The sequence below is a fragment of the Pinus tabuliformis genome, chromosome X, assembly GCF_031772625.1.
Source record: "Pinus tabuliformis cultivar Carrire ecotype Pingquan chromosome X, CPIR1, whole genome shotgun sequence".
In the NCBI taxonomy this organism is placed as follows: domain Eukaryota; kingdom Viridiplantae; phylum Streptophyta; class Pinopsida; order Pinales; family Pinaceae; genus Pinus; species Pinus tabuliformis.
The window spans coordinates 500,388,897-500,460,985 of record NC_142308.1 but is presented as its reverse complement, the minus strand read 5'-3'; the positions used below and the strand labels follow the sequence as shown (position 1 = coordinate 500,460,985).

The 72,089-nt window shown below is 36.1% G+C and overlaps 1 protein-coding gene and 1 pseudogene across 3 annotated transcripts; both read right to left on the bottom strand.

Annotated features, from left to right (window-relative positions):
- Positions 1 to 20,371: 20,371 nt before the first annotated feature.
- LOC149140875 (alcohol dehydrogenase-like) lies at positions 20,372 to 47,803 on the bottom strand (annotated as a pseudogene). Its single transcript, XR_016265078.1, has 14 exons — positions 47,558 to 47,803; positions 28,452 to 28,517; positions 28,278 to 28,348; positions 27,952 to 28,043; positions 25,856 to 25,992; positions 25,492 to 25,538; positions 24,992 to 25,317; positions 22,831 to 22,913; positions 22,560 to 22,635; positions 22,396 to 22,457; positions 22,074 to 22,169; positions 21,704 to 21,810; positions 21,380 to 21,475; positions 20,372 to 20,494 (listed from the first exon to the last, which is right to left on the bottom strand). The product of XR_016265078.1 is annotated as an alcohol dehydrogenase-like (transcript).
- A 7,126-nt stretch (positions 47,804 to 54,929) lies between these two features.
- Positions 54,930 to 62,137, bottom strand: LOC149140874 (alcohol dehydrogenase-like). 2 transcript variants are annotated; one of them, XM_089449379.1, is made up of 13 exons: positions 61,793 to 61,948; positions 61,615 to 61,700; positions 61,460 to 61,530; positions 61,196 to 61,287; positions 58,944 to 59,080; positions 58,534 to 58,580; positions 58,003 to 58,328; positions 56,487 to 56,569; positions 56,219 to 56,294; positions 56,034 to 56,095; positions 55,747 to 55,842; positions 55,446 to 55,607; positions 55,027 to 55,262 (listed from the first exon to the last, which is right to left on the bottom strand). In XM_089449379.1, the coding sequence occupies exons 1-13, from the start codon at positions 61,830 to 61,832 to the stop codon at positions 55,143 to 55,145; spliced, it is 1,398 nt and encodes a 465-aa protein (XP_089305505.1). In that variant the 5' UTR covers positions 61,833 to 61,948; the 3' UTR covers positions 55,027 to 55,142. The 2 variants fall into 2 exon arrangements, with proteins under 2 accessions (XP_089305506.1, XP_089305505.1); XM_089449380.1 differs by lacking the exon at positions 55,747 to 55,842 and having other exon boundaries at positions 54,930 to 55,262; positions 61,793 to 62,137.
- Between the last annotated feature and the right edge of the window lie 9,952 nt (positions 62,138 to 72,089).

The following is a 72,089-nucleotide window of genomic DNA, read 5'->3' as shown; positions in this document are numbered from 1 at the left end:
CATAATTTAACATTTTAATTTATATTTTCCTATATTAAAAGGACAAAAACATACAATTAAAAAATACAAAATATGTAATAAAGATAAAACTAAACAAAATCACATATAAATCGTTAGATTAAAAAGGTTATTTATAATTGGCATGTAAGTAAAGGACTAGTGATGCAATAACATTAGTCAAATTCCATTTTCAACTCTACAAGGTCAAAATAATTTACTAGAGGAGTTGGCTCCTCAATCTTAGTATTTTGTTGTGTGTAGATTAGGGGAATTTAGTTTAATTTTCCAGGTAATCTTTATTAACAATTTTTTTTTATTTGTTAAGAAAAATGTTTGAAGCTTGATCTCAAGCTAAATCTAGCTCCTCTGATCCTATTTTTAAGGATCTAGATGTAACCCAATGTATTTTTTAATCAAGCCTCGAATTGATGGAAGGACTGGAGTGTCATGTGCAGGAATAAGGGTGTAGATTAGCCTGTTGATTGAAGTTTTATGAATCCCTTGTGCAAGTTATCACCTTTTATTTAGGGTTCTTGGAATCTTTGTAGAATTATTTTAAATTGATGTATGAAATTAGATTGTAGTAGCATAGGGGAGATATTCCTTTAGTTTTGAGATCGACAGGAATTCCTCACAAGCCAAAGTTTCTTTTGTGTTTTTTTTTTTGAAGCAAGAAGTATTTTCAATGTGTGGGTTTTAGTTTTATCTATCAATCAAAGTGGATGGTTTTTTTCCCAACCTTCCATCACAATTTTGTAGTCAAAAGTGATTACCCGAATCTCCACGTAAAGTTTGTAGAGTGGGATAACTCCCGACGTCAATAGGGGACCCACGAGGTTGGCCCTGTTAGCCTTGGAGGCAAACAACCCAAAAATGGATCCAAAAATGCCCCAAAGTCTCCAAGTGTGCTTAAAAATCATGCCAATGGATCCATTAATGCTCTTCGAGTCTTCGTAAGTGCTTAAAGTCATCCATCGATCAAAATCTGCGCAAGAGGAAAGCCCTTAGAAGGGCGGAAATACACTATCGGGAGGCCTGAATCACTCTAAAACCATGAAAAAACCCACAGGCGCAGGCTTAAACAGTGGTTGCACAGCAGCCATTAGATCTAGCCGATCAACAGCCCACATCTAATCGGCGGATCACATCGGTGGATCTAATCGACGCAGGTGGGCAATGGCAATTAGCACTGGACACCACCGATCACCGATCGCCGATGATCGGATCGGCGGGTCGTAATGGTGAAGGCAAATTGGCCCAAACCATGGGGCGATGACAATGGTGATCGACGATTAAACGAGGATCGTCAATCGCGCACGCAGATCGACGGCCCAAATCACATCAGCGGATTGCAGATCGGGGAGACCAAGGGGCAAGGCCTTTACATATAGCGATATGCGATTGCGATCAGATCGCATCGCAATATCCCATCTGCAAAACCAAAGGGGCGGGGTTTTAACATATGCATATGATGCGACCGGACGGGCCGGACCCAACGTAATTATATGCGATAGTTGATAACTTCTGAAGTCTGCACCAAGGCCATTTTAAAGCATTTTTATGTATTTTAGTTGTATAACAAAATACAAAGGGAATGGGGAACAACGCCAATGCGATATAACCGGGATCTGAAAGGGTTTCGGGAAGCATAATGGATATATTTTCAAATCCGCGGAAGTCCCATTTTTAATGTATTTCATGAATTTTCATTGTATAACAAAAATACGAAGGGAGCATTGGCCGACAACGATTGTGATGAAGCTTGGACCCGAAAGGGTCCGGGAAGGGAAATTAATAATTTTTGAAGTCTGAAAAGGCCGATTGTTCACGGTTTTTAAGTGTTTTATGCATATTTCACAATGCGAGGAAAATACACAGGGAAGGCTTCTTTACGACTTGCGACAACAACAAGGGCGGACCCAAGAGGATATAAACCATCTTTGAGGACTTTTTGAAGTCCGAAAAGGACAGGGAATGGCGGGATTTCGCAGTATGGCTGTGCTTTCGGTTGATAACAGAAAACACTCATTATTAAACAGTTTGAAGAGAAACCGAGGCCAAAAGGCATCTACAACGCAACAAAACATGCCCAACTAGCCGGAAACAGAAATATCATGGGCATCTACAATGCAACACAGCCCGAATCAGATACATCATGGAGCAGCACAACGCGACACAGCCAAAATCAACAGAAGAGATTGTGGGCATCTCTGTCAAGAGAGAGCTCCCTGCCTGCACACCCAAAATATCTGAATGCGGTTATTCCTCTGTCAGAAAGAGAAAAACCTCCGAGCCATGCCTGCCTATTGAGGGAATCAAACGATTAAGGGACAAATCAGACAAGGTTAAGACTCCGAGCCTTCTAGAGAGCTCAGGAGCATTGTAAAGGGCCTATAAAAGGCAGAAAACTAGATGTAACAAGGGTTCAACTTTTGGAGATTATTGCTCCTTTGTTCATTCAAGCTTCTCATATTCATTCCAGCGATATAAGCTTCTTTTGCCATTATATGTTCAATTTCCATTCTCTTTGCTATTCTATGCTTTCACTTGAACATTTTGTTCATGTTTTCTGTGTGTCTGAGGTCAGATAACTGTCATCTTATCTCTGCTTCGATATATTAGTGTTGCAAGCTTCTTTGTTGCATGTAGCTAGCCATTTATATGTGTTATTATATATGCATCTGTCAGTACAATCGGTAAGCTCATTTGCTGCCTGTAGCTAGCCATTCACATATGTTCATGTATGCAATCTGCTGGTATAGTCAATATTCTCCATCTATCCATTAAATCTACAAACTATTGAGCATTAGTGGTCTAAAGCCTTGTGTTGCTGGGGGTGTTCATGCATGTCTTGAGTGAGAATAGAGTTGCAATGGTTATCTGACTTGATCCAAACCATCATCCATTCCAGTAGTTCAGAGAACAATACTGAAGATTATATGTTACCAGGCATCTCCGAGCTGCAACCTAGGAGGGTTTCCTGGAGTGATAACATAATTGGCACCGTTGTCGGGGAGAGGAAACTGAAGCTCAGCTTCCCTGGGAAACGACTTAGATCCAGCTTTGATGATAGACAAAGTCTGGGCACTTTTTTGGTAGTAATCGTCTATCTGGCGACTTTACTGGAGGCCGAAACTCTTGGCGACTCCACTTGATAGTTATGGCTCAGTTTGTGAGGCATACTCGAAGAAATCCTCAAAAACTACAAGCTGACCCAGCGTCTGATCCTGAAAAGATCATCAAAGAAAGAAAGTTATTACAGAAAGGAGCATCAGGTTCAGGTAAACCTAAACAATCTCCTATATCTCATCAAGAAAGGCTTGTAATAGAACAAATACATGTTGAGAGTATAGCATCTAACACTAGCAGTGAAGAAAAACTTGCATAGATTCATAAAGCTCCTTGTTCTTTAGGTTCTCCTTTTGATTTAAGCCCAAAGGAAACCTCACCTCCTATCCATCGTACTCCTTTAGTCCTATCAATCACTCCTCGGCCCTCTATCATTCAGACTGCCAATACTCTTTTAGCTACCACAACTATGGCAGGTCCACAAGCACCTACCAAAATGGAAAGAATCATAGCTGCTAGATATGGACCTCTAATACTCCCCACTCCTTTGAATGTCATGCCTAGTGGAGAATATCAGAAATATAGGCCTAAGTTCACTGGGACTGAAGGTGTTACTGTCGAAGAACATCTTCAGTCATTTTATAGCTATGCTGATAATCTGGACATTAGTGAATATGATGCGTGGATGAGAGTCTTTGTCCAAAGCCTAGATGGAGAGGCTAGAAAATGGTTCAGAGAACTAACCCCAAGATCTATAGTAGACATTGAAGCTTTAGATGATGCATTCCTAAAGCATTGGGGGGATAAGAAGGATCTCCTCTACTACCACACTGAGTTTGGCAACTTAAAGAGAGAAAATGGTGAGTTGCTGTCTGATTTTAATAAGAGGTTTAACCGTATGTATAGCAAGATACCAGCTGAAGTAAAACCCACTACTACCTCTGCTAAACTCACCTATGCCAGTGCTTTTGATTCTGATTTCTGCCTACTGTTGAGAGAGAGGCGATGCACTACTTTGGCTGACATGCAGGATGCAGCCTTGGAAGTGGAATCCAACATCATGGCTGCAAAGAAACTCAAGGGAAATGTTGATAGAAGAAGACAGAGGGGCGAGCCTTCATCATCCTCTGATCCTAAGATAGATAAAATGATCAAAATGATTGAGTCATTAGCCTCTGAAACCTCCAAATTGAAGTTTGAGCAGCAATCGAGGAAAGGAATAATGCCTAATACCTTTGCCCCAAGAAATCCAAATCCAAATCCATATAGAAGAACGAATGAGCAGTTGCAGATTTTGCAAAGAAACAAAAATGCAAATGAAGGCCAAAGGGTGAAGGATCCTTTTCAAAATGCAGTCATGGAAGAAGAGTAGTTCGAAGAAGATGAAGAGATCCATTGTCTAGAAGACAAATGAAATTCTTCCTTTTTGACCTCAGCTGCATATGAAAATTCATTATGCAATGACCAGATCAACCAGGAATGGGATGGTGAAGCTATTCTACAAGTTGTAGATCAACAAAGATATAATTTAAGGTCAAAGATAAATAATGCCAAGGAAACTCTTGTTCAAAGAGTTGTTGTCCCTATAGTACCGCAAGCTAATAAGCGAAAACAACTGGCAGTCGATCCCATCATCCTCAAAGCTCCAACTCATGAGGTAAGAGGCCTCGACAAGTCCCCTTCTCCTTTCAGTTTTCAATCAGAAATTCAGAAGCTAAGAATACCCATGCCTCTGATTGAACTAGTGAAGAATGAGTCCTTCAAAAGATCCATCCTCGAGGTCCTTGAACCTAAATCCATCCAAGCCTCCACTGACTATGTAAATCTGCAAGATGACAAGCCAGTTGTTATCCTCAGCCCAATGATTGAAAACTGTGAAGACAACTCCCCGTCATTCTATGTCTCTCTGACTATTCATGATAAAATCCTTCACAACTGCCTTTTGGACACTAGAGCCAGCTATAATCTAATGCCCAAGGCTGTCATGTATGAGTTGGGTCTTGACATCACTAAGCCTTATCATGACCTGTTTTCTTTTGTCTCCAGAAAAATGTCTAGGGTTAATCAAGGACCTAGCCATCACTTTGTCTCAATTGCCTATGAAAAGCATGATGATGGACATTGTGGTAGCAGATGTACCTCCCAAGTTTGGCATGTTACTTTCCAGAGGTTGGATCAAGAGATTAGGTGGATCATTACAAAATGATCTGTCCTATGCTACTGTCCCAGTTTTCGGAGGTGAGAGCAAGAGATTATACAGAGAGGCGCAGTTGGCTTACATAATCAGCGATGAAAAGAATCCCACAAATCATCCCATATATGCTATCGACACTGGTTTTGGAGCATGTATCCTTCATATTGAAGACTCTCAGTTGGCCTCCACGCAGCTCAGGAAACCTGTTTGCCAGATCGCTGAGGAAGAAAACCCACAGATCTGGGATATGTTATTTGATGGGGCTTGCTCTAAAGAAGCTGCAGGGGCAGGTGTTGTCCTTGTGTCTGCAACACAGGAATACATTCATTTATCTTTCAAATTAACCTTTCAGGTCACAAACAACATCGCAGAATACGAAGCTTTAATTATGGGCTTAAGCGCTACTAAAGAAATGGGTATCAAAGGCCTGAAAGTGTTTGGAGACGCAGACCTCATTATTCAGCAGGTGAACAAGACATTCCAAGCAAAGCATCCTAGGCTAAAGGCTTACAGAGATGGGGTATGGAGGCTCAGGGACTCTTTTGATAATTTTGGCATTCCTTACATTCCAAGAATGAAGAATCATCTTGTCGACTCCCTTGATGTGTCTGCTAGCACGTTTATTCCTCCCTTGCCTCCTAAATTAACGTATGAAGTTCAAGTAAAATACAGACTGTCTCTGCCTGACAATGTCAAATATTGGAAAGTTTTTGAAGACAATGAGGAAATTAATAGGTTTTTGCAAGTCGTGGAGGAATTCGCTGAAACACACATTGACCAAGAAAATGAAACCCAAGAAGAAGGCAGCCAGTCCAAGCTAAAAAATGAGATCGGTCAAGAAAGCATCGTCCAACTGCCTAGTAATCACATACCAAAAGGATTGGTGCCTCTAGAGAAGATTTTTGACCAAAATGATGTGCCATATAAGCCTGCCGAAACAGAAAATGAATCTGTTGTTCGTAAACATAATATAGGGAGCCCAACCCATCCAAAAAACATAAATTTGTCCACGCATTTTTCCTCTACCCAGAATTCCGAGTATTGCACCCTTATGAGGCAATTCACTGACATTTTTGCCTGGGAATATAGCAATCTTAAAACCTATGATGCAGACATCATTCAGCATAAGATCCCATTGGAAAAGAATACCACCCCTTTTAAGCAGAAGCTAAGACCTATCAGCCCTCTCTTATTGCCTTTGATTGAGAAAGAGATCAAGATTCTATTGGATGCCAAAATTATAGTGCCCATGAGGTATTCAAAATGGATAGCTAACCTTGTGGTAGTAAGAAAGAAAAATGGAGAAATCAGGCTTTGTGTTGACTTCAGAAATATGAACAAGTGCTCTAAAAAAGATAACTATCCCCTGCCCAAGATGGAACACTTGCTGCAAAGAGTTTCAGGGGCTAGAGTCATGTCTTTCCTAGATGGATTTTCAGGCTACAATCAGATTGTTGTACATCCTGAAGATCAGGAAAAGACCGCCTTCACTACTCCTTGGGGCACTTTCATGTACTCCAAGATGCCTTTCGGACTGATGAATGTTGGGGCTACCTTTCAGAGGGCCATGGACATAGCCTTTATGGGAGAGAAGGACAAGTTTGTCCTTATTTATCTTGATGACATAACAGTCTTCTCCAGCAGCCACAAAGATCATTTACAGCATTTGAAGAAAGTCTTTCTGAAGTGCAGACAGTTTGGAATTTCAGTCAACCCAAATAAGTCACAATTTGCTCTAGAAGAAGGCAAAATTTTGGGACATATTGTTTCTGCTGAAGGTGTGAAGGTTGATCCAGCCAGGGTTCAAGCTATTCAGACATTGTCCATCCCAAGGTCAAAAAGGGACATTCAATCCTTCCTAGGTAAGATTAACTTCGTAAGGAGGTTCATTCCAAACTTTGTAGAGCTTGTAAAGCACATCACTTCCATGTTGAAGAAAGGAGCAGAAATAAAATGGACAGATGCTTCAAGAATCTCTTTTGAAGCCATCAAGTAAGCTATCATGGAAGATCCCACTCTAATCAACCCAAATTACGCTAAGGAGTTTTGTATCTTCTCTTTTGCCTCTTATGATACACTTGCGACAATTTTGTTGCAGAAAAATGATGAAGGCATAGAGCACCCTGTGGCCTTTTTCAACAAAACTTTAAGGGATGCTGAACTAAGGTATGACCTTATCGAAAAACAAGCTTATGCTCTCGTAAAGTCTTTAAAGGCATTCAGAATTTATATTCTGCATTCCAAAGTAGTTGCATATGTACCTTCAGCCTCAGTAAAGGATGTCTTAACTCAGCCAAATATTGATGGGAAGAGAGCTAAATGGATTGCAAAATTCATAGAGTTTGACATAGAGGTAAAGCCCACTAAGCTTGTCAAAGGCCAGGGCTTGGCTAAACTTATGGCTGAAGAAAATTGCAGCTTGTTAGATATAAATTCCATGGGTCTAAATTCAGATTATGAGCAGGCAGAGGGAGCAACAGAAGAGCAAAAGCAGGATCAGTCTTTGGCTGAAAATCTAGTCACATGTGAATGGTATTACAACATAGTTCATTTTTTGCAAAAACTAGAAGTCCCTCTAGGACTTAGCTCAAGTCAAGCTCGTGCCATTAAACTCAGATCAGCCAAGTTCTACATTAATAAAAATTTGCTTTATTGGAAAGACCCATCAGGAATCCTCTTGAGGTGTCTAGATAAAGAACAATCTCTGGAGGTCATACACCAGTTTCATTCTAGCATCTGTGGAGGGCATCATTATTGGAAAACCACAACTCACAAAATCTTGAGGGCTGGATATTATTGGCCTACTTTTTTCTCTGATGTGTTTTCTTTTGTAAAAGCTTGTGACAAATGTCAGAGATTTGCAGGAAGACAGCAGCTAAAATCTCTGCCCTTAAAGCCAATACATGTCAATGGTCCCTTCTAGCAGTGGGGCTTGGACTTTATAGGTGAGATCAACCCACATTCCAGTGGCCAACACAAATGGATCTTAGTAGCCACTGATTATTTTACCAAGTGGATTGAGGCTATACCCACTAAGAATGCCAATCATCAAGTTGTCATAAGGTTCTTGAATGAGAATATTTTCACTAGATTTGGTTGCCCAACCAAACTAGTCACTGATAATGCAGCAGTGTTCAAGGCAAAAGAATTGATGGACATGATTGAATCCATGGGCATTCAAGTGGTGCATTCTACCTCATATTATCCTCAAGGCAATGGCTTGGCAAAATCATCTAACAAGAGCCTGGCAAGGGTAATCAAAAAGTTGTTAAAGGACAACAAAAAGAGTTGAGATTCCAAGCTAAAGTTTGTTGTATGGGCTGACCGAGTTACCATTAAAAAATCCATAGGGAATTCTCCATTTAAACTGGTTTATGGTGTTGATGTTGTTTCCCCATCCAGTTGATTCTCCCTGTGGCTAAGTTTTTGCAAGAAGAACAAGATGAAGAAAATGACATGGTAAGAAGAATGAATAACCTGGTTGAACTACAGCAGATCAGAGAGCAGTTGATTAAGAAGTCAAAGGCTCATCATAAGAAAATCAAAGAAACCTTTAACAGGAAAGCAAAAGTGGACAATTTCCAAGTGGGTGATTGGGTTCTTAAATGGGATGCATTTAAGGAAAAGAGAGGAAATCATGGAAAGTTTGACTCTTTATGGATAGGTCCTTTTGTCATCGCTCAAGCTCAACAGAACAATACATTCATTCTGCACAGTCTAGAAGGAGAAGATACTTTTCGCAACCCAGTAAATGGATGATTCTTGAAACTTTATTTTGTTTAAGGCTTTAAGGCCTTGTTATTGTAAATATGTTTTTCCAAGTTTTTATTTCATTACAAAATGTACTCCATGCCCAATGGAACACTAGAAGGAAGATTTAAATTTTATTTTTTACAAGAAAGGCATTGATCTGAGATCTTTGAAACCTCACAGGGAGGATTTCATCCCCAGAAGGAGCCAATGTTAGCCTTGGAGGCAAACAGCCCAAAAATGGATCCAAAAATGCCCCAAAGTCTCCAAGTGTGCTTAAAAATCATGCCAATGGATCCATTAATGCTCTTCGAGTCTTTGTAAGTGCTTAAAGTCATCCTTCGATCAAAATCTACGCAAGAGGAAAGCCCTTAGAAGGGCGTAAATACACTATCGGGAGGCCTGAATCACTCTAAAACCATAAAAAAACCCACAGGCGTAGGCTTAAATAGTGGTTGCACAGCAGCCGTTAGATCTAGCCGATCAACGGCCCACATCTAATCGGCAAATCGCATCGGTGGATCTAATCGACGCAGGTGGGCAATGGCAATCAGCACTGGACACCACTGATCACCGATCGCCGATGATCGGATCGACGGGTTGCAATGGTGAAGGAAAATTGGCGCAAACCATGGGGCGATGGCAATGGTGATCGGTGATTAAACGAGGATCATCGATCGCGCACGCAGATCGACGGCCCAAATCACATCGGCGGATCGCAGATCGGGGAGACCAAGGGGCAGGGCCTTTACATATAGCGATATGCGATTTCGATTAGATCACATCGCAATATCCCATCCGCAAAACCAAAGGGGCGGGGTTTTAACATATGCCTATGATGCGACCCGATGGGCCGGACCCGATGTAATTATATGCGATAGTTGATAACTTCTGAAGTCCGCACCAAGGCCATTTTAAAGTGTTTTTATGTATTTTCGTTGTATAACAAAATACAAAGGGAACGGGGAACAACGCCAATGCGATATAACCAAGACCCGAAAGGGTTTCGGGAAGCAGAATGGATATATTTTCAAATCCGTGGAAGTCCCATTTTTAATGTATTTCATGAATTTTCGTTGTATAACAAAAATACGAAGGGAGCATTGGCCGGCAACGATTGTGATGAAGCCTGAACCCGAAAGGGTCCGGGAAGGGAAATTAATAATTTTTTAAGTCCGAAAAGGCCAATTGTTCACAATTTTAACTGTTTTATGCATATTTCACAATGCGAGGAAAATACACAGAACAGGCTTCTTTGCGACTTGTGACAGCAACAAGGGTGGACTCGAGAGGATATAAACCATCTTTGAGGACTTTTTGAAGTCTGAAAAGGACAGGGAATGGCGGGATTTCGCAGTATGGTTGTGCTTTCGGTTGATAACAGAAAACACTCATTATTAAACAGTTTGAAGAGAAACCGAGGTCGAGAGGCATCTACAGCGCAACAAAGCATGCCCAACTAGCCTGAAACAGAAATATCATGGGCATCTACAGCACAACACAGCCCGAATCAGATACATCATGGAGTAGCACAGCGCGACACAGCCGAAATCAACAGAAGAGATTGTGGGCATCTCTGTCAAGAGAGAGCTCCCTGCCAGCGCACCCAAAATATCTGAATGCGGTTATTCCTCTGTCAGAAAGAGAAAAACCTCCGAGCCATGCCTGCCTATTGAGGGAATCAAACGGTTAAGGGACAAATCAGACAAGGTTAAGACTCCGAGCCTTCTAGAGAGCTCAGGAGCATTGTAAAGGGCCTATAAAAGGCAGAAAACTAGATGTAACAAGGGTTCAACTTTTGGAGATTATTGCTCCTCTGTTCATTCAAGCTTCTCATATTCATTCCAGCAATATAAGCTTCTTTTGCCATTATATGTTCAATGTCCATTCTCTTTGTTGTTCTATGCTTGCACTTGAACATTTTGTTCATGTTTTCTGTGTGTCTGAGGCCAGATAACTGTCATCTTATCTCTGCTTCGATATATTAGAGTTGCAAGCTTCTTTGCTGCCTGTAGCTAGCCATTTATATGTGTTATTATATATGCATCTGCCAGTACAATCAGTAAGCTCATTTGCTGCCTGTAGCTAGCCATTCACATATGTTCATGTATGCAATCTGCTGGTATAGTCAGTATTCTCCATCTATCCATTAAATCTACAAACTATTGAGCATTAGTGGTCTAAAGCCTTGTGTTGTTGGGGGTGTTCATGCATGTCTTGAGTGAGAATAGAGCTGAAATGGTTATCTGACTTGATCCAAACCATCATCCATTCCAGTAGTTCAGAGAACAATACTAAAGATTATATGTTACCAGGCATCTCCGAGCTGCAACCTAGGAGAGTTTCCTGGAGTGATAACAGGCCCTAGACATGTAAGTGTAGAAGAAGAGGAGTCTCTAGAAGAAGAAACAACTAAAGGGACCATTGAGCTTAAAATATTAAGAGTAGTTCTTATATCTACCTCAAAGCCCAAGCTAGAGGTGCCGACTTATAGCGTACCCTAAAGAGTTCATGGACTGGATCAATGAGATGGATAGATTTTTTGAATATGAGGGAATGGGAGATGACAAAAAGGTAAAGTTTATTTTTACTAGACTAAAAGGGCATGCACCTTTATGGTGGGATGGTGTGCAGGCCTAATGGAGAAGGAAAAGAAAACATAAATTCAAAATTTTGGATAAGATGTTTGCAAAACTCAAAACAATTTTTTTTCCTAAGGATTATTAGCTCTCTTTGTTTAAACAAATGAAGAATCTAAGACAGAGATTGATGTTTGTAAAGGAGTATACTCGAGATTTATAACATAAATATGAGAGAAAGATATGTGGAGGATGTTGCAGAGAAGACATCCGAGTATATAACTAGACTTATATTGGATATCCAGGATGAGATCAATCTATTTTCTCCTAAATTATAGAAGAGGCATATCAACTTTCTTTGAAAGTTGAATAGAAACTTCCAAGGAAGAAGTATGGTAGAGGGAAAAGTTTTGTTAGAGGAAGAGGACAATAATTTAGTAGAGGGAGGCCTACAATGCAAAGAGAGGGAGATAGCAGCTCGATTCAACAAGAATCATTAAGAAGTGGCTCCAGAGGTAGAATAGGTTCTTCTAGATGAGGAAGAAGAGGCAACGGAACATAATACAGATGCTACGGATGTGGAAAGATGGGACACAAGTCATTTGAAAGTCCATAAAATTTAAGTGTAGGTAAGAGGAATGTCACTGTTACCGAAGTAGAAGAAAGAGAAGAAGAGGTACAAGAAGTAGAGAATGTACATGAGATAGGCAAGTCTTTGTTGTTGAAGAAAGTTTTATTGAAGCTTGAGAAGGAAGCTATTGAACCAGCTCAGAGAAAGGCCTTGTCCATGAATGCTTACAAGGGCAAAGAAAAGTGTTGTAAGGTGGTGATTGACAATAGAAGTATAAATAACTTAGTGTCCACAAAAGTGGTGGAAAAATTGAATTTGAAGAAGACTAAACACCCGACACCCTATAAGGTGTCTTGGCTTCAAAAAGCTCATCAATTGTTGGTGAATGAACATTGTGAAGTGGGGTTTCAAATACGAAGCTACATGGAGAAAATTCCTCGTGATGTCATGCCAATGGATGTGCGCCACATTCTACTGGGAAAACCTTAGCAGTTTGATAGGATTGCTACACATGATGGGAAGAAGAACACTTACAAGTTTCAAAAGGATGACATAAATCATACATTGGTACCATTGCAAGAAGAAGGTGCAATAGGGAATAATGATCCAAAATTATTGTTGCTAAGTAGGAATGAACTTTTGTAGCAAGTTGAAGACAATGAGGTAAATTATACTTTAATTTGCAATCCCAGAGTAATTATTACAACCACTACAATTACATACTTGCTAGTTGAGATTCAAGAAATGTTGAATGGATATAATGATATCATTGTTGATGGTTTGCCTAATGAAATTCCACTTGTAAGAAATATAAGTCACCATATTGACTTGATACTAGGAACAATTCTACCCAACAAGGTTGCTTACAGAATGACCCCTTAGGAGCTAGATAAAGGATTTATCATAGAAAGCCTTAGTCCATGCGCAGTACCACCGGTGTTGATCCCAAAGAAAGATGGTGGTTCGAGAAAGTGCACAGACTCAAGGAAATAAATAAAATTACATTCAAGTATAGATTTCCTTTACCTCGTATAGATGATTTCTTGGATTTCTTAAGCGATTCTTATAGATATTTCTCTAAGGTAGATTTGAAAAGTGGATATCATCGGATGAAGATTAGAGAAGAGGATGAGTGGAAAATAACCTTTAAAAACAATGATATCTTGTATGAATGGCTAGTATCTAATGCGCCCAGTACCTTCATGAGCTTAATGAACAATGTATTAAAGGAATTTATAAGGAATTTTGTGATTGTATATTTATATGATATACTAGTATATAGTCGGTACAAAGAGGAGAATGTATGGCACTTAAGTTATGTTCTAAAAAAATTGCAGTAGGAGAAATTATTAATCAACTTTAAAAAGTGTTCATTCATGAAAACAAAGCTTTTTTATTTGGGATTTGTCATATCTAAAAATGGATTGAAGATAGACCCTAAGAAGGTAAGAGAAATTATAGATTCGCCTTCTCCCTAGAATGCATTTGAAGTTAGAATTTTTCACTGTTTGGCTAGTTTTTACAGGAAATTCATCAGAAACTTTATCAAGATGAGTGCACCAATTATAGAGACTATAAATAACGAGAAACAACCATTTTGATGGACTGTTGAAGTTGAGGAAGGATTCCAGTTACTGAAAAAGAAGATTACAGAACAACTTGTTTTGATGTTACTAGATTTCAATAAACCATTCCAAGTGAAGTGCGATGCCATCAGTGAAGCAATCAGAGCTATGATGAGCCAAGAGGAAAAACCAATTGCATATTTCAGCAATAAATTAAATGAACAAATAAATAATTACTCTTCCTATGATAAGGAATTTTATGTTATGGTTCAAGCACTCAAAAAATGGAGGCACTATTTAATGTCATGAGAGTTTATTTTATACAAAGATAACCATGCATTACAATATATAATGCAACATCCAAAATTGAGCCAAAAGCATGTTAAATGGATATAAATCCTACAATGTTTTACTTTTGCTTTAAAACATATTAGTGGCCAAGCCAACCGAATTGCAAATGCCTTGAGAAGAATGAGCTTGATGATGCAAGAAAGCCATATAAATGTAATGGGCTTTCATTGTATGTAAGAAATGTATGAATTTTATGCAGATTTTAAAGAGACTTATGAGGCATACAAAAATCCAACAACCAAAGATAGAAGCAAGTGGCTTGAATACATGTTGTAAGATGGTTTATTGTTTAAAAACATTCAACTTAGCATTTCAAAAGGTTCAATGCAATAAAAAATAATTAAAGAAAAACACAATGGAGGTTTAGGGGGACATTTTCAGTATGAAAATAACTATGAATAACGAAAACATTTTTATTTTTGACCAAAGATGAGGAATCATGTTCAAAAATTTGTGAACAATCACAAAATTTGATAGCATTGAAAGGGAAAGAGTCAAAACATAGGCTTGTATACCCCACTACCAATTCTACCTAGACCTTGGGATTCAGTAAGTATGGACTTTGTGTTGGGGTTGTCAAAAAGATGAAAAGATAACTATTCAATCTTTGTAGTGGTTAATATATTTTTAAAAATGGCTCATTTCATTCTTTTTTTTTAAACCAATGATGTTACCCATATTGCTAATTGACTTTGTAAAGAAGTGGTAAGACTAAATGGAGTACCCAAGAGCATTGCCTCAGATAAAGATATTGGATTCTTGGAGCAATTTTGGAGAACTGTATGGAGAAAACTAGGAAAAAAATTAAGTTTTAGCTTAGCTTATCACCCCAATACTAATGAGAAAACCGAGATAGTTAAAAAAATATTGGGGAATATCTTAAGAAGCTCAGTTGGAGAGCATTTGAAACAATGGGGTTAGATGCTTGCTCAGGTAGAATTTTCCTATAATGATTCTCCAAATAGAAGTATATGTCATATTTCATTACAGATGATATATGGAATGCATCGTAGAGGAGTTCATCAACTCAAAAGTTTGGGACAAGACAAACAAAGAAATGCTGAAGGAGAGGAATTTGCTACAACTATGTAACAAATTCACGAGTAGGTGAAACAAAAGTTACAAAAAAGCAACCTCAAGTACAAGAGCAGAGCACATTTGAAAAAGGAGAGAACAAAGTTTTGAACTAGGCGAATTAGTCCTAGCACATTCGAGCAAGGAAATATTCCTAGAAGAGAATATAATAAACTAAATTTCAAAAAAATTGGACCAGATAAAATTCTCTTTCAAAAAATGCCTACGAGATAGAGTTCCCATCAAGGATTGACATCTCTCCCATATTTAATGTTGCAAACATGTATAAATATTAGCCAAATGAAATAGACCAACCAACAGATGACGGTGAGAAGAAGTAGATTCAATGGCAGAAATAATTCCCAGCAGTAGAGCCTTTGCAGCTAAAGAGAATTTTGGATAAAAGATTTATCAAGAAGACACAGAGCGAAGAGTATTATGAGTACTTGGTCAAATGGAAGAATCATTCAATAGCGTATGCTACTTGGATGACTGCTACATTATTATAAAAAAGTCGTAGTTCAATTGAAACTCACATAGCCAAGAGCCCATAAACAATTTGTTCCTTGAGAGTATGGCATAGGAGCATTTGTCAAATTCCATTTTGACTTATAGAAAATCAAAATAATTTACTAGAAAAATTAATTCCTCAATCTTAACATTCTATTGTGTGTAGATTAAGAAAATTCAATTTAATTTTCCATATAACCTTTACTCATATTATTTTCCATATAACCTAAATCTGGCTCATCTGATCCCATTTTTAAGGATCTAAATGTAGCCCAATGTATTTTTAATCAAGCCTCGAATTAATGGAAGGATTGGACTAATGTGCCCCCGCTCTCCACATAAAGTTTGTAGAGTGAGCCGATTCTCGATCTCGATAGGGTACCCATGAGGTTGGCCCTTGATTTAATCGGGCCCTGTTTTGGTAGAATTTTATGTATTGAACCTTTGAATTCCACCTAATTTGTTAACAACGCCAACAATGGACTTTGTGCTAAATTTAGTTATAAAGGAATTTCTTCCCGCGCCTGACTTCTACGCGTGAATATATATATATATATATATATATAAATAAGGGGTTTCAACATTCTACATTAATTGGAAATTATAATTATTTAATGAAAATAAATAATAATATAGGTCAATATAAGTTTATTTTAATTATAAATTTATTAGATATATAAAAAATTATAAATTTATTAAATATATAAAAATTTATTTATTTTAATTATAAATTTAAATATGTGTAATTTTTTATTGTTTAAATTGCATTTTTAAATGTATGAATGGATTATATAGATTACACAATTTAAATTTGCAATTCTAACAAATATTTCATAGATTTCAAGCTAAATTAACCTAAAAATATACCTCAACCAAATGTAAAATAATGAGAGAATTGAAATGTTTTAAAATATTTTTTATTTTTATTTTTTTTATTTTTTTTTTTATTTTTTTTATTTTATTTATTTTATTTTTTTTTTCAGAGAAAAAAAGCGATATAGATTATATTAAGGAGATATAAAGATCATTATACATGGGAGTTCAGAGGCCTCAGTCGAAATAAATAGATCATTGTGAAAGGGAAAGACACATAGTTCCCCAAATGAGCGAATTGAGTTCAGATGTAACCATCAAAATGCAATATAGCAGATAGTCTATAACATAAGGAAGAAAACACATTATTGGACCCCAGGAGGGGCCGCAAAAGAAGCTATGGATCTACATGATCAGAATAGAGCTTGAACATAAAACATATTGATCTATCAGAGAGACAATGCTGCCAAAAATTGATCTGGTCGCTTGAGAAACCCTTCCAACCTGTTACCGTCAGAAACCTTTATACAGTCCTTTCATCCGACCTTCCGCCATCCTCCCCTACCTTCCCCTCTAAATTCTGGAAAGCTCCCTGCCCTCTCAAGTCGATCCTCTTCTCATGGCTTCTCTTCTCTAATAAGAACCTCACCTGGGAGGTTCTCCAAAAAAAAGGATGGCAGGGCCCTGGCAGGTGTCAACTGTGCTTATCTGAAGCTGAATCAAACACTCATATGTTCTTCGAGTGTGCCGCTTCCTCTTCAATCTGGTATGAGCTTTCTTTGATTTATGGTTTTTCTCACCGGATTTTTTCCTCTGTACAGGATAGTTTCTTCTGGTGGAGTGCCCAGCGCCCCTCTTGGCATGCTCTTTTCATCCTCACTTGCTTGTTCATTTGGAAATGGAGGAATGGACGTATCTTCCAGAACATCTGCCAGCCCCTTGACTCCATTCTGATCTCAATTACGGGGTCCATGCCTTCCCTGGACTAAGCAGGCGATAAGAATTTGAATTTTTTAATTGTTTTAAATCATATATACATATATACATAGTTTACATTAAAATATTTTATAAATTACAATTTCCATCTTAAAATATTATTTCTTTATTAATATATTTCAAAATACATGTCAATATTATTTAACTTTACATACTCAAATATTTTATTTATGACAAATATTAAATATTTTTATCATTATTATTAGATGTAGGGGAATATGTCAAGCAATCAAGACATTACATTCCACACGAGCAAGTTGACTTGGACACCAAGGATTGGATTCAAGGCGTGGAGAATTCCACCAAAGCTAGAACAACCTCCCATATGCAAACCATTAGTCTCTAATGAAAGGAATATCAAACAAGAATTGGTCATCATTATGGTAAAATTGGTGGACAAAGTTGGTAGGGTCAATAGGAAGGTCACTTCCCTTGATAAATCTCAGTTTTCCTCCTCTAACAATGACAATGAGCCACAACTACTGATTTAGGTGGATTCTCCTGTAGAATGAACTCCAAACGAGCTAGTGACTTCAAGTAGAATTTCTGTAATGTAAATGTCATTAGCATGTTTATTAGTTTAGGGTTTAATTTATTTGCTAGTCATAGTTTCATTTTGACATTCTATCATATATGAAATACAATTAGTAATCTTAAAATTTTGAACTTACTAATGGTCTAATTTCCCAAGTAGAAAACCAATAGCATATGATAACCATCTGTATCAATCCTTTTGAAAATAATAAAAACAATCCAACTTCAAAATCTATATATATAATTTTCATTATAATTATATTATGAGAAAAGCAAATTTTTTAATATATTGAAGTGGTTGGAAAACCCTAAATCATTCCCACATGAAGGATTATGCCATTATATGATGTTAAAGAAGTGCGGAATGAAAAACTATTTTTCTTAGTCCATGAGTTCTTGGATAGATGGTGATCCGTGCTTTGTTAAGGCTCTCCTTGATGTGAAGTCCCCAGTTCAATTCACGCACTCCTTGATGTGAAGTCTCGGGTTCAATTCAGGCACTCCTTGATGTGAAGTCGCCCAATCAAAAATTGAGGTGATATATTAGACATGATAAAAATGTAATGATTAAAAAAAAAACAACAACAACAACTCTTTTTCCTAATAAAAATGTATAATAAATCTCTATTTAAAAAAAAAAAAACCAACAACTCTTTTTCCTAATAAAAATATATAATAAATCTTTATTTTTTAATTTTTATAATATTGACTACTTTTATATTTTTTAATTTATAAAAATAAAAAATATTAGATAAATATCTTACTATCATACAAATAAAATATTAAAACAAATTAATTAATCATCAATTTTGTAAAGTTAAAGTTTTTTCAATTATATCGAGAGTTTACGTGTGCTTAAAGTCTTTATAACATTTATGTTGTCATATAAAAATGCCACAGCATTTAAAAAAATTTATCATTTTATATTAAACTTAATATATTAAATAATAATATTAATCAATTTTTTTAAAATAAACTTTTAATATAATATATTAATTTTCGTATTAAATAATAATAAAATGTACATATTTAAAAAAACGCCATCTTATAATAATTTAAATGAATAAGTCCATATTTAATGTACATGCTAATTTTAAATTAAAAATCAAAATATATTATAACAATCCATAAGATATTGACTACTTTTATATTTTTTAATTTATAAAAATAAAAAATATTAATAAAAATATTTGATAAATATCTTACTATCATACAAGTAAAATATTGAAACAAATTAATTAATCATCAATTTTGTAAAGTTAGAGTTTCTTCTATTATATCGAGAGTTTACGTGTGCTTAAAGTCTTTATAACACTTATGTTGTCGTATAAAAATGCCACAACATTTAAAAAAATATATCATTTTATCTTAAACTTAAGTAAATTAAATAATAATATTAATCAAATTTCTTAAAATATTTTTTTTATATAATATATTAAATTTTCATATTAAATAATAAATAATAATAAAATTTATACCTTAAAAAAATACACCATCTTATAATAATTTAAATGAATAAATCCATATTTAATGTACATGCTAATTTTAAATTACAGAAATCAAAATATATTATAACAATCCATAAGATATTAGACAATAAAACATAAACATTTTCAGGAATTCAAAAATAATTATAAATTGGTTCAATGGCATATTTGATTGTCAAATACACACACTCAGCATCATTCTAAATGAAGTATTTATATTCAAAGCAGCATTTAACAATATCACTTGCTCTCATATTTACAGGGAGCATAACAGCCATGCTGACAAATTATCCAAGGAAGCCGCGATGATGCATAGGGGTGTGTGGGAGATTACCGAGCTGCAAGGGACAAATGAATACCAGTGTTATCACCGGCCATACATAGATCAAATATACCAGCGAGACCCTGGTCACTGAACAGGGAGCATTTATTTTGTTTTTGTTATCTATCTGAACAATACAAATGATATTTTTTGAAATGTATAGAAAAAAGCATGAGAGCCTTGTAAGGCTCAATGTATAGACACAATTTGACAGTATTTTCAGCGAACTATAGCAGATTGCCCTAAGAGGTATATCTGGCGATAGATACACATAGCTTCTTATATGTTTTTTCTCTTATAATCATTGTCCATAGTGACAAACAGCGTATGCATAAAGCATCTACAATATGTAATTTTTCCAATCTAATGAAAAATTACGGATTTTTCCAGAAGAAACAAAAGATATTAAACAATAAAATTTATCTTATTACATTCCACGATTTAATAATTTACTAATGATAAAATTTACCAAACCTCTTTTAACACAAACCATTTCCAATTTGTCATCATGCATCCCACTTTGATCTTATCGTTGGCTTGCTCTGCAGCCACTGTTTCAGCATTCGGCTTGCTTTGCATGTAATAGCGGTGGCCCATACATCTCAACAGCTGCAGCCACTGTTTCAGCATTCGGCTTGCTTTGCATGTAATAGCGGTGGCCCATACATCTCAACAGCTCCTGCAAGTAGGAAACTGAGGGGTTCAATCGTTCTAACTGATACTTACGGAGCCATATTATTCCTATATCTTAGTGTTCGTTTTTTATATGCAAGTGTGTATAGCAGGAATGGTGCCTTGGAGATCTATGGGCATCGCTTATAATCTATGGAGATTATGGCCTGAGACCATTTTGGTTAACTAGACAGCATGCACAAAATCCATGTGCCAGACAATGGTGTGACATGAACAGTGATAGATAGTATTTGACATCAACAGTGTGAACATGAACACTCTGAATGTAGATAGAATTTAGACATAACAATCAAAATTGGAAGTCATTACAAAAATAAGTCATTCCTGAAATTTGAATAATATTTATCTTAATTACTCAATTTAAATTTAATTTACAAAATATTTTGTCTGGATTATTTTTCTGGAAGAGAAACCATATGGAGCTTCATTTGAAATTTTCAAGCTATAAAAAAATTTGTCATCGAAAAACATAAAAATTATGTAAAACTAATTTTATATTTTTTAATTTATATACAGTTTGAGTGAACCCAATCACTAAAAACATATCTTTCCTCCTAAAATATCACAGATTCAAAGCCTCCTCAAAAAACCACAAATTCAAAACCAGATAAAATATATTATATATACCTTGTAAAAACAAGGGATATTATTCAACTTAATTACAAAACTTAAACATCATACTTATCCTAAAATTATTATAACTGTTTACATGCTTTTCACGACTTTAATCACATACCATAGTTAAACATAAAAGCCACCACATTATTCACATAACAGTTGACATAGTTCAGCATGCCTTCACAACACTGGAGATATTCCAACTGTGTTCATATTTGTCACTAATCCTGAAGATTCATATGACTTTAATTACAGTTCTCAGACCCTCGCCTTTAAGCATGTGATCAAATGCCTTGTTGATGTTAGCAAAAGAAACTTTGTCTGTAATAAATTTATCCAGTTCAAGCTCCTGCAAATTTAACATTCAAGGAAGGAGAGATTAAAACCGTAATTATAACTCTAATTAGATATGATAAACATAGATTGCTCCCGTCATGGTACGGACAAATAAAAAAATAGCTAGGAAATATGACCACACAGTATTATCTACAATTATGGTTTGAATAAGCTGTTACAACTATGTTATGAAGTCTTACCCCATTCAAATACATCTCTACAAGACCTGGCAAATCAGTACGGGGAAGAAGGCTCCTTTCAACGTTTTCTCGCTCAGAAAATTTATAGATTCGTTTTAAAGACTGCGTCTGAACGAGGGACCCCTGTTAAAACGGCTACACCCCAACCCTGCAAAAACAGAACTCTGATATCAAACATATGCATTGCCTGCATTTTCTTGATTAAATCGAAGCAATCAGTTTAAAGCTACAGCTTAGAATTGAAATGATTGATGTATCTTAAACCAAAGGAAACCAAGAGCTAGTACATCATGGCAGCATTCCAAAGCTTGAACCATGGCCTTAATTAAATCGAAGCAATCAGTTTAAAGCTACAGCATAGAATTGAAATGATTGAAGTATCTTAAACCAAAGGAAACCAAGAGCTAGTACATCATGGCAGCATTCCAAAGCTTGAACCATTGCCTCAATACTCCCTGTGCATTCGATGCTGCAGTCTACCCCTCCATCAGTTTTTTCCGCAATTACCTGTAAACATTTTTTATAAATGTTTGGAAATTAAGAGTCTACACTGCTTTGAATTAATGGTGAATGAGTGCACTCCATGCGAAAACTTAAAATCTCCCCCACCTAAGTACTAAAGCACCACAGTAGTCAAAAGCAACCAATACTCTAAAGTACCACACTAGTCAAAAGCAACCAATACTCTGAACTGGGAGAGAGTTTGATGATCATTTTGGGCAGCTCAACGTACCTGCTGAATAGGTTTTTCGTACTCTTTAGGGTTTATAAATTCCGTTACTCCAAATTGTTTTGCTGAGAAAGGAAAGATTACAAGAAAGGGTTAAAAAGGCAGTTCTACAAGTCAACATATGTACACAGATTCTCCAATAATGGATTTGGGAAATATACAATTACCTCGTTCATATCTCTCATTATTGAAATCGATTCCAATTATTCGAGCAGCTCCTGCAATTCTTGCACCTTCACAAGCCTGCGTAGTTAAACTCGGGTCAGAAGGCTAACATATAATTAAACTCTACCCTCATCATATTGGTCCCAATGAAAATGCAGGTAGGGGAAGTGAACAGAATAGTCCCTAGAAAAAGGTTTGAGGACTTTAAAACTGCAACATATACTAATATGCATACAGTGGAACATAAAGAGGGCACTTGTTATTAGTACTTACAGCAAGCCCAACAGCCCCCAGGCCAAATACTGCTACTATCGAACCCTTCTTGGGTTTGCCTGCGTTCAAAGTAGCACCCATCCCTGATTCCACAACAGAGAAGAATTTTAGACAACAATTCCAGTCAAAGAAACCATTATGAATGCTTTTATAATTATTAACAGTACAGCCAGCAAAAGTCCTCGCAATTGACATGCCCACTCTGTAAAACACTATACATTGTCAACGAGGTCAATTATTTCATTTCTTCAGTCAAACTTAATATATTATCATCTCAAAATTACTTATAAAATCTTCTACAATTCAGGAAAGTAGGTTTTGCATTAATGGCAGGCTGCATACAGACTTGGAGTCCCTCTGCATTGAGTAAAATTCTGTTTTGATAGGAGATCCAAGGGCAATATAGGCCTTGCGGGGCAGCGGGTGTTTAGAGATGAGCATGGTAACATTCCAGGGAGGTTAGACAAGTTTTGGAATAGAAAACCTATCAAGGAAGCAGAGATAACTTATAAAATCTTCTACAATTCAGGAAAGTAGTTTTTGCATTAATGGCAGGCTGCATCCAGACTTGGAGTCCCTCTGCATTGAGTAAATTCTGTTTTGATAGGAGATCCAAGGGCAATATAGGCCTTGCGGGGCAGGGGGTCTTTAGAGATGAGCATGGTAACATTCCAGGGAGGTTAGACAAGTTTTGGAATAGAAAACCTAACACGTAAGCAGAGATAACTTATAAAATCTTCTACAATTCAGGAAAGTAGTTTTTGCATTAATGGCAGGCTGCATCCAGACTTGGAGTCCCTCTGCATTGAGTAAATTCTGTTTTGATAGGAGATCCAAGGGCAATATAGGCCTTGCGGGGCAGGGGGTGTTTAGAGAGGAGCATGGTAACATTCCAGGGAGGTTAGACAAGTTTTGGAATAGAAAACCTAACAAGTAAGCAGAGATAACTTATAAAATCTTCTACAATTCAGGAAAGTAGTTTTTGCATTAATGGCAGGCTGCATCCAGACTTGGAGTCCCTCTGCATTGAGTAAATTCTGTTTTGATAGGAGATCCAAGGGCAATATAGGCCTTGCGGGGCAGGGGGTGTTTAGAGAGGAGCATGGTAACATTCCAGGGAGGTTAGACAAGTTTTGGAATAGAAAACCTAACAAGTAAGCAGAGATAACTTATAAAATCTTCTACAATTCAGGAAAGTAGTTTTTGCATTAATGGCAGGCTGCATCCAGACTTGGAGTCCCTCTGCATTGAGTAAATTCTGTTTTGATAGGAGATCCAAGGGCAATATAGGCCTTGCGGGGCAGGGGGTGTTTAGAGAGGAGCATGGTAACATTCCAGGGAGGTTAGACAAGTTTTGGAATAGAAAACCTAACAAGTAAGCAGAGATAGAGCATATCCTAGGGCAAGATATGCTCGCACAGTCTGGCAGAGAGCTTCGTATTTGGGTATAACATAGGAAAGAATAAGAAAAGACAAACGTCCTTTTCCATTGATAGAAAAAACGGTAGAAAATCTAGAAGTCTATGTTAGACCATATCAAATGGGAAAATCTCCCAGGTAAATGCAAAATGGTTAGCAAGGCGTTTTGTATATGAGAAGCAAAAGAATTTATTTATCTCCATGGATGGGGGTTCATAAGATGGCAGATAAGTTAGTGCACTAGGCAGTTTTAATTAATTTTGTCCAAGTCTTATACTTACAGTAAAGAGTTGAACTTAATTGGATTGTAGATTTAGGAAATATTTCTGAATCTAATGGATATAAATAAGGACAATGTTTTAATTTCATTTCTGTTTATCAAATTCCAAATATTCTCAAAATCTACAATTGAAATAATATTAGCTAAAGTAAAACGGAAACGAAAAATTATACTCTCCAACTTACTAAGCCAAGGGTAACCTAATAAGGAAAAGCCCTAGAAAGTAACGTTTAATATCATATGGACAGAATCATAAATAAAGTCTTGCAGTTTGTTTTCATAAAAGGAGAGGTACTGACATTTGCAAACGCCAATCTGCTTGGGATTTTCTATACAATATATGTAACTGCTTAGTGAATATGGACAGTTATAGTCCTTGAAACTTGTCATGGTAGATATGTACATGAAGATAATTTAAAATGGAAAACAGATGATTAGAAAAAAGATCCAGAAGTAAATTACCTATAGGGACACCACAGCTTAAAACACAAACTTTGTCAAGAGGTGCCTTGGGATTAATTTTGGCAACACAGCCTGCATGCGCAACAGTGTATTCGCTGAAAGTGGACGTACCAAGGAAGTGGTAAATTGGTTTCCCATTGATGGAAAACCTTGAATTTCCATCACTCATCATAACTCCTCTTTCAGTGTCAATTCTTAGCAGATCACACATGTTGCTCTCTTCTGACTTACAGTGCTTGCATTCTTTGCATTCGCCAGTGAATACAGGAAGGACACAATCACCCACCTTGAGTTCAGTTACCCCTTCTCCAACACTCTCAACAACTCTGTATTAAAAAATGGCCAGCAATTAATCAGAAAGAAAATTTTCCCATAATTTCAAAATTAATCTATTACTGCATTTCTGATTGAATAATTATTTCAAAATAATCTATTACTACATTTGTAATTGAATAATTAATTTCAAAACATAATTTGGTGTGTTAAAACAGAGTGGATACCCAGCTGCTTCATGTCCAAAGATGCGGGGAAAGATAGGAGTGTGGCCCTGCAACCAAACAGTAATAGACATTTTAGTACTAAGAAAATTGAATTGCACTAAGAAAACAATCTAATGAAGAGCCTCGATGGGATGATGTTTTAACCTCAAAACTACTAATCATTAATCATTTAGAACAGTGAAAAAAACATGCAAGGACTAATCCTCTATTGTTTAAAAGATTTATGGTTAAGATGATCTAAATAATCATAAATCCATCATATGTTTTTAATTTTAAATAGAACCTTCCCTTTTCTTGATACATCTCCTAGTTAAATCAAAGTTAGATGGAGCAATTCTTGTTTCTCATATTATTTATAATTTACCTCTGCTTGCCAGAAAACAAGATCTGTATGGCATAGGGAAGTATAATGCACTTTGATTCGGACTTCCATTGCTTTTGGAGGTGCCACTTGCACTTCTTCAATCTTCAGAGGCTGGCTTGGCCCCCAAGCAACAGCAGCTATAACAAAAATCAAATTAAAAATATCAGATTTTAACATCGCAACTTTACCCGGTAACCAATGGCAACAATAAAAAGCATTACTCTATATTGGTTAACATAACTCCATCTACACAAACAAAGGTTAGGCTATTGGTTAACATAAATCCATCTACACAAACAAAGGTTTTTAGGTTTTCATGGAAACAAAATTTTACTCTATAACCCATCAATATCAACATTGTGTTAGTTATTGGCACTACAATTTTTTGCGTTATGGAACAATCTAGATTTATCTTCATAAACTTAAGTTAGTATATTTTATTATTTATTTCTTATAAGAGTTGGTATGAAAATATATTGTCACTCCACAACCAATTAATCATTATGTTATAAAAATACACTATTTTATTTTTACTTAGTCTAACAATTAGTCTAGATCTATTTTCACAAATCTTTATTGGTTAATTTTACAACCAACCAACCACTATGTCCATAAGAGGTACTATTCCATTATGGCAAATAACCAATCAATCATGATGATGTTAGTAAGAAACACTATATTTTAAGTAACCAACCATTATGTTAGCAAGAGGTATTAATCCATTCTAGCTGATAACCAATCAACCATCATGTTAACTAGAGGCAATAATCCATTCTAGCTGGGCTTCCCTGGTGGTCTAAGGACCATCCTAAATCCATCCTCACAGACTTAGGAGACAATCAATCAATGATTATGTTAACAAGAGACACTACTACATTTAGATGAATCAGCAATTTTGTTTCCAAGAAGCACTACTCTATTTTGACTCACAACTAATAGGTAAAGGCACTACTCCCTTTAGAATTCCCTATTGGTTTAAGGATCATCCTAGATGCGTCAAACCAACCAACTATACTATTTCATTGAGTCTAGAGGTGTTCTCCCGCCAGTATGATGGAGATGTTGTAGCATAATATAATGTAATGTTTACAATTTCAAAATAAAATAAAAATAAAAAATATAATGTTTATGTCAAAATACCAGCCTAGATGCATCAAGCCAACCAATTATACTACTTTTTTGAGTCTAGAGGTGCTCTCCAACCACTATGGTAGAGATGTTGTAATATAATGTAATGTAATCTCCTATAAACATTTTTATTTGGTCAAAATAAAATAAAAATATTAAACACTTTTACATGGTAAAAAAAAAATTATTCATGATTTAAAATAAAAATAAAAAGAAATTTAAACTAAGGTAAACTTGATTTGGTCAAGTTACTGGTGATTTTAGAGCTCTAGATTTATGAAAACTGATGGTATTGACTTATGTTATTCATGTGAAATATAATCTATTTAAAAAAAAAAATTAAACCAACCAAGATCTACCTTAACTTCAAATCTAACAAACTCAAATAAAAACCAAATCTCTCTTAATGTAATCTCTTTCATTGTAGTCATTCAACCATTATATTAATCCAATATTATTCAATATTAAATATTATATATTGGTAAAATTCACTACTTCATTTTGACTTTCCTCTTAATTTAAAAACGAACCTTTACTGCATTCTTGATGGTCTGCTCACCTGAAGACAAGCGAGATCTATCTTCAAAAACTTACCATCGTTTATTTCATTATTATTATGGTCATAGCATTACATGACAACCTCGACAGCAACTCTTGATGCAATTATGATATTTCGAGGTTTATATTGTAGAGCGAACCAATCTTCGAAACAATTCTAAGATATTGAATTGTAAGATAGTGAATTTTCCTGCAGGGGTAAAGGTAAATCCATGTATTTATGAACCACTTATGCTTTTTCTAATGGCGATTCAGACAAAAGTAGCATCTGTATAATTGGAACCATATTATGTCTCTGACACAGAAATTACCCTTATATGCATTCGCTGTGCTGAACACTGAAAATAGATTATCATTATCTTACTAAATATAACGTATGAAGTCTTTTAGATAGTGCAGAATCATATTACCTTTGCATGTAATAACTTTTCCTTCAGTAGAGCTACCCATTTTACTTGAAGGAACGACCTGATCCTCTAGTGGTTTCTTGGAAGCTTGGGCGCTGAAAATGGATTCAACAAATAAATTGGATTACAATTTTGTAGTGGTTTCTGGTAAACTTGAGCACTGAAAATGGATTCAGCAAATAAATTGGACTACAATTTTGTATTTGAGTAAATGTTATATAGTTTAGAAGCAAATAAATTGGACTACAGTTTTGTATTTGAGTAAATGTTATATAGTTTAAAATATTTTCAGAATCTACAATCGAAATACAAATAACTTTACTAATTACCTTTGCATTTTACAACTTTGCCTGCAGTATAGCTTGGTGTTTTCCTTAAAAGATCGATCTCTCCAAATAATCTAAAGTAGATGCAACACTGAAAAATGGGTTATTATTCCCTTTACAAACAAAATGAATTTAGAAACTGGGCACTCATATTTACTCTTGCTTGCGAGAACTTGCCCTGCAGTAAAGATTGCTGATTCCCTTGAAGGGTGGATCTCCCCAAACGATCTCTTGTGTTAAACACTGAGAATGGATTGAAACACTGAAAGTGAGTTACTAATCTCTTGCTAAACAAATCTTATGAATAAATTCATTCATTAAAAATTTATATCATATGAATAAATGCCATATAAAATTAGTTATGATTTTTTTGGGATGTGGTATTGATAATCCATGGTATTGGCCCATAGTATTATAAGAAAATCTATTAACAAATTAATAATCTCCATCATAAAATGTCCCTGAATAGTGAAGAATCTTGTTACATATTTTTTTAAATGTATATATGTTCTATTTATATATTAATTTTTTATCATTAATAAGAATAATAATTCAAACTTAAGTTATAGTTTAATTAATTCTTATAAGTTTTTTAGTTTTAGCAACTTGAGATGCATGATAAAGTAAGTGTTTTAATTCTTATTATGGATTATCAATGCTACATCACCAAGAAAACATAACTCATTTCATATTATACATGTCCATGTGACATTTTTTTTAAATAATCAATTTAATTAAAAAAGTATAAATGGTATAATTACTTTTGAGATAAATCTCCACTTTTAATTCGCCATTACTACTAAACATATTATAAAATAATCTATAGAAATTAAAATTAATTTTTGAAAATTTCAATTCAAAATAAATACATTTATTAACATAATTAAACTGCTTTTGAATATTTTATATGAAGTAAAATAGATCATTCCACTATATCATATAAAATTACACATAATGTTATTATCAAATATCCACATATTGTGAATTATAAATACAAGTAAAATCAAAACATTGTATTTATGTAGGTAAACTAATTTGTATGGTTTGTTTTTAGTGGATTTTTTTTTTTTTTTTTTTTTTTTATTATCAAGATATAAAATTACATTCTACATATATATGTCTAGTTTTTATTCATCTTGTAGATATGTTAAAAAATGGTAAAAAATCATCCAAAATTTGTTAAAAAATAGATATCCACATCAATTCTGTAATCTATCCAAAAAGTAGAATAACATAAAATGTGTTGATATAAAAAAGAAACATATAAGTGATGCTTTAGTTTGTTATATATAACCACTTTTAAATTCCATAGCAAAAAGTCTAAACATTTGGTGCATGTAGTGCTTCTGAACCCCAAGAATGAAAAGTATATGATAATACTCATGGAATCTACTATTTTGAGAATCTAAGATCATCCAGATCCCATGACCCAGCCTAAGGCCCTCCTTATAGAGGGATTCTACTCAGTTGTTGGCTTCCCTATAAACATGAGAAATCATGAACATGTTAAATTAATCTTTTAATTCAATTATCTCATTGACGAGAGGTGATTTGATTAAGAAAAATAGTTTTGTTATGCTAAAATTCCCTTTCAGACTATATTAAATATGCTTGAGCATTTGTGAGATTGTTTGAAAGTTAAAACATGGGTTTTTGAGTGTTTTTATGTAATTTTTAAGTGCAAATTTATATAAACAAATTACTGAACAACAACAAATAATAGACATTAACATCACAATAAATAGTATCACAACAACACATGATAAAGGAGTTCACCCTTCTTGGGCTATGTCTCCTTGGTCCAACTTCCAATGGCTTGGTCCTCTCTATTATGCTCAAAAGTGTGAATACATCAATTTAAAATGCTCAGAATACTTTGAAACTTGTTCCAATCGCTCCAAAATGCCAAAAAATGCCTGTGTAGCCTCTTTATGCTCTTGATTTGGTCAAAAACTAAAGAAGTTATGGCATTTCCCAATATTCTGCTAATCACACCGCAAATTCCCCAAAATCCGACATCGTCCTACAATTTCGCCTTCCAAGTGCGCTAACAGAGCGACAATTTCGCCGAAAACTGGGTGAAATTATCGAACATTTAAAAATACCACTAACACTTTATTTCCGAAAATTTAGGCCACGAGCCCGGGGCCTAAGGCCAACGGCCCACCCCCGCCAGCCATGGCCCCACTCCACCTCCGTCGCAGTAGTCACATGGCAAGTTAGGTAATCGGGGACTGGGCCAGCTCGCCCTCCAAACTCCGCACCAACACATTTTAAATAAATCACGAAGTCATATATGGTTAAGCGACAATGTATGTGGTGCAATCATATTGGCTTTGGACTAGAGTTGGGAGGTTGCGGGTTTGACCCTCGCTACCTTCGCGCGTACTATTACAATTTGTTTGGTGATTGCTCGGGCTGCCATGTGGCAGCCTCCAACTGGGCCACATGTCAGCCCGTGGTTGGCCACCCCACCAACCAATCAAAACCACACAAATTCAACCAATGAAATGAAGCCACTTGTCACCTAGTGATCCATCAAGGAGCCCATTAACCAAGTCAACATCCACATAAACTGCCCAGTCAGCACCATGTCAACAATATAGACTGTTGATTGGGTTGTTCTTTTTTCTTGAAAAGTCACATGTTTGAGAAAGTGAACAAAACTCGTTTCTGGAGTCATACGGAGTCTGTTTTGCGCAATATGATTTGCGTCAAATTCAGGATGACGAGCACTACGTGGTCGTCTAGGTTCCACACCAATCCTACAACTTTGAATTCTGAGCTATTTTTTTGAGCACTCGATGATTCCTCTCCATTGGAAGTCTTTTGGACCCCAAAAGATCACTTTCAGTTGTCCAACAAGTGAGGGTACAGTTCCCTCACCTTTCCAATCTTGATCAATTCATCACTGACTTGGAACTTGTGATTTACAAGATGCTTGTTGTGCCTTACTTTGTACTTGCCTTTTCTCTTTTCAAGTTGATCTTGCATTGTTTGATGTACCATTTGGAGTCGTTCAATGAACTCTTTGGCTTTGTCCATATTACTATCAGTAACAACATCCTTCTTACCAAGATGATACAACACATTATGATGCAAATGGTAAACAAAATCCTCTATTTGATTCCCTTGACTCAAGCTTGAATGTACATCTTGAAAGTATGTTTTTTTCTTAACATAACTTTCATGCAAAACAAAATGATGCTTGAGGAAAGTAGTTATACAAACCATAGGCCTAGAAAGTACATCAAAAAGTTGTCGTGTATTCCTTTCTTATTCCTTTTGACCAAGTTGAATAGTAGAAGAAAACCCATCCAATGAAAGTGCCTTTGTTGCTGCAAATTAATCACTGCACTATTGAAAAGTTATGAATGAAATGAAATGGGATTACCATGTTACATAAGGATTGTGCCCATGGTATAGTCGCACACATCAACCTAAAACTCAAATAACTTTTTCAAGTATAGAAGAGCAAGTATAAAGGCTAAATTTATCTTTTGTCTTAAACCATCAAATGTCTCTTGTCGTTTGCCTCCCCACTGGAAGACCTTTTGCACAACTGGCAAAGAATGAAAATGAGCTACAATAGAAGAAAAATTAACAAAATATTTCCTGCAACATTGGGTTACTCCCAAAAAACCTCTTATCCAAATGACTATCTTGAGCATTGACCAATCCATAATGGCATCAATCTTGGAGAGGTCTAGCTTCAGCTCACCTTCTCCAATATTATGGCCCAAGTTCATCAAAGAAGTTTTATCCAACATATACTTTGACATCTTCAATAACAAATGTTTTTAACATACGACATCAAGTATTTTTGTTTTCACACATAACATATTTATAATGAAATTTTCTGAAAACGAAAATGTCATGCAAGTAAACTATCATGTCTAGAAATGGCTTCAATACTTCATTCATCATATGCATGAAAGTAGTAGGAGTATGGAAAAGACCAAAAAACATAACAAGCCTTGCTTGTTTTTGAATGTCTTCTTCCATATGTCTCCCTCAACAACTCTACTTTGATGATAGCTACTTCTTGAGTCCCATTCAATGAAATGCTCTCCAATCTTCTTGGGCACCAAAACAATAGGTGCATCACATGGTGAAGGAGATGGTCAGATGATCCTTTTGTTCAAAAATCCTTGGATTTGCTTTGTTATTTCTTCACTTTCCCTTCTTGACATCCAGTGTATGTCAATGTTAGGAAGAATACACTTTTGCTACAATGGTATTTCATGTTGGATTCTCTTATTGGAAGGAAATCCCTTTGCTTTCTGAAACACCTCATCATTATGGCTAAAAACATCAACCAAATCAGTTTTCAATTTTGAATTATAACCATCGAACGCTTCATAATCAACATAAACATTGGGTTTAATCATAAGAAGCACTAAATTCTTGCTTGAATTTACTAGTCTTTGGAATTGCCCTACATTAACTAATGAAAGATTTAGTTTCTTCGAATGACCTCTCACAATATACTCCACACCATATTTGAAGAAGTGGTACTTGTTTTCATTACGATAGAAGATTGCTTTTCTACCATAGAGGTAAGGACTACCCAGAACAATTCTTGACATATCAAGCAGTACAACATCTAATTTAACTTCATCAATGAAGTTTGTTGTGATTTCAAACCGAAGAATACATTTTCTTGTAACTTGTATGTTTGTGTCCTTGAATATCCAACTCAATGGATATGGCTTGGGATGTAAAAGGGTTTCAAGATTGAGTTTCTTGACTAAGTCATCAGATATCAAGTTGGCTTGAGACCCACTATTAAAAAGTGTGTTAATTTTTGTATGTTTTGAGATTACCCTCACATGAAATCATTCAATCCTTGTTTATTCATTTGGAGTGCTAGTGTGACAATTTGATATACTAGTGCTAGCAATGGATTCTTTTTCTTTTACACCCATGGTTGTAATTTTAGTTTCATCACCCGAATCGGATCCCAAATCCTCTTGAATGATGGCAACTATCTTTTCTTTTCTTTTGTTGTTGAATTTCTTAGGCCACATCTCGGGATGAAGATTCCAACAATGAGCTTCATCGTGACCCTCTTTGGTACAATGTTTACATATTGTTTTCTCTCCTTTCTTTTTAATGGATGCATTTTTCTTTCCTTTCAAATCCTTTTCTTTTTCTTTACCCTTAAATGGATTTTTACTACCCTATTCTGGAGTGTTTTTCCCTCTTACCTCAAGATGAGTGGCTTGCACACACATGTCATCTAGATTATTTGGATTAAACACAAGGATTGTATGCCTAAGGTAACTTTGTAAACCCCCTATGTACTTCAACAACGTGTCTTGTGATTGCAAATCTACACCTAACATTAGAGACATTTTTCTGAATTCTTGGGTGTAATATCGCACGTTTTAACCTTTAAGTTTTCTAAAGTTCTGCCAATTCACGATGGGTTTTTACATATAAACTAGAGGGTAGAATTGTCTTTCAATTGCAGCAATGAAATCAAACCAAGAAATTGAGATCTTACCATGTTTTTTTATCTCCTCTTGTGTCTTTGATTCCCACCATACTAATGTTGCATCCTCCATTCTCAAGGAAGCCAATTGAACCTTTATATCATCCTCAGAAGGTTTTGAATTCTGCAATAGATCTCCAACTGACGAATCCAATTATCAAGCTTCTCTACATTCACTTCACCATTATACATGGGCAGTTCAAATTTAACATCAAGTTTTAACAAGGGTGATTTTCCAATTCATTTTGAGGTATGTTGATGAGTATGAGTAAGGGTTGTGTTAGCGGAAGGGGGTGAAGATGCATGTGAAAAAGAAGAACAAGAAGATGGTGGAAAGGGTGGAGATTTACCTCCTCCTGAAGAACCTTCTCCTTGGGGAGGTTTGGAGCTTTCACCATGTATTCTAGTATTCCTCTCTTCATAGAGGACCTTCACCATCTTTGTCATATCAAAGAAAGCCTTCCTAAAGACCTTCTCATCCTCTGTCATTGTAGGCTCTCCTTCATGAGACATGCTCATTGGTGCCTCAACTGCAACTTGAGGAAGAACTGGTGCTAAATATTGTGGCAACCTTGCCCTTCTTCCCTTTGACCTAGCTTCGGGGCTTTCAAACAGTTTCCCTTCTCCTCTTTTGAGTTTTAACCTTGTAAGCATGACATAAACTTGCAAACAGTTAAATCCTTCTTGCACAAATAAAACCAAGAGCTTTGATACCAAACTTGATCTGATTAAGAAAATTAGTTTTCTTGTGCTAAAATTTCCTTGCAAGTTATATTAAATATGCTTGAGGATTTTTGAGATTGTTTGCAAGTTAAAACATGGGTTTTTGAGTGTTTTTATGTAATTTGTAAGTACAAATTTAGATAAACAATTGACTGAACATTAGCAAATGATAGACATTAACATCACCATAAACAGTATCACAAAAACACATTATAAAGGAGTTCACCCCTCTTGGGCTACGTCTCCTTGGTCCAGCTTCCAATGGCTTGGTCCTCTCTATTATGCTCAAAAGTGTGAATACATCAGTTTACAATGCTCAAAATGCTCTGAAACTTGTTCCAATGGCTCCAGAATGCCCAAAAATGATTGTGCAACTTCTTTCTGCTCTTGATTTGGTCAAAAAATGAAGAAGTTATGGTTTTTCCCAATCTTCTACTAATCGCACCAGAAATTCCCCAAAATTCGGCATCATCCTACAATTTCGCCCGCCAAGGGCACTAACGGAGCAACAATTTTGCCGAAAGTTGGGCAAAATTGTCAGACAGTTAAAAATATCACTAACAATTAATTTCTGAAAATTTAGGCCACTTGCCTAGCGGCTAAGGCCAATGGCCCGCCCCCACCGATCACGCCCCCATTCTACCTCCATCATAGTGGTCACATGGGCAGTTACGTAATTGCGGGCTAGCCGAAACCTCTGAACTCTACGCCAACACATTTTAAATAAATTGCGAAGTCATATATGGTTAAGTGGCAACGTGTGTGGTGCAATGGTATCGACTTTGCATTAGAGTTGGGAGGTTGCACATTCCACCTCTGATGCCTCCGCCAGGACCATTACAATTTTTTTGGTGGCCTCCCGGGCTACCACATTGCGGCCTCTAGCTAGGCCACGTGTCCGCCTGTGGTTGGCCATCCCACCGACCAATCAAAACCACACAAATTCAACCAATGAAACAAAGCCACTTGTCATGTATTGACCAAGTCAACGTCCACATAACCTGCCCAGTCAGTGCCAAGTTAGCAATACAGACTGTTGACTGTGTTGTACTTTTTTTTAAATTCACATGTTTGGGAAAGTAAACAGAACTCGTTTTTGGTGTCATACGAAGTCCGTTTTGCGCGAAACAAGTTGCAAATAAGGATGACGAGAACTACGTGGTCTTCCAAGTTCCACATGAATCCGATAACTTTGAATTTTGAACTATTTTTTTTAGCACCTAATCAAGAGGCAAAATCCCCAAACAATGATATATGATTACTTCAATGACCCAATTGATAACCAACATTGGATCTCCAAAAACGTACGAAGAATGAAGATCTTTTTCAAGGAAAAAAGTAGGAGCTACAAAGCCATTAATTTTGAAACCTTATTTGAACCTTCACCCAATCCTATTTTGATATGGAAAAAATGCGACTCTTTCAAAAACAAAAATGGACCTCGCCCACAATGTCTCAACTCACCTAGGGCTGCCCCATCAAAAATATCCAATGGCCTAGACTTATCAATCCATGGTTTGAGGTTTGGGAAAATAGTCTAATATAACAAGTGATTGAGCTATGGTGATCTCCAGAGGTGTTAAATGATCATTAAGAATGAATTTTTTCATGTTGAGACCTGGAAATGCATCAGCATCATGACATCAATCTTTCATCAAAGGTTAGACTTAAAGCAGCAAATAGAATCAGCTTCATATCTCAAAGAATATGAACACAAGAGCAGTTTCTGTCAAGTCACGCCATCAAGTTATTGTATCCCATTTAACCATATGCCATCAAGGCAAGACCACAGGTAGTAAGAGATCTGGAATATCAATCTAACACTTGTACTCCTCATATCAGCGTTATCGTGTTATTTGTGACCAATGAGATCAAATTAGGTCAAACAACAAGAGTGTCAATCACTCTTTCCATGTGCTTTCATCATGTTTATTGTAAGCATTACCAGTAGACTTATGTAGGATTCAATGAACTATCCTTCTATGCCAAGTATCATTTTCTAGAGCCAAGGTGCTAGCCTTCTTTAGGATCAAGCTATCCAATCAATAGATCATAGATGTTAGCCGAACATCAAGTGTATCAATGTATCACCATTACATAGCCTCATTGAATTCAATAAGATCAAATTGTTCAATACCAAGTGCATCTTTTCATCATAGGAAACATAGATCCAAGTCACTTTCATATACATGTATGAGCCAATAAAGAAAGAGGAATTCTCATCCAACCTTAGGGCTTATCAAGTCAATAGCTGAAACACAACATACCATGCATACCTTGTAGTATTCAAATACCAGAGAATCTGCTTATTAGTCATAGGCTTCTTGAAGTACTTTGTCATCTTCTCATCAAGTATCTCTTTACCTCTTTCAATATCTGCATCTCAAAAGGATCCTCAAGAAGGACCTACTCATCAGATCTCATCATGGAGGTTAGAAACATCCATATACTCAAATACTTATGTAAAAATAAACATAATCATCAGATCTATAAGAAAGAAAAACATAAGTCAAGAAATACTTATCTTCAATGAGAGGTGATCCTCTCCCTCTTGAATCAATATTTAAGAGCCACCAATGTCCATGGTCCATATACCAATGTTGTCTTCAAGTATCTAACTAGATCTACTAAGGATTATCCCATCTGGAACTTCATCTAATCTTCCATGAGTGCTTGAGCATCTTCTGAACATAGATCATGCTGAAGTTTCATACATCAAATCTGAAGACTTTTCCATATAAATTATTTAAATTAGAAAATATATATATATATATATATATATATATATATATATATATATATATATATATATATATATATATATATATATATATATATATCTTACAATAAAATAAAATGTATACATGATATTTTATGCCTTTTGGTTTTTTTATTGAGGAATTTAGACTAGAAGTATAATGTTAGAGGTTTTTTCCATGTAAATAATTTGAATTGGATAACAAAACCAAAGAAATAAGAAAAAGTCTAAAACATTACAACAATTTATTAACTATGCTAGATCTATCAATCAACTTGTTTGGTATTAGGTACATCACCTTCATCATCAAACGTAGAGAAATTGAGTTCTTCCAACTTCGTTTCCAGGATTGATACTCTATCAAGCAACTTCCTTATATGTCTATGCATTTTGACAATGCAAAAGAGGATTCCTTCTTGGGTTTCTGAGCATTCTACTAAAAAAATTTCCATGCTTGCTTTTAACTTCTAATAAATGTCCATATTCTACATGTATCTTTTTTATCTAGTCATAAAATTCGCAGTGTTTTGTACCCATCAATCAACATCTTCTTTAATATCTACCTCAAGGATGCATCATTGTTCAATTATAGTCTCCCATCTTGCATTTGCAATTTTCCTATGAATTTGAGGAGTGGACCTAACATTATTGTTGCTATAATCTCTAATGAGAGATGGGCCAGTGAGATGGAGGGGATTCACTAGGTTTGTCTCCATAATGGTTGATAGGGTATTGATCTAGAGCATAGGAGGGAAAGAGTGGAAATAAAAATCTAGAGGGAAGTTTGATAGAGGCACTGGGGAAGGGGACAAAGAGAAAAAACATTGAAAGGTGAGGAAGAGAGTGAAATATTCTACCTTGAAAACACCATAAAAGGCTCCCAAGGGACCACAACTGATAGAATACAAGGAAAAAATATATAGAGTAAGATATCACAGAAACAAGAAAATAATATTCGGAAACAATCTGGAAGATAGAGTCAGGTCTAGAAAGGGAGGGATAACACCTTGAAAAAATCCAAAAACTAGAAGAAACTTTTAAATAAATAGTGATAATACTACTAAAGAAGGGAGAAATGACTAAGAATAACAACTCGATAAAATATTGTGAAGTAGACCTAAACCTTAGACCATAGTTGTGAAGCTTGGACTTGAAATTTGGTGCATTTACCTTATATGACCACCCTATGGATGTCCTTAAATACCAAGAAGAAGGAAATTTCCTCATTCTCTCTTCTTCTAACCATTATCTAACTAAAGGAACATTGCTTCTAGGAGTGCTTCCAGCTTAAGAAATAAAAGATATCTACGTAAACTATGAAGTTTTGAATGAAAGAGAAGCCTTCATTCTTGAAACATCAACCAAAATATATGTAAATATTCCTATTAACCAAAACATGGGAAGATTTCTTATTATATTTATACATAAAGTTCTTAGTTTAGCTACAAGAACTCCTCCCATTTATATAAATTTATTTTGAATAAGTGCATTAGCTATAAATGATGAACCTAGGATGAGCTAGCCACTTCCTTCAACCACAAATCCACTAGCTAGATCCTATGTTAATATTCTTTGTGTGCATGATGAGGTATTGAATTCCCAAGCCAAGTTCATACAAGCAGCAACATCCACTACCTATGCTCATCACATCCCATTAATGTGGCAATATCAATCATGAAATTCACCCACTAAAAAAACATAATTTAACATTTTAATTTATATTTTCCTATATTAAAAGGACAAAAACATACAATTAAAAAATAAAAAATACATAATAAAAATAAAACTAAACAAAATCACATATAAATCATTAGATTAAAAAGGTTTATACATAATAAAAATAAAACTAAACAAAATCACATATAAATCATTAGATTAAAAAGGTTATTTGTAATTGGCATGTAAGTAAAGGACTAGTGATGCAAGAGAATTAATCAAATTCCATTTTGAACTCTACAAGGTCAAAATAATTTACTAGAGGAGTTGACTCCTCAATCTTAGTGTTTTGTTGTGTGTAGATTAGGGGAATTTAGTTTAATTTTCCATGTAAGCTTTATTAACAGTATTTTTTATTTATTAAGAAAAATGTTTAAAGCTTGATCTCAAGCTAAATCTAGCTCCTTTGATCCTATTTTTAAGGATCTAGATGTAGCCGATGTATTTTTTAATCAAGCCTCGAATTGATGGAAGGATTGGAGTGTCGTGTGCAGGAATAAGAGTGTAGCTTAGCCTGTTGATTGAAGTTTTATGAATCCCTTGCACAAGTTATCACCTTTTTTTTAGGGTTCTTGGAATCTTTGTAGAATTATTTTAAATTGACGTATGAAATTAGATTGCAGTAGCATAGGGGAGATATTCCTTTATTTTTGAGATCGACAGGAATTCCTCACAGACCAGAGTTTCTTCTGTGTGTGTGTTTTTTTTGAATCAAGAAGTAGTTTCAATGTGTGGGTTTTAGTTTCATCTATCAATCAAAGTGGATGGTTTTTTTTCCAACCTTCCATCACAATTTTGTAGTCAAAAGTGATTACCCAAATCTCCACGTAAAGTTTGTAGAGTGGGATAACTCCCGACATCGATAGGGAACCCACAAGGTGGGCCCTGTTATCACCCCAAGAAACTCTCCTAGGTTATATCTCGGAGATGCTCGGGAACATTACAAACTCAACAAAATGTTGGAAATGGATGAATGGAAGGAATGATGCTTGTTCAAGCCAGATAACCACTTCTACTATGCTTAACTCCAGACATGGGTGAACACCCCCAGACTACAAGGCTTTAGACCACCAATTACTCACAGTTTGAGGATTAGGTGTACATGGAGAATACTGACCACACCAGCAGATGCACAAGACCATGTGATGGCCGGCTGCAACTAGTAAAGAGGTCTGCAAATCTATTTCCTAATGCACAGACAGGATGACAGCTCTCTGGCACTAAGTAAACAGAAACCTGCATAACACATTCAATGATACATACTAGACTTCAACACAGAGGTGGGATGACAGCCCCTCTAATGCTAAATATCAAGAGCACATGAACAAATGCATAACAGGCACAACCTAGAATAGAGTAGAAATGGAAAGTGAGCAATTAACAACAAAAGAAGCTTGTATTAGCTGAAAATGAAGACTAGACGCTGCAAGTATCAAAGTAGTTACAATCTCCAGAAGTTGAACCTTACATCAAAACAACAACCATCAACCATGATTACATCTATGTTCTGGGTATATATAGAGTTTGATTACAAAGATATGCTACTGTTCTATGCGTGGAAGGGTCATAATGGACCACCAACCGCTTTAACTCTATGATGACGTCTCTGCTACATTTACTTCCTTCAATGAATTAATTTGACATTCTTTGGTGCTCTGTTGTACTCCTCGAGCAAGTGGAGTGTCATAAAGGAGGAAATCCCTTAACTGTTGGATGTGCTGATCTACCCGAGTCTTGTCCTTTCCCTTCTCGGCCATCCTGTTTGTTGAATGCAGTGGTTGAAGAGTAACTGCGCGGAGTGGTGAACACTAGCCACCTTTGTCCTTTCGGGAATATGGAATGGCTATGTTGCGTTGTCTATGCTCCTTGATCACTCCTGTTGCGGGCTGCATCATGTTGTGTTGTCACCTTTCCACTTCCAACCTTCTGCATCTGTCTCTCGGCCTCTTTTAGGTGATGGGATGGCTATTCGGGCCTTTGTGATCTCTTGAAATTTTTAATAATGATTGTTTTCTGTTGTGTACAGAAAATGTTGTAACGCTAAGAAATCCCGCCCATTCTGCTTCTTTCGGACTTCAAAAAGTCCACAAACATGATTAATTCCTTTATTGGGTCCACCCTTTAGGTTGTTGTCGCATATCACAGCCAACCAGTTCCCTCGCTTCCCTTTGTATTTTCATTTATCTAACGAAAATATACCAAATACATTGAAAACGGCTTGTGCGCAGACTTGAAATTTTATAAGAAATCATTTGTAGTGCCATCGGTTCCGGCCCATCAAGTCGCATGCATGTATATGTAAAGGCCCTGCCCCTTTGGTTTCTGTCGATAGCGATCCGGCGATGTAACGTGGGTCGTCGATCTGCGCGCGCAATTAACTGTCCACATTTAATCACCGATCGCAATCACTCCTCCTTCCTGGTCTGTGTTGATTTGCCTTCGCCGATGCAACCTGCCGATCCGATCATCGGCGATTGCTGATCAGCGATGTCTTGTGCCCCTCTGTAAGTCCTCCTTTGGTTTTTTGCCTATAGCGATATTGTTGTGGACCCGATAGGCATTGTAACATGGTTTAATAGCAATATCACATTCGATAGGGGCAATCGGTAATCGACCATCGGCAATGTTATAGACATGACTTATAAAAGGCCTCCTGAAAGCTGCGATTGCTAATTGCGATTGTGACGTGGCATGTGGACCTTCCTGATATTTTAATAAGCAAAAATTCATCGCATTTTGGTCTCTCTTCCTCCCGAAAGCTGCGATTGCGATTGCGATAGGATATGGCTGTCTACTAAACGAAGCAGCCCCCGTTTATGCCTTGGACCCTTTTGAGCACAACCAAGCAGACCAAGCCTGTCTCTGACCATAGAAAATCCTCGTTGTATAGCAGAGCTAACACTGGCTCCTTCTGGGGATGAGATCCTCCCTGTGAGGTCTCAAGAACTTTTAGATCAATGCCCTTCCTGTGAAAAACAAATTAGAAAAATTTCCTAGTGTTCCATTAGGCATGGAGTCTACTTTGCTTACACTAAACTGATAAACAAAATATTTACAACTTTAAGGTCAAAAGACCTTAAACCACATAAATTTTCAGAAAACTCACATTAACTGGGCCATCAAAAACTGCTTCTCCTTCCATGCTTTTCAGCATAAAGGTATTGTTCCCTTGAATTTGAGAAATGATAAAAGGCCCTATCCAGAAAGCATCAAATTTCCCATGGTTGCCTTTCTTTTCTTTCAGTGCATCCCACTTCAGAATCAAGTCTCCAACCTAAAAATTATCTGTTTTTGTCCTCTTGTCAAAAGCTTCCTTGATCTTCTTCTAATGTGCTGCTGCCTTTTCAACCAGCTGTTCTCTGATTTGATGTACCTCTACTAGATCAGTGATCCTTTTTCCCATGTCTTCATCCTCATTTTTTTCTCGCTGTAGGAACTTTGCCACAGGGAGAGTTAACTGAATTGGGAACACAGCCTCAGTGCCATATACCAGCTTGAATGGAGAATTCCCTGTGGACTTCTTGATGGTCACTCTGTCGGCCCATAGTGCATATTTGAGCTTAGAATCCCAATTCTTTTTATTGTCTTCCAGCAACTTTTTTATTTCTTTTTCAATTAGAGGAAGGAGCATAGGATTTATTGGCCTCAACTTTTGTTTGAAAGGTATGGTGTCTTTCTCTAAAGGGATTTTATGCGGGATGACCTTTTTATCATATGTTTTCAGGTCGCTATATTCCCAGGCAAAGACATCAGCAAATTGCTTCATTAAATTGCAGTATTCAACACTTTGGTCAGCAGACAGATGAGTGGACAGATTCATGTATCTAGGCTGACTTGGACTCCCTATATCATGCTTACAAACTGTAGATTGATCTTCTTTTTGGGCAGCTTTATAGAGCACGTCATTTTGGTCAAACAGTCTTTCTAGAGGAATTAGACCTTTAGGAATATGATTGTTGTGAATCTGCACAATGTTATCTTTGCCAATTTTATTTCTAAGATGAGATCGAGGGCTTTCTTCCAAGGCTTCATTCTCTTGGTCGATTTGTATTTCAGAAAATTCATCAATGACTTACAAGAACCTATTCTCTTCATCATCATCTTCAAAAACTTTCCAATGCTGGACATTATCAGGCAAGGATGGTCTGTACTTCATTTGGACTTCATAAACTAGTCTGGGAGGCATGGGAGGGATAAACATGCTAGCAGACATAGCAAGGGAATCAACAAGCTGATTTTTGGCTCTAGGGATATATGAAATATAGAAATTATCAAAGGAATCTTTGAGTCTCCATACCTCATCTCTGTATGCTTTCAGCCTTAGATGCTTTGCTTGAAATGTTATGTTTACTTGTTGAATGATCAAATCAGCATCTCTGAACACCTTTATGCTTCTGATTCCTCTGTCTTTAGCTACGTTAAGGCCCAATATCAGAGCCTCGTATTCTGCTATGTTATTAGTGACTTGAAAAGACAACTTAAAAGACAGATGTGTGCTTTTTTGTTCTGGAGATATCAGCACCACCCCTACTCCTGCGGTCTCCCTGGAACATGCTCCATGAAAAAACATCTCCCAAACTTGACTTCCTTGCTCTTCCTCGGCCTGAACAATTGCTTTCTTGAGCTGCAATGAGGCCTTCTGAGATTCTTCCATTTGGAGAATACATGCTCCAAAATCGATGTCCATAGCATAAATGGGATGATTAGAAGGATTCTTCTCATCACTGATGATGTATTCCAGTTGTGCTTCTCTGTACAATCTCCTACTTTCTCCTCCAAAAACTGGGACAGTGGCATAAGACAAATCATTCTGCAATGTCCCACCTAGTCTCTTAATCCACCCTCTAGACAACAACATGCCAAACTTGGGAGGGACATCTGCTACCACAATATCCATCATCAGACTCTTCATGGGCAGTTGAGTTAGGGTAATGGCTAAATATTTAATCAACCCCAGACATTTCACCTTTCTTGAATCAAATGAGAATAAATCATGATATGGTCTGGTGATGTCAAGGCCTAACTCTTCCATGACAGCTTTAGGCATCAGATTGTGGCTGGCCCCTGTATCTAGCAGGAAGTTGTGGAGGATTTTGTCATGAATGGTCAAGGAGACATAAAATGATGGAGAATTATCATCAGCAGGTTCGGTCATTGGGCTAAGCACAACTGCAGGCCTATCATCTTGCAAATTGACAGAGTCAGTGGAGGTTTGTGTGGTTTTCAGCTCAAGAGCTTCAAGGATAGGCTTTCTAAACACTTCACTCTTTACCAACTCTACCAGAGGCACAAATATTTTTAACTTCTGGACTTCTGATTCAAAGCTGAAAGAGGGAGGTAACTTGTCAGAACCTCTTACCTCTTGAACTGGTGTTTTGAGGATGACTGGATCAGCTGCTAGTCTTCTCTGCCTGATATTTTGTGACTCTATTTGGACAAAAAATCTTTGGGTAGGATTCTCCTTGACATTTTTTGCATTTGACCTCATATTATATCTTTGCTGCTCCTCAGTTTGTAGAACAGCCTCTCTGTCCCACCTTTGACTGTCTTGTTCCTCCAACAAAGATTTTTCGTATGCATCCAATGTTAAAAAGGCATCACTACCTTTATCTTCCATACAGTGAATTTCATCCTCATCTTCAATCTGTTCCTCCTCCATGACTACATTTTGGAAAGGAGATTTAACTCTTTGATCCTCGTTAGTTTCTTTACCCTTCTGAATGATTTTCATTTGCTCATTTGCTCTCCTAAATGGATTTGGGTTTCTTGGAGCAAATGTGTTTGGAAACCTTGTCTTCCCAGAGTTCTGCTCAACCTCCAGCTTAGATATTTTAGCAGCCAATGACTCGATCATCTTAGTCATTTTATCAAATTTGGGATCGGAAGGTGAGGCAGAGGAAGAAGATGCCTCACCTCTCTGCCTCCTCCTATCAGCATGACTCCTGAGCTTTTCTGCAGCCATAATGTTAGATTCTACCTCTAGTGCTGCATCTTGCATTTCAGCTAGGGTAGCACATCTTCTTTCTCTCAACAGCAAGCAGAAATCAGAGTCAAAGGCATTGACATAGGTAAGTTTGGCAGAGGTGGGGGTAGGCTTTACTTTAGCTAGTATCTTATTATACATACAATTGAATCTTTTATTAAAATCAGGTAATGATTCGCCATTTTCCCTCTTCAGGTTACCAAACTCAGTATGGTAATACAACAAGTCCTTCTTACCTCCCCAATTCTTCAAAAATGCTTCATCTAAGGCTTCAATGTCAGCAATAGATCCAGGGGGCAATTCTCTGAACCACTTTCTAGCCTCTCCATCAAGGCTCTGGACAAAAACTCTCATCCACGCGTCATTTTCACTGATGTCTAAGTTATCAACATAGCTATAAAAAGATTCAAGGTGCTCTTTAGCTGTTACTCCTTCTGTACCAGTGAACTTAGGCATATATTTTTGATACTATCCTGCGGGCATGGCATTCAAAGGAACAGGCAAGACCAGGGGTCCATACCTAGCATCTACAATTCTTTTTATCTTCATAGGTGCTTGCTGGCCTACCATGACTGGGGTATGCGGATGGATACTGGTAGGTTGAGTAGTATAGGAAAATGCAATGGATGACAGAGACACAGGGATGTTAGGGACCATATGGGATGCTTTCTTTGGACTGAGATCCAAAGGGGAACTAAGCAGATAAGGAGCTTTATAAATCTCTGTAGGTATTTCCTCACTAGCAATACTAGGCTTCAAATCTTCAAACTGTGTATTCTCAACCTAAAACTCCTCATGCAGAGACAAATAAGATTTCTTGGGCTTACCTGATCCTGATGCTCCTTTCTGTGATGTTTTCTTCGGGTTAACAATCTTCTCAGGGTCAGGCACTGGAACAGCTGGTGATTTCTGAGGATTTCTTCGAGTGTGTCTCACGAACTGAGCCAGGACTGAAATGTGGAGTCGCCAAAGGTTGGTCTTCCTCCAGTGGAGTTGCCAGATAGATGATTACAACCAGAAATGTGCCCAGACTTTGTCTATCATCAAAATCTGGAACTGTGTCGTTCTCCCAGGGAAGCTGAGCTTCAATCTCCTCTCCCCGGCAACGATGCCAATTAATGTTATCACCCCAAGAAACTCTCCTAGGTTGTATCTCAAAGATGCTCGGGAACATTACAAACTCAACAAAATGTTGGAAATGGGTGAATGGAAGGAATGATGCCTGTTCAAGCCAGATAACCACTTCTACTATGCTTAACTCCAAACATGGGTGAACACCCCCAGACTACAAGGCTTTAGACCACCGATTAATCACAGTTTGAGGATTAGGTGTACATGGAGAATGCTGACCACACCAGCAGATGCACAAGACCATGTGATGGCCGGTTGCAACCAGTAAAGAGGTCTCAAAATCTATTTCCAAATGCACAGACAGGATGCCAACTCTTTGGCACTAAGTAAACATAAACCTGCATAACACATTCAATGATACATACTAGACTTCAACACAGAGGTAGGATGATAGCCCCTCTAATGCTAAATATCAAGAGCACATGAACAAATGCATAACAGGCACAGCCTGGAACAGAGTAGAAATAGAAAGTGAGCAATTAACAGCAAAAGAAGCTTGTATTAGTTGAAAATGAAGACCAGACACTACAAGTATCAAAGTAGTTACAGTCTCCAGAAGTTGAACCTTACATCAAAACAACAACCATCAACCCTGATTGCATCTGTGTTCTGGGTATATATAGAGTTTGATTACAAAGATATGATGTTGTTCTATGTGTGGAGGGGTCATAATGGACCACCAACTGCTTTAACTCTCTGATGGCGTCTCTGCTACAATATGCTTGCTTCAATGAATTAATTTGACATTCTCTGGTGCTCTGTTGTACTCCTCGAGCAGGTGGAGTGTCGTAAAGGAGGAAATCCCTTAACTGCTGGATGTGCTGATCTGCCCGAGTCTTGTCCTTCCCCTTCTCAACCATCCTATTTGTTGAATGCAGTGGTTGAAGAGAAACTGCGCGGAGTGGTGAACACTGGCCACCTTCGTCCATTCGGGAATATGAAATGGCTATGTTGCGCTGTCTATGCTCCTTGATCACTCCTGTTGTAGGCTGCATCATGTTGTGCTGTCGCCTTTCCACTTCCAACCTTCTGTCTCTGTCTCTCAGCCTCTTTTAGGTGATGGGATGGCTATTCGGGCCTTTGTGATCTCTTGAAAATGTTTAATAATGATTGTTTTCTGTTGTGTACAGAAAATGCTATAACGCTGAGAAATCTCGCCCATTCTACTTCTTTCGGACTTCAAAAGTCCACAAACATGATTAATTCCTTTATCGGGTCCGCCCTTCAGGTTGCTGTCGCATATCGCAGCTGACCGGTTCCCTCGCTTCCCTTTGTATTTTCATTTATCTAATGAAAATATACCAAATACATTGAAAACGGCTTGTGCGCGGACTTGAAATTTTATAAGAAATCATTTGTAGTGCCATCGGGTCCGGCCCATCGGGTCACATGCATGTATATGTAAAGGCCCTGCCCCTTTGGTTTCTGCCGATAGCGATCCGGCGATGTAACGTGGGCCATCGATCTGCGCGCACGATCAACGGTCCACATTTAATCGTCGATCGCAATCGCTCCTCCTTCCTGGTCTGTGCCGATTTGCCTCCGCCGATGCGACCCGCCGATCCGATCATCGGCGATCGCTGATCGGTGGTGTCTTGTGCCCCTCCGTAAGTCCTCCTTTGGTTTTTTGCTGATAGCGATATTGTTGTGGACCCGACAGGCATTGTAACATGGTTTAATAGCAATATCGCATCCGATAGGGGCAATCGGTAATCGGCCATCGGCAATGTTATAGACATGACTTATAAAAGGCCTCCTAAAAGCTGTGATCGCCGATTGCGATTGTGACGTGGCATGTGGACCTTCCTAATTTTTTAATAAGTAACAATTCTTCGCATTTCGGCCTCTCTTCCTCCTGAAAGCTGCGATTGCAATTGCGATAGGATATGGCTATCTGCTAAATGAAGCGGCCCCTGTGTATGCCTTGGACCCTTTTGAGCACAACCAAGCAGACCAAGCCTGTCTCTGACCGTAGAAAATCCTCGTTGTATAGCAGAGCTAACAGGCCCTAAAGATTTAAGTGCAGAAGAAGAGGAGTCTCTAGAAGAAGAATCAACTGAAGAGACCATTGAGCTTAAAATATTAATAGTAGTTCTTATATCTACCTCAAAGCCCAAGCTAGAGGTGCTGACTTATAGCGTACCCTAAAGAGTTCATGGACTCGATCAATGACGTGGATAGATTTTTTGAATATGAGGAAATGGGAGATGACAGAAAGGTAAAGTTTATTTTTACTATACTAAAAGGGTATGCACATTTATGGTGGGATGGTGTGCAGGCCTAATGGAAAAGGAAAACAAAACATAAATTCAAAATTTCGGATAAGATGTTTGCAAAACTCAAAGCAAAATTTTTTCCTAAGGATTATTAGTTCTCTTTGTTTAAACAAATGAAGAATCTAAGACAGAGATTGATGTTTGTAAAAGAGTATACTCGAGATTTATAAAGTAAATATGAGAGAAAGATATGTGGAGGATGTTGCAGTGAAGACATCTAGGTATATAACTAGACTTATATTGGATATCCAGGATGAGATCAATCTATTTTCTCCTAAATTATAGAGGATGCATATCAACTTTCTTTGAAAGTTGAATAGAAACTTGCAAGGAAGAAGTATGGTAGAGGGAAAAGTTTTGTTAGAGGAAGAGGACAATAATTTATTAGAGGGAGACATAGAATGCAAAGAGAGGGAGATAGCAGCTCGAGTCAAAAAGAATCATTAAGAAGTGGCTCTAGAGGTAGAAGAGGTTCTTCTAGATTAGGAAGTAGAGACAACAGAACATAATATAGATGCTACGGATGTGGAAAGATGGGACACAAGTCATTTGATGTCTATAAAATTAAAGTGCAGGCAAGAGGATTGCTACTGTTACCAAAGTAGAAGAAAGAGAAGAAGAGTTACAAGAAGTAGAGAATGTACTTGAGATAGGAGAGTCTTTGTTGTTGAAGAAATTAATATTGAAGCTTGAGAAGGAAGCTATTGAACCAGCTCATAGAAAGGCCTTGTTCAGGAATGCTTGCAAGGCCAAAGAGAAGTGTTGTAAGATGGTGATTGACAATAGAAGTATAAATAACTTAGTGTGCACAAAAGTGGTGGAAAATTGAATTTGAAGAAGACAAAACAACCGACATCCTATAAGGTGTCTTGGCTTCAAAAATTTCATCAATTATTGGTGAATGAACATTGTGAAGTGGGGTTTCAAATAGGAAGCTACATGGAGAAAATTCCTTGTGATGTCATGCCAATGGATGTGCGCCACATTCTACTCAGAAAACCTTGGCAGTTTGATAGGATTGTTACACATGATGGGAAGAAGAACACTTACAAGTTTCAAAAGGATGACATAAATCATATATTGGTACCATTGCAAGAAGAAGGTGCAATAGGGAATAATGATCCAAAATTCTTGTTGCTAATAGGAAGGAAATTTTGTAGCAAGTTGAAGACAATAAGGTAAATTATACTTTAATTTGAAATCCCAGAGTAATTATTACAACCACTACAATTACATACTTGCCAGTTGAGATTCAAGAAATGTTGAATGGATATAATGATATCATTGTGGATGATTTGCCTAATGAAATTCCACTTGTAAGAAATATAAGTCATCATATTGACTTGATACTAGGAACAATTCTGCCCAACAAGGTTTCTTACAGAATGACCCCTTAGGAGCTAGATAAAGGATTGATCATAGAAAGCCTTAGCCCATGTGCAGTACCACCAGTGTTGATCCCAAAGAAAGATGGTGGTTAAAAAAAGTGCACAGACTCAAGGAAATAAATAAAATTACATTCAGGTATAGATTACCTTTACCTCGTATAGATGATTTCTTGGATTTCTTAAGCGATGCTTATAGATATTTCTCTAAGGTAGATTTGAAAAGTGGATATCATCGGATGAAGATTAGAGAAGGGGATGAGAGGAAAATAACCTTTAAAACCAATGATATCTTGTATGAATGGCTAGTATCTAATGCACCCAATACCTTCATGAGCTTAATGAACAATGTATTAAAGGAATTTATAAGGAATTTTGTGATTGTATATTTAGATGATATACTAGTATATAGTTGGTACAAAGAGGAAAATTTATGGCGCTTAATTTATGTTCTAAAAAAATTGCAGTAGGAGAAATTATTAATCAACTTTAAAAAGTGTTCATTCATGAAAACACAACTTTTTTATTTGGGATTTGTCATATCTAAAAATGGATTGAAGATGGACCCTGAGAAGGTAAGAGAAATTATAGATTCGCCTTCTCCCTGGAATGCGTTTGAAGTTAGATTTTTTCGCAGTTTGGCTAGTTTTTACAGGAAAATCATCAGAAACTTTATCAAGATGAGTGCACCAATTATAAAGACTATAAATAAGGAGAAACAACCATTCTGATGGACTATTGAAGTTGAGGAAGTATTCCAGTTGCTAAAAAAGAATATTACAGAACAACTTGTTTTGATGTTACTAGATTTCAATAAACCATTCCAAGTGAAGTGTGATGCCATCAGTGAAGCAATCAAGGCTATGATGAGCCAAGAGGAAAAACTAACTACATATTTTAGCAATAAATTAAATGAACAAAGAAAGAATTACTCTTCCTATGATAAGGAATTCTATGTTATGGTTCAAGCGCTCAAAAAATGGAGGCACTATTTAATGTCAAGGGAGTTTATTTTATACAAAGATAACCATGCATTACAATATATAATGCAACATCCAAAATTGAGCCAAAATCATGTTAAATGGATATAAATCCTACAATGTTTTACTTTTGCTTTAAAACATATTAGTAGCCAAGCTAACCGAATTGCAAATGCCTTGAGAAGAATGAGCTTGATGATGCAAGAAAGCCATATAAATGTAATGGGCTTTCATTGTATGTAAGAAATGTATGAATTTTATGCAGATTTTAAAGAGACTTATGAGGCATACAAAAATCCAACAACCAAAGATAGAAGCAAGTGGCTTGAATACATGTTGTAAGATGGTTTATTGTTTAAAAACATTCAACTTAGCATTTCAAAAGGTTCAATGCAATAAAAAATAATTAAAGAAAAACACAATGGAGGTTTAGGGGGACATTTTCGGTATGAAAATAACTATGAATAACTAAAACATTTTTATTTTTGACCAAAGATGAGGAATCGTGTTCAAAAATTTGTGAACAATCACAAAATTTGATAGCATGGAAAGGGAAAGAGTCAAAATATAGGCTTGTATACCCCACTACCAATTCTACCTAGACCTTGGGATTCAGTAAGTATGGACTTTGTGTTGGGGTTGTCAAAAATACGAAAAGGTAACTATTCAATCTTTGTAGTGGTTAATATATTTTTAAAAACGGTTCATTTCATTCTTTTTTTTTAAACCAATGATGTTACCCATATTGCTAACCGACTTTGGAAAGAAGTGGTAAGACTAAATGGAGTACCCAAGAGCATTGCCTCAGATAAAGATATTGGATTCTTGGAGCAATTTTGGAGAACTGTATGGAGAAAACTAGGAAAAAAATTAAGTTTTAGCTTAGCTTATCACCCCAATACTAATGAGAAAACCGAGATAGTTAAAAAAGGATTGGGGAATATCTTAAGAAGGTTAGTTGGAGAGCATCTGAAACAGTGGGATTAGATGCTTGCTCAAGTAGAATTTTCCTAAAATGATTCTCCAAATAGAAGTATATGTCATATTTCATTACAGATCATATATGGAATGCATCGTAGAGGAGTTCGTCAACTCAGAAGTTTGGGACAGGATAAACAAAGAAGTGCTGAAGGAGAGGAATTTGCTACAACTATGTAACAAATTCACAAGTAGGTGAAACAAAAGCTACAAAAGAACAACCTCAAGTACAAGAGCAGAGCATATTTGAAAAAGGAGAGAACAAATTTTTGACCTAGGCAAATTAGTCCGAGCACATTCGAGGAAGGAAATATTTCCTAGAAGAGAATATAATAAACTAAATTTCAAGAAAATTGGACCCGATAAAATTCTCTTTCAAAAAATGCCTACGAGATAGAGTTCCAATCAAGGATTGACATCTCTCCCAAATTTAATGTTGCAAACCTATATAAATCTTAGCCAAATGAAATAGTCCAACCAACAAATGACTGTGAGAAGAAGTAGATTCAATCACAGAAATAATTCCCAGCAACAAAGCCTTTGCAACTAAAAAAAGAGTATAATAAGTACTTGGTCAAATGGAAGAATCATTCAATAGTATATGCTAATTGGATGACTACTACATTATTATAGAAAAGTCACAATTCAATTGAAGATATCATGACCAAGAGCCCATGAACAATTTGTTCCTTGCGAGTATGGCGTAGGAGCATTGATCAAATTCCATTTTGACCTATAGAAAGTAAAAATAATTTACTAAAAAGGTTGATTTCTCAATCTTAACATTATGTTGTGTGTAGATTAAAGGAATTCATAGAATGTTTACTCATAGTATTATGTTAAAAAAAATAAAATTAAAATTGATCTCAAGCTAAATCCGGCTCATCTGATCCTATTTTTAAGGATCTAAATGTAGCCCAAAGTATTTTTTAATCGAGCCTCAAATTAATGTAAGGATTGGACTTATGTGCCCCCACTCTCCACATAAAGTTTAAAGTTTGTAGAGTGAGCCGATTCTCGACCTCGATAGGGGACCCATGAGGTTGGCCCTTGATTTAATTGGGCCCTGTTTGGTAGAATTTATTGGTTAACAACGTGAACAATGGACTTTGTGCTAAGTTTAGTTATAAAGGAATTTCTTCCCGCACCTGACTACTACACATGAATATATATATATATATATATATATATAAATAAATAAGGGTTTCAACATTCTTCATTAATTAGAAATTATAATTATCTTATGAAAATAAATAATAATATATGTTAATATAGATTATTTTAATTATGGATCTATCATATAAATGTGCAATTTTTCATTTTTTGAATTGTATTTTTAAATGCATAAATGGATTGTATAGACTACACACCTTAAATTTGTAATTTCCATAAATATTTTATAGATTCAAGTCAAATTAACCGAAGAAATGTACCTTGACCAAAATGTAAAATAGCGAGACTATTGAAATGTTTTAAAATGTTTTAGCGATAAGAATTTAAATTTTTTAATTGTTTTAAATCATATATACATAGTTTACATTGAAATATTTTATACATCACATTGTCCATCTTAAAATATTATTTCTTTATTAATATATTTTTAAATGCATGTCAACATTATTTAACTTTACATGGTGAAATATTTTATTTATGACCAACATTAAATATTCGTATTATTACTATTCAATGTAGAGGAACGAGCCAAGAAATCAAGACATTACATTCCACACAAACAAGTTGACTTGGACACCAAGGATTAGATTTAAGACGTTGATAATTCCACCAAAGCTAGAACAATCTCCTATATGCAAACCATTAGTCTCTAATGACATATCAAGACTCTCATGGGCCGATTCCTAAAAGTGAATGTCAAACAAGAATTGGTCATCATTATGGTAGAATTGATGGACAAAGTTGGTAGGATCAATACAAATGTCACTTCCCTTCACAAAAGATTGATAAATCTCAGTTTTCCTCCTCTAACAATGACAATGAGCCACAACTACTGATTTAGGTGGATTCTCTTGTAGAATTAACTCCAAACTAGCTAGTGAATTCAAGTAGAATTTCTTTAATGTCAATGTTATTAGCATGTTTATTAGTTTAGGGTTTAATTTATTTGCTAGTCATAGTTTCTGTTTGACATTCTATGAGATTAGAAATAAAATTTATAATCTTAAAACTTTGAACTTACTAATGGTCTAATTCCCCAAGTAGCAAACCAATAGCTTATGATAACCATTTGTATCAACCCTTTTGGAAATAATAAAAACAATCAAACTTCAAAAACTATATATATAATTTTCATTATAATTATATTAAAAAAAATATATTCTTTTAATATATTTAAATGGTTGGAAAACCCAAAATCATTCTCACAAGAAGGATTATGCCATCATATGATGTTAAAGAAGTGGGGAATGAAAAACTATTTTTCCTAGTCCATGAGGTCTTTGATACATGGTGATCGAGTGTTCTATTAAGGCACTCCTTGATGTGAAGTCACCAGTTCAATTCCCCATCTTGATCTCTTAATGCACTTCTTAATGTGAAGTCACTAGTTCAATGCACTCAATGATGTGAAGTTACTAGTTCAATTCCCCACCCGCTTATATTGGACACGATGAAGATGTAACCATGCCAAACTTCCAAAAAAAAGCTATTTTTCCTAATAAAAATACATAATAAATCCCTATTTATAATATTAACTACTTTTATATTATTTTAATTAAAAATAAAAAACAAAAATAAATAAAAATAAAAAATTATTAAATTGGTAAACATCTTACTATCATACCAATAAAATATGGAAACAAATTTATTAATCATCAATTTGTAAAATTAAACTTTCTTCTATTATATTGAGAGTTTATTTGTGCTTAAAGTATTTATAACATTTATATTGTCATATAAAAATGCCTCAGCATTTTAAAAAAATATCAATTTATCTTAAACTTAGGTATACTAAATAATAATATTAATCAAATTTCTTTAAATAACTTAAATATAATATATTAAGTTTTCATATTAAATAATAATCAAATTTACACCTTAAAAAAAATACACAGATTCAAAACCTCCTAAAAACAAATCACAAGTTAAAAACCAGGAAAAATATATTATATATAGTTTGTAAAAAACAATTGATATCATTCAACATAATTACAAAACTTAAACATCATACTTACCCTAAAATTATTATAACTGTTTACATGCTTTCCAGGACTTTAATTGCATACCATAGTTACACATAAAAGCCACCACATTAATCACATAACGTAAAAGCCACGACATTAATCACATAACAGTTTGACATAGTTCAGCATGCCTTCATAACACTGGAGATATTCAAACTGTGTTCATATTTGTCACTAATCCTGGATGACTTTAATTACAGTTCTCAGAACACTGGAGATATTCAAATTGTGTTCATATTTGTCACTAATCCTGGATGACTTTAATTACAGTTCTCAGACCCTCTCCTTTAAGCATGTGATCAAATGCCTTGTTGATGTCAGCAAAAGAAACCTTGTCTGTAACAAATTTATCCAGTTCAAGCTCCTGCAAATTTACAATCAAGGAAGGAGAGATTAAAACCGTAATTAGAGTTAATTAGATATGATAAGCATAGATTGCTCCCGTCATGGCACGGACAAAGAAAAAACAACTGGGAAATATGACCACACAGTGTTATCTACAATTATGGTTTGAATAAGCTGTTACAACTATGTTATGAAGTCTTACCCCATTCAAATACATCTCTACAAGGCCTGGCAAATCAGTACGAGGCTTATAATTTCCAAAGAAGGTTCCTTTCAACGTTTTCTCGCTCAGAAAGTTTACAGGATTCGTTTTAAAGACTGCGTCTGAACGAGGGACCCCTGTTAAAACGGCTACACCCCAACCCTGCAAAAACAGAACTCTGATATCAAACATATGCATTGCCTGCATTTTCTTAATTAAATTGAAGCAATCAGTTTAAAACTACAACTTAGAATTGAAATGATTGATGTATCTTAAACCAAAGGAAACCAAGATCTAGTACATCATGGCAGCATTCCAAAGCTTGAACCATGGCCTCAATACTCCCTGTGCATTCGACGCTGCAGTCCACCCCTCCATCAGTTTTTTCCGCAATTACCTGTAAACATTTTTTATAAGTGTTTGGAAATTAAGAGTCTACACTGCTTTGAATGGATGGTGAATGAGTACACTCCATGCGAAAACTTAAAATCTCCCCCACCTAAGTACTAAAGTACCACACTAATCAAAAGCAACCAATACTCTGATCTGGGAGAGAGTTTGATGATCATTTTGGGCAGCTCAACGTACCTGCTGAATAGGTTTTTCGTACTCTTTAGGGTTTATAAATTCCGTTACTCCAAATTGTTTTGCTGAGAAAGGAAAGATTACAAGAAAGGGTTAAAAAGGCAATTCTACAAGTCAACATATCAACATATCATATCAACATATGTACACAGACTTTCCAATAATGGAAGTGGGAAATATACAATTACCTCGTTCATATCTCTCATTATTGAAATCGATTCCAATTATTCGAGCAGCTCCTGCAATTCTTGCACCTTCACAAGCCTGCGTAGTTAAACTCGGGTCAGAACGCTAACATATAATTAAACTCTACCCTCATCATATTGGTCCCAATGAAAATGCAGGTAGGGGAAGTGAACAGAATAGTCCCTAGAAAAATGTTTGACTTTAAAACTGCAACATATACTAATATGCATACAGTGGAACATAAAGAGGGCACTTGTTATTAGTACTTACAGCAAGCCCAACAGCCCCCAGGCCAAATACTGCTACTATCGAACCCTTCTTGGGTTTGCCTGCGTTCAAAGTAGCACCCATCCCTGATTCCACAACAGAGAAGAATTTTACACAACAATTCCAGTCAAAGAAACCATTATGAATGATTTTATAATTATTAACAGTACAGCCAGCAAAAGTCCTCGCAATTGACATGCCCACTTTGTAAAACACTATACATTGTCAACGAGGTCAATTATTTCATTTCTTCACTCAAACTTAATATATTATCATCTCAAAATTACTTATAAAATCTTCTACAATTCAGGAAAGTAGTTTTTGCATTAATGGCAGGTTGCATCCAAACTTGGAGTCCCTCTGCATTGAGTAAATTCTGTTTTGATAGGAGATCCCAGGGCAATATAGGCCTTGCGGGGCAGGGGGTGTTTAGAGATGAGCATGGTAACATTCCAGGGAGGTTAGACAAGTTTTGGAATGGAATACCTAACAGGTAAGCAGAGATAACTTATAAAATCTTCTACAATTCAGGAAAGTAGTTTTTGCATTAATGGCAGGCTGCATCCAGACTTGGAGTCCCTCTGCATTGAGTAAATTCTGTTTTGATAGGAGATCCAAAGGCAATATAGCCCTTGCGGGGCAGGGGGTGTTTAGAGATGAGCATGGTAACATTCCAGGAAGGTTAGACAAGTTTTGGAATAGAAAATCTAACAAGCAGAGATAGAGCATATCCTAGGGCAAGATATGCCCTGCACAGACTGGCAGACAGCTTGGTATTTGGGTATAGCATAGGAAAGAATAAGAAATGACAAACGTCATTTTCCATTGATAGAGAAAACGGTAACCCATATCAATGGGAAAATCTAGAAGTCTATATTAGACCATATCAAATGGGAAAATCTCCCCGGTAAATGCAAAATGGTTAGCAAGGTGTTTTGTATATGAGAAGCAAAAGATTTATTTTATCTCCATGGATGGGAGCTCATAAGATGGCTGATAAGTTAGTGCACTAGGCAATTTTAACTAATTTTGTCCAAAGTCAATTTTTATACCTAAAGTAAAGAGCTGAACTTAATTGGATTGTAGATTTTGGAAATATTTCTGAATCTAATGGATATAAATGAGAGCAATGTTTTAATCTCATTTCTGTCTATCAAATTCCAAATATTCTCAAAATCTACAATTCAAATAATGCTGGTTAAAGTAAAGAGGAAACTAAAAATTATGCTGTCCAACTTACTAGGACAAGGGTAACCCAATAATAAGGAAAAGCCCTAAAAAGTAACGTTTAATATCTTATGGATAGAATCATGAATAAAATCTTGCAGTTTGTTTTCATAAAAGGAGAGGTACTGACATTTACAAATGCCAATCTGCTTGGGATTTTCTATACAATATATGTAACTGCTTAGTGAATATGGACAGTTATAGTCCTTGAAACTTGAAACTTGTATATGTACATGAAAATAATTTAAAATGGAAAACAGATGATTAGAAAAAAGACCCAGAAGTAAATTACCTGTAGGGACACCACAGCTTAAAACACAAACTTTGTCAAGAGGTGCCTTGGGATTAATTTTGGCAACACAGCCTGCATGCGCAACAGTGTACTCGCTGAAAGTGGACGTACCAAGGAAGTGGTGAATTGGCTTCCCATTGATGGAAAACCTTGAATTTCCATCACTCATCATAACTCCTCTTTCAGTGTCAATTCTTAGCAGATCGCACATGTTGCTTTCTTCTGACTTACAGTGCTTGCATTCTTTGCATTCGCCAGTGAATACAGGAAGGACACAATCACCCACCTTAAGGTCAGTTACCCCTTCTCCAACACTTTCAACAACTCTGTGTTAAAAAATGGGCAGCAATTAATCACAAGGAAAATTTTCCCGTAAAATACTACATTTCTGATTGAATAATTAATTTCAAAATCAATCTATTACTACATTTCTGATTGAATACTTAATTTCAAAATTAGTCTATTACTACATTTCGATTGAATAATTAATTTAAAAACATAAGTTTTGGTGTGTTAAAACACAGTGGATACCCAGCTGCTTCATGTCCAAAAATGCGGGGAAAGATAGGAGTGTGACCCTGCAACCAAACAGTAGTAGACATTTCAGTACTAAGAAAATTCAATTGCACTCAAAACAAACCAATCTAATGAAGAGCCTCGATGGAAAGATGTTTTAACCTCAAAACTACTAATCATTAACCATTTAGAACGGTGAAAAAAACATGCAAGGACTAATCCTCTAATGGTTTAAAAGATTTAGAGCTATAAATATTTATGGTTAAGATGATCTAAGTAGTCATAAATCCATCCTATGTTTTTAATTTTAAATAGAACCTATGTTTTTAATTTTACATAGAACCTTCCCTTTTCTTGCTGCATCTCCTAGTTAAATCAAAGTTAAGAGGGAGCAATTCTGGTTTCTCATATTATTTATAATTTACCTCTGCTTGCCAGAAAACAAGATCTGTATGGCATAGGGAAGTATAATGCACTTTGATTCGGACTTCCATTGCTTTTGGAGGTGCCACTTGCACTTCTTCAATCTTCAGAGGCTGGCTTGGTCCCCAAGCAACAGCAGCTATAACAAAAATCAAATTAAAAATATCAAATTTTAACAACGCAACAAAATTTTACCCCGTAACGAATGGCAACAATAAGAAGCATTACTCTATTCTCTCTGGGCTATTGGTTAACATAAATCCATCTCCACAAACAAAGGTTTTTAGGTTTTTATGGAAACAAAATTTTACACTATAACCAATCAACATCAACATCAACATTGTGTTAGTTATTGGCACTGCAATTTTTGGCGTTATTAACCAATTTAATTTCATCTTCATAAATTTAAGTTTGTATATTTTATTATTTATTTCTTATAACGGTTGTTATGAAAATATATGGTCACTCCACAATCAATCACCACGACGAAGTTCTAAAAATACACTATTTTATTTTTACTTGGTCTAACAATTAGTCTAGATCTATTTTCACAAATCTTTATTGGTTAATTCTACAACCAACCAACCACCATGTTAGTAAGAGGTACTATTCCATTATGCAAACAACCAATCAATCATGATGTTAGTAATAAACACTACTCTATTTTAAGCAACCAACCATTATGTTAGCAAGAGGTATTAATCCATTCTAGCTGATAACCAATAAACCATCATGTCAACTAGAGGCAATAATCCATTCTAGCTGGGTTTCACTGGTGGTCTAAGGACCATCCTAAATCCATATTCACAAACTTAGGAGACAATCAATCAATGACTATGTTAGCAAGAGACAACTACATTTAGATGAATCAGCAATTTTGTTTCCAAGAAGCACTACTCTATTTTGACTCACAACTTGACTCACAACTAATAGATAAAGGCACGACTCCCTTTAGAATTCCATGCTGGCGTACGGACCAGACTAGATCCGCAATTTTGTTTCCAAGAAGCACTACTCTATTTGGACTCACAACTTGACTCACAACTAATAGGTAAAGGCATGACTCTCTTTAGAATTTTGTGTTGGCCTAAGGACGAAGTGTCAAACCAACCAATTATACTATTTCATTAAGCCTAGAGGAGTTCTCCGTCTAGTATGATGGAGATGTTGTAGCATAATATAATGTAATGTTTACAATTTCAAAATAAAATAAAAAATAAAAAATATAATGTCTATGTCAAAATATCCATCTAGATGCATCAAGCCAACCAATTATACTACTTCATTGAGTCTAGAGGTGCTCTCCCTAGTACGATAAAGATGTTGTAATATAATGTAGTGTAATGTCCTATAAACATTTTTACTTGGTCAAAACAAAATAAAAATATTAAACACTTTTACATGGTAAAAAATAAAAGTATTCATTGTTTAAAATAAAAATTAAAAGAAATTTAAACTAAAGTAAAGTTGATTTGGTCAAGTTACTGGTGATTTTTGAGCTCTAGATTTATGAAAGCTGATGGTATTGACTTATAATATTCATGTGAAATATAATCTATTTAAAAGAAAAAATTAAACCAGCCCAGAATTAACTTGACTTATAATATTCATGTGAAATATAATCTATTTAAAAGAAAAAATTAAACCAGCCCAGAATTAACTTAACTCCAGATCTAACAAACTCTAATAGAAATCACCATCTCTTAATTTATTTCATTGTAGTCATTCAAACATTATGTTAATACAATACTATTCAATATTAAATATTGGTAAAATTCACTACTTCATTTTGACTTTCCTGTTAATTTAAAAACGAATCTTTACTGCATTCTTGATGGTCTGCTCACCTGAAGACAAGCGAGATCCATCTTCAAAAACTTACCATGGTTTATTTCATTATTATTATGGTCATAGCATTACATGACAACCTCGACAGCTACTCTGGATGCAATTATGATATTTCGAGGTTTATATTGTACAGCGGACCAATCTTCGAAACAATTCCAAGATATTGAATTGTAAGATAGTGAATTTTCCTGCAGGGGTAAAGGTAAATCCATGTATTTCTGAACTACTTAAGCTTTTTCTAATGGCGATTCAGACAAAAGTAGCATCTGTAAAATTGGAACCATATTATGTCTCTGACCCAGAAATTACCCTTATATGCATTCGCTGTGCTGAACACTGAAAATAGATTATCATTATCTTACTAAATATAACGTATGGAGTCTTTTAGATAGTGCAGTCATATTACCTTTGCATGTAATAACTTTTCCTGCAGTAGAGCTTGCCATTTTACTTGAAGGGACGACTTGATCCTCTAGTGGTTTCTTGGAAGCTTGAGCGCTGAAAATGGATTCAGCAAATAAATTGGATTACAATTTGGTAGTGGTTTTTTTTGGTAAGCTTGAGCGCTGAAAATGGATTTAGCAATCTAATTTTGTATCTCAATAAATTTCATATAGTTTAGATTATTTTCAAAATCTACCCTCGAAATAAAAATAATTTTACTAATTACCTTTGCATTTTACAACTTTGCCTGCAATATAGCGTGGTGTTTTCCTTAAAAGATCGATCTCCCCAAATAATCTAAAGTAGATGCAACACTGAAAAATGGGTTATTATTCCCTTTACAAAACAAAATGAATTGAGAAACTGGGCACTCATATTTACCCTTGCTTGTGAGAACTTGCTCTGCAGTAAAGATTGCTGATTCCCTTGAAGGGTCGATCCCCCCAAACGATCTCTTGTGCTAAACACTGAGAATGGATTGAATCACTGAAAGTCAGTTACTAATCTCTTGCTAAACAAATCTTATGAAGACTTTTATAATATTGACCATACAATTTACCTTTGCATGTGATAACATCGCCTGCAATAGAGCTTATCATTTTACCTCAACGATCAATCTCCCAAAATGGTCTCTTTTTGTATGGTGGTATTAATGTAATGAAGCAGTATTTAGTTTGTTTCAGAGGGCACACATCCTTTATATAGACAAATAACGAAATACTTCTCAATTAAAAAACACACAACTTGGAGTATAAACCGCCATACTGAATACCGGGGCTTGGTCGCCTTCGCTCCCTGGTTTTCTGTAAAATATTGAGTTTTTTTCTGTGGGCCTTTGGTTCACAGTCAACCTGTGTATGTTTCTGTCAATGTTTCCATTTTTTTAGATTTTAGTGCTGGCATCCGTTTTAATTAGAAATCCCAAAGTCACAATCCAGAAAACTGTCCCCACTCCATTAAAACAGTTCCAGATACTACTTCCACTGGTTTATACTTGAAAATTATAAAAAATATTATAGTTGACACTGGATTTTGTTTAGAGAACATGGGGCTCCTCCCTTGAATGATGGTTCATGCGCTTGACCTACCTACTTTGGCAGCTCATTCCAGGGACCTTTTCATTTCTAGTTGCTACATAATTACCAGTTACACACACTGGCGGGGCTACACTCATTCAGAAAATTTAAGCATCGGTTTAATGAACCATTATAAATATGTGAGAAACAATTATTAATTACACTTTGTTCGAGAGTTTGTACATACAACTCAGTGTGCAGTAGATGCTTTTGTAAAGACATGCCATCTTCCAGACCATACCTGCTAACTAATTAATTGTTAATTATGGGAGTTTGTACATACAGCTAACTAATTATTAATTATGGGAGTTTGTATATACAATAGATGCTTTTGTAAAGCATGTATCTTTCCCAAATGACGAACCATCCACAACATGATTCGAGGCGAGTTAAAGTCATCACGAAAATAGATCAAGGCAAGTTAAACTCATCACGAAAAATAGATCATCTAAAAAAGGTAGAGTATAAATGTTTTTGTAAATTTCACAGTCAACTAGTCGCACGTGGAAGGGGGTCCTTTATTTCACAAACAAGGGAATTTCATACATTAATTTGGTGTCTTGTTTAGCTGTGTCCTTAAAATTAGATAATAATAATAATAATTATCAATATATATACCTGCCCACAATAGTTGTATATGTGTATATATATTTGTGAGTATATATATATATATATAGATATAGATATGTATATATATAAAGTGATTTTAAGTATGTATATTTGAATATAATTATGCCCATAGGTATGTCTATTTTGAAATAGGGTTTTTAGAATTGTAATTTAATTATCCATAATTATTAGGTGGAGTACATGTATTTAATTTTCGTAGAATATTCTCTCGAATGCAGGTACTCCGCAAGGATAGTAAGGTGGAGGCCGAAATGGACGGCAAGTGGCCATTCCACACGACCCTCCGTAATCCGGCACATCAGTCTAAAAAATGCATTAAAACTAGCCATAAATGGCATTTAAGCGGGCGCCATTTTCAACTCGCCTGCAACTATCCACCTTGGCTTCACGCAAAGATGATTTCGGGTGATAATCATACCACTGTACATGTCTCTTATCCCCTGCCTCTGCAATGTCTATGCCCTCAGGCAGTTGCAACACCTAGCTCTCGCACTACTACGAGGAGGCGCTGCAGCATCCTATGCTGCATTGATTTAGGCCCGGGAACTCACTTCACTCAAAGCCTGGCTTGCCATTTCGTCTTCCACTCGGCCTCTGCAGCTAATCCCTCCTTTGAGCCGCCCGCTAATCCTTCTGAGCCCTCTTATCACTTGGGTTCTATCCCCGGCAAAAATTCTCATACACTTGGTGTCAACATGCCAAGAACACGCCATCGAATGCATAGTCACAGGGGTGGAAGTAGAGGAAGATTGAGTTGTCCCCCTCATTCTCCGGCCTCTGAAACCACATCCTCTTCGGCTCAACAGACTACAGGCTACTACCCAAATACTCGTGGTGGCAGAGGCCGCTCATGACCTCATTGCCTCCATCCGACCCCCCCTGCTTCGCCTCCCAGTGGCACTCCTTCCAATCCACAGTCGCCTCTCAATTCCGCCCAATTCATCTTTCGTTCCTCCATGAATAGGCTGATCATTACTACCACCATCTCCATAACCTTTCATGAAAAGGAGAAAGCAATTGAGGGTGGACACCATTCCAGAACAACGCCACCCAGAGTTGCGGAGAGATCCCATTCCATCACCTCTAGCGAGGAGGAGCGGGCCACTGAAAGTGGTGGCCACACCAGAGCAGAACCAGCCATGGCCCAAAAGAGCACTCACAATGCCAAGACGCAGTAAACTGGGAAGGAGACGGACCAGGACCAGCTTGATGGCGAAGACATGGAACCTTACCACTGTTTTATCGAGGAGGAACAACTGGCGCAGCAGGCAGAGAACACGGAGGCTTCAAAGTAGGCAGGTGTCGAAATGGAGGCTTACAGATGCTTCATTGTCTAGGAAAACCCGCCGTCTCTGCCACGTACTTGATCGGCCACACAACCTGCCATGTGTCTGCGTTTCTCAGGTTTTAGGAATTTTGCTTTCTGGTTTCTTTTACAGGGCTTTCAGAAAATGCCGGTATTTGGCTACTTGGTTGTTTTTTGGTTTTCCTTGAAGAATTAATAAAAAACTGTGTATTTGTTGGTTTCCCCTATGTGGGCAGCAAGATAATACTGACAAACTTATTTTGATTTCAACTGGTTTCCCACTACGGGCAGTCCAGACTATGTTTTTGTTGTTTTTGCCCAACACTCAGGCACGGAAAAGCACAAGCTAAAGCCTCAGTGTACAATATTATTTCAGTAATAGAATTAGCCTAACTTAGAGAAAAAATAAATAAATAAATAAATTCATAGAATATTCATAGTAATATAGACAAATGGAAGAATAAGATTTTTTCAAAGTAGTTATACTTCTTTTGTCTTTCTAATTAAATTCATTAATTAAAAAATTATATCATATGAATAAATGCCATATGAAATTAGTTATGATTTCTTGAGGATGTGGTATTGATAATCCATGGTATTGACCCATAGTATTGTAAGAAAATCTATTAACAAATTAATAATCTCCATCATAAAATGCCCCTGAATGGTGAAGAATCTTGTTACATATTTTTTTAAATGTATATGTGTTCTACTTATATATTAATTTTTTTTATCATTAATAAGAATAATAGTTCAAAATTAAATTATAGTTTAGTTAATTCTTATGAGTTTTTTAGTTTTAGCAACTTGAGATGTGTAATAATGTAAGTGGTTTAATTCCTATTATGGATTATCAATGCTACATCACCAAGAAAACATAACTCATTTCATATGACACATGTCCATGTGAATTTTTTTTAAATAATCATTTTAATTAAAAAAATAGAAATGGTATAATTCCTTTTGAGATAAATCTTAACTTTTAATTGGTCATTACTACTAAATATATTATAAAATAATCTATAGAAATTAAAATTAAATTTTGAAAATTTCAATTCAAAAGAAATACATTTATTAACATAGTTAAACTGCTTTTAAATATTTTATATTATGTAAAATAAATAATTCCACTATATGATATCAAAGTACACATAATGTTATTATCAAATATCCACATATTGTGAATTATAAATACAAGTAAAATCAAAACATTGTATTTATGTAGGTAAACTGACTGAGTAATAAATACAAGTAAAATAAAAACATTGTATTTCTGTAGGTAAACTAATCTGTTTTGTTTGTTTTTTAGTGGAAAAAAAATATATAAAATTACATTTTACATATACATGTCCAGTGTGTATTTATGTATGTAGATCCTATAGATATATCCAAAAATGGGTAAAAAAAACCATCCAAAAATTGTTACAAAAATAGATATCTAGGTCAACTCTGTAATCTATCTAAAAAGTAGAATCACGTATAATGTGTTGATATAAAAAAGAAACATATAAGTGATGCTTTAGCTTGTTATATATAACCACTTTTAAATTCCATAGAAAAAAGTATAAACATTTGATGCATGTGGTGCTTCTGAACCCTAAGAATGAAAGGTCTATGATAATACTCCTGGAATCTATTATTTTGAGACTCTGAAATCATCCAGATCCCATGACCCAGCATAAGGCCCTCCTTATAGAGGGAGTCTACCTGGGTGTTGACTTCCCTATAAACATGAGAAATCATGAACATGTTAAATTAATCTTTTAATTGAACTATCTCATTAACGAGAGGTGATCTGATTATGAAAATTAGTTTTGTTGTGCTAAAATTCTCTTTCAGATTATATTAAATATGTTTGAGGATTTGTGAGATTGTTTGCAAGTTAAAACATGGGTTTTTGAATGTTTTATGTAATTTTTAAGTGCAAATTTACATAAAAAATTATTGAACAACAGCAAATGATACGCATTAACATCACCATAAATAGTATCCCAGCAGCACATGATAAAGGAGTTCACTCCTCCTGGGCTATGTTTCATTGGTCCAACTTCTAATGGCTTGGTCCTCTCTATTATGCTCAAAAGTGTGAATACATCAATTTACAATGCTCAGAATACTCAGAAACCTGTTCCAATGGCTCTAGAATGCCCAAAAATGCATGTGTAGCCTCTTTATGCTCTTGATTTAATAAAAAACTGAAGAAGTTATGGCCTTTCCCAATCTTCTGCTAATCACACCGCAAATTCCCCAAAATTTGGCATCATCCTACAATTTCGCCTACCAAGCACACTAACGAAGCGATAATTTCTCCGAAAACTGAGCGAAATTATTGAATAGTTAAAACGATCGTTAACACATAATTTCCAAAAATTTAGGCCACATGCTTGAGGGCTAAGGCCAACGGCCCACCCCCGCCGGTCAAGCCCCCACTCCACATCTATCACAGTGGTCACATGGGAAGTTACATAACCGTGCATTGGCCCCACGCGAGTTGGCTCAACCCTCCGAACTCCACACCAACACATTCTAAATAAACTGCAAAGTCATATATGGTTAAGCGACAACGTATGTGGTGCAATCGTATCAGCTTTGGATTAGAGTTGGGAGGTCACAGGTTCGACCCCCGCTGCCTCCCCCTGGACTATTACAATTTTTTTGGTGGCCTCCCGGGCTGCCACATGGCAGCCTTTGGCTGGGCCACGTGTCAACCTGTGGTTGGCCACCCCACCAACCAATCAAAACCACACAAATTTAACCAATGAAACGAAGCCACTTGTCACCTAGTGATTCACCAAGGAGCCCATTGACCAAGTCAACTTCGACATAACATGCCCATTCAGTAGTACAGACTGCTCACTGGGTTATCCTTTTTTTTGAAAAGTCGCATGTTCGGGAAAGTGAACAAAACTCGTTTCTGAAGTCCTACGGAATCCGTTTCGTGCAAATCGAGTTGCGCCGAATTCAAGATGACAAACACTACGCAATCATTTAGGTTCCACACCAATCCTACAACTTTGAATTTTGAGCTATTTTTTTAGCACCTGACCATTCCTCCCCACTGGAAGTCTTTTGGACCCCAAAAGATCACTTTCAGTTGTCCAACAAGTGAGGGTACAATTCCCTCACCATTACAATCTTGATCCATTCGTCACTGACTTGGAACTTGTGATTTACACGATGCTTGTTGTGTCTTTCTTTGTATTTGCCTTTTCTCCTTTCAAGTTGATCTTGCACTGTTTGATGTACCATTTGGAGTCGCTCAATGAACTCTTTGGCTTTGTCCATATTACTATTAGTAACAACATCCTTCTTACCAAGATGATACAACACATAATGAGAAAATGGTAAACAAAATCCTCTACTTGATTCCCTTGACTCAAGCTTGAATGTGCATCTTGAAAGTATGTATTTTTCTTAACATAAATTTTATGAAAAACAAAATGATTCTTGAGGAAAGTAGTTATACAAACTATAGTCGTAGAAAGTACATCAACAAACTTGTCGCTTATACATTTCTTATTCCTATTGACCAAGTTGAATGGTAGAAGAAAACCCATCCAGTGAAAGTGCCTTTATCGCTACAAATTAATCACTAGACCATTGAAAATTTATGAATGAAATGAAATGGGCTTACCATGTTGCATAAGGATTGCACCCATGGCATCGTTGCATACATCAACTTGAAACTCAAATGAATTTTTCAAGTATAGAAGAGTAAATATAAAACCTGAACTAACCTTTTGTCTTAAAGCATCAAATGCCTCTTGTTGTTTGCCTCCCCATTGGAAGACCTTTTGCACAATTGCTAAAGAATGCAAATGAGCTACAATAGAAGAAAAACTAACAGAAAAATTCCTCCAACATTGGGTTGCTCCCACAAAACCTCTTATCCAAATGACTATCTTGAGCATTGACCAATCCATAATGGCATCAATCTTGGAGAGGTCTAACTTCAGCTCACCTTCTCCAATATTATGGCCCAAGTTCATCAAAGAAGTTTTACCCAACATATACTTTGACATCTTCAATAGAAATGTTCTTAACATACAACATCAAGTATTTTTGTTTTCACACATGACATATTCATAATGACATGTTCTGAAAATGAAAATGTCATCCAAGTAGACTATCATGTCTAGAAATGGCTTCAATACATCATTCATCATATGCATGAAAGTAGTCGAAGTATAGCAAAGACCAAAAAACATAACAAGCCTTGCTTGGTTTTGAATGGCGCCTTCCATATGTCTCCCTCAACAACTCTACTTCGATTATAGCCACTTCTTGAGTCCCATTCAATGAAATGCTCTACATTCGTCTTGGGCACCAAAACAATAGGTGCATCACATGGTGAAGGAGATGGTCGAATGATCCTTTTGTTCAACAATCATTGGATTTGCTTTGTTATTTCTGCACTTTCTCTTCTTGACATCCGGTACATGTCAATGTTCGGAAGAAGACACTTTTGATGCAATGGTATTTCATGTTGGATTCTCCTCTTGGAAGGAAATCCCTTTTCTTTCTGAAACATCTCATCATTATGGCTAAAAACATCAACCAAATCAGTTTTCAATTTTGAATTACAACCATCGAACGCTTCATAATCAACACTAGCATTGGGTTTGATCATAAGAACCACTAAATTCTTGCTTGAATTCAATAGTCTTTTCATTTTCCCTGCATTAACTAATGAAAGATTTAGTTTCTTGCTATGACGTCTCAAAATATACTCCACACTGTATTTGAACAAGTGGTACTTGTTTTCATGACGATAGAAGATTGCTTTTCTATCATAGAGGTAAGGAATACCCAAAACAATTCTTGATATATCAGAGGTACAACATCTAATTTAACTTCATCAATGAAGTTTGCTGTGATTGCAAACTGAAGAATACATTTTATTGTAACCTATAAGTTTGTGTCCCTGCATATCCAACTCAATGGATATGGCTTGGGATGTAAAATGGTTTCAAGATTGAGTTTCTTGACTAAGTCATCAGATATCAACTTGGCTTGAGACCCACTATCAAAAAGTGTGTCGATTTTTGTATGGTTTGAGATTACCCTCACATGAAATAATTGAATCCTTGTTTCTTCATTTGGAGTGCCAATGTGACAATTTGATATACTAGTGCTAGCAATGGATTCTTTTCCTTTTATACCCATGGTTGTAATTTTAGTTTCATCACCCGAATCAGATCCAAAATCCTCTTGAATGATGACAACTGTCTTTTCTTTTCCTTTGTTGTTGAATTTCTTAGGCCTCATCTCGGGATGAAGCTTCCAACAATGATCTTCATCGTGACCCTCTTTGGAACAATGTTTACATATTGTTTTCTCTCCTTCCCTTTTAATGGATGCAATTTTCTTTCCTTTGAAATCCTTTTCTTTTTCTTTACCCTTAAATGGATTTTTACTACCCTCTTATGGAGTGTTTTTCCCTCTTGCCTCAAGATGAGTGGCTTGCACACACATCTCATCTAGATTATTTGGATTAAACATAAGGATAGCATGCCTAAGGTAATTGTGTAAACCCCCTATGTATTTTAGCAATGTGTCTTGTGATTGCAAATATACACCTAACATTGAAGACCTTTTCTTTCTGAATTCTTGGGTATAATCTTGCACATTTTGACCTTTAAGTTGTCTAAAGTTCTGTCAATTCATGATGGCTTTTTTCATATATGCTAGAGGGTAGAATTGTGTTTTAATTGCAGCAATGTAATCAGACCAAGAAATTGAGATCTTACCGTGTTTTTTTTATCTCCTCTTGTGTCTTTGATTCCCACTATACTAATGTTGCATCCTCCATTATCAAGGAATCCAATTGAATCTTTATGTCATCCTCTTGAAGGTTTTGAATTCTGCAATAGACCTCCAAATGACGAATCCAATTATCAAGCTTCTCTGCATTCATTTCACCATTATACATGGGCAGTTCAAATTTAATATCAAGTTTCAACAAGGGTGATTTACTAGTTCATTTTGGGGTATGTTGATGAGTATGAGTAAGGGTTGTGTTAGTGGAAGAGGGTGAAGATGCATGTGAAGAAGAAGATGAAGAAGATGGTGGAGAGAGTGGAAGTTTACCTCCATTTCCATTACCTCCTCCTAAAGAACCTTCTCCTTTGGGAGGTTTGGAGCTTTCACCCTGCAGTCTGGTATTCCTCTCTTCATATAGGACCTTCACCATCTTTGTCATATCAAAGAAAACCTTCCTGAAGACCTTCTCATCCTCTATCATTGTAGGCCCTCCTTCACAAGACATGCTCACTAGTGCCTCAACTGCAACTTGAGGAAGAACTGGTGGTAAAGATTGTGGCAACCTTGTCATTCTTCCCTTTGACATAACTTCAGGGCTTTCAACCAGTTTTCCTTCTCCTCTTTTGACTTTTAACCTTATAAGCATGACATAAACTTAAAAACAATTAAATCCTTCTTACACAAATAAAACCAAGAGCTCTGATACCAAACTTGATCTTATTAAGAAAATTAGTTTTGTTGTGCTAAAATTCCCTTTCAAATTATATTAAATATGCTTGAGTATTTTTTAGATTGTTTACAAGTTAAAACATGAGTTTTTGAGTATTTTTATGTAATTTTTAAGTGCAAATTTACATAAAAATTGACTGAATAGTAGAAAATGATAGACATTAACATCACCATAAATAGTATTTCACAAAGACACATGATAAAGGAGTTCACCCCTCCTCGGCTATGTCTCCTTGGTCCAGCTTCCAATTGCTTGGTCCTCTCTATTATGCTCAAAAGTGTGAATACATCAGTTTACAATGCTCATAATGCTATGAAACGTGTTCCAATGGCTCTAGAATGCCCAAAAATGTCTGTGTAGCCTCTTTCTGCTCTTGATTTGGTCAAAAAATAAATAATTTATGGCCTTTCCCAGTCTTCTGCTAATCGCACCACAAATTCCCCAAAATCCGACATCATCCTACAATTGCGCCCACCAAGCGCGCTAACGGAGTGACAATTTCACCGAAAACCAGGCGAAATTGTCGGACAACTAAAAAGACCGCTAACACTTAATTTCTGAAAATTTAGGCCACGTGCCTGGGGGCTAAGGCCAATGGCCTGCCCCCACCAGTCAGGCCCCCACTCCACCTCCATTGTAGTGGTCACATGGGCGGTTACGTAATCACGGGCTGACCTAATCCTTCGAACTCTATACCAACACATTTTAAATAAACCATGAAGTCATATATGGTTAAGTGACAATGTGTGTGGTGCAACAATATTGGCTTTGGATTAGTGTTGGCAGGTTAAAGGTTTGACCCCTACTGCCTCTGCCCAAACTATTACAAAGTTTTTGGTGGCCTCCCGATCTGCGACGTGGCGGCCTCCGGATGGGCCACGTGTCAGCCCATGGTTGGCCATCCCACCAACCAATCAAAACCACACAAATTCAACCAATGAAATGAAGCCACTTATCACCTGGTGATTCGTCGAGGAGCACGTTGACCAAGTCAACGTCCACATAACCTACCCATTAGCACTATGTCAGGATTACAGACTGTTGACTAGGTTGTCCTTTTTTTTTAAATTCATCTGTTTGGGAAAGTGAACAGAACTCGTTTCTGGAATCATACAAAGTCTGCTTCACATGAAACGAGTTGCACCGAATTCAGGATGACAAGCACTATGCGATCGTCCAGTTTACACACTGTTGATTTGGGTTAGCATCGGATGTGTTCTAGCCATGAAAATTGGTGGAGAGGCTAAAGTACATGAGATCTCCAAGACCCAGAAATCGTTTTGAGAAATTCCATCCGAATGAGGAGTTATTAAAATAACTAATATTTTTAATGGGTTCCTAAGTCAAAACT

Coding starts and splice junctions, on each gene's coding strand:
- LOC149140874 (XM_089449379.1), bottom strand. CDS start 61,832: ATGATAAGCTCTATTGCAGGCGATGTTATCACATGCAAAG. Junction 61,531..61,614: donor GCAAGTTCTCACAAGCAAGG/GTAAATATGAGT, acceptor CATCTACTTTAG/ATTATTTGGGGAGATCGATC. Junction 61,288..61,459: donor CAAAGTTGTAAAATGCAAAG/GTAATTAGTAAA, acceptor ATCCATTTTCAG/CGCTCAAGCTTCCAAGAAAC.